The sequence below is a fragment of the Toxorhynchites rutilus genome, chromosome 2, assembly GCF_029784135.1.
Source record: "Toxorhynchites rutilus septentrionalis strain SRP chromosome 2, ASM2978413v1, whole genome shotgun sequence".
NCBI lineage: Eukaryota > Metazoa > Arthropoda > Insecta > Diptera > Culicidae > Toxorhynchites > Toxorhynchites rutilus.
The window spans coordinates 129392185-129464273 of NC_073745.1; the positions used below are offsets into that span (position 1 = coordinate 129392185).

Genomic DNA, 72089 nt, shown 5'->3' on the forward strand with positions numbered 1-72089 from the left:
GGCAACAAGATACACCTCACACGACCAAACAACGTGTTCGATGTCGTGGTAGCCTCGGCCACAAACGCAGATATTGCTGCCGGCCAGATTGAAACGAAAGAGTAGCGCGTCTAACGAACAGTGATTGGACATGAGTCGGGAGAAGGTGCGAATAAAGTCCCGACTCAAGTCCAGACTTTTGAACCATGGTTTGAGGCTAACCTTAGGGATAATCGAGTGAAGCCACCGGCCCAATTCACCTTCGTTCCATTTGCGTTGCCAGTTAGCGATGGTATTTTTACGGACTAAAGAGTAAAATTCATTGAAGGCGATTTGACGCTGATAAATATCGCCTTCAATCGCACCTACCTTTGCTAATGAGTCAGCCCTCTCATTACCCGGAATTGAGCAATGAGAAGGGACCCACACAAAGGTAATGACATAACAGCGTCTGGATAAAGCACTCAAATTTTCTCGTATTCTCTCAAGGAAGTACGGCGAGTGCTTTTCCGGCCTCACTGAACGGATAGCTTCGACAGAGCTAAGACTATCCGTTACAATGTAATAGTGTTCAACAGGTCGTGAGGCGACGCTGTCCAGCGCCCAATGAATTGCTGCCAATTCAGCAATATACACTGAGCAAGGATTCTGAAGACTGTGTGAGGTGCTAAAAAATTCGTTGAACACTCCAAATGGGATGATTACTTATCTTGCGACAAAATCTTAATGGGCTTGTGGCACTTTCGGAATAAAGAAATTAATATTTTTCTGCCGGCCGTTCACCCTTGATTTAACGAATGCATCAAGCGGTTATTCGTCTGAGAGGCAATGATGCGATATGTTTTATAAATGTGCCAAAAAAACATTGAATTATTTTTTTAAATGACAAAACATGATGTCATAATCTGTGTGTTGCAGAAGTTTACGTGAACGTGAAATGTGAACGTTCGATAAAAATAGAGACAATGAATTTCAATAGTCGTTTATCGAAGTATTGCATGCTCTATCAAAGTCTACATTGTATTTCTTAGTGGAAAATAAAAAAAAATCCTTGTTCAACTCTCGCTGCCCGAGTAAGTTTAAAATGTCCACTTGTAATGCGCTCAATTCATGCCAACTGGCGAAGGAAAGTCAAATTTGAGAGACCAGAAAGAGATAAACGACACGCCACTGCAATTGGCAGCGTGCGGATGCATCCGCACATTCCACCATTAGTTTGGAGAAAAAAAAGTATTTCTCCGATCGAACAAGGTGAACAGAACAGCCTGGCGTTCGCGTGCAACTAGCACGCGAACTTGTATTCGTTGGTTTTTATTTTTTTTCGTTCGATTCTATTCGATCGAGATTCACAAATTGACATTTTAAAATTTATTTCACTAATTAAATGTATCGCTCATCACTTTGGAAACGAACTGCCGATTCCAGAGAGAGCAGTCGAAGATTCGAGGATTAGAGAAATATTTGAATAGCTGCCTTTCCTCTTTTGCATTTTTACTGGCCAAAACATGTAAAATGCAATGTTTGCAAAGACGTGAAAATGGTATATCCAGAGCCCTTTTTTACGATTCCTTTGTCGTTAGGTCATTTGATTTACCTAAAACCATTTACAATTCATAATGACCATGTGTATACGCAGTAGAGTGCCAATGAAAATGGCCATCTCGAATTTTCAAAGCGAACTTGATTAAAAATGTTGAATCCCACGAAAAACTATCCTATACAAAATATCAGCTCAATCGGACGTCATTTACTAGTGTCGCACAGCGGTCAAAGTTTGAGTTTTTTGAAAACCGGAAAATCACCCAATTGGGGAGTAAAGGAAATCGGGGTTTTCGAAAAAAAAATGTTTTGATGCTAAATATGAGATTTACTGTTATCTAGAAAAAATTGTCAAAAATCGGCTTTTCAGATAAAAGCGACCATGTGCCGAAAAGTCAATTTTTGACAACATTTTTTTTTGATTCCCAAAGTGTTGATTTTGAACAAAAAAAAAATAAAATAAAAAAAAATCGAGATGACAGTAGATCTCGACGTTTCATACAATTTGAAGATATTTGGCATCAAAACATTTTTTTCGAAAACCCCGAATTCCTTTACTCTTCCCTTGGGTGAGGGGTTATCGGTTTTCAAAAAACTCAAACTTTGACCGCTGTGCGACACTAGTAAATGACGTCCGATTGAGCTGATATTTTGTATAGGATAGTTTTTCGTGGGATTCAACATTTTTAATCAAGTTCGCTTTGAAAATTCGAGGGTCACTTTTTTCCCATACATCCATTGGTACTCAATACGCAGTGTGTTGTGCTATCGTGGCCGAGTGGTTAGTTTCTCACATTATTATGCCGGGGGTTCGGGTTCGATTCCCATTCTGGCTGGGAGATTTTTCGTCAGAGAAATTTTCTCCGATTTGCACTGTGGTCACGCGTATTCTAGAACTTGCCACTTCAGAATACGAGGGTCACTATTTATATTTCGGGAATTGGCAACACTGATGTAATGTGAGTCCATCTGACGGTTCCATCGTAAAGTTTGACATTTTTGACGATATACGTACTCAGAACATTTTGTCATACGGACGCTATTTGTTTATTTTATATTTAGTTGAAAGTTTGGTCTCGGCAAAAAAATGGAACAACAAGAGTGCGTCAATCATCTTAATTTGACTTTTGGCGATGAAGCTCCATCAAAAACCACTGTGTATCGCTGGTATAGTGAATTCAATCGTGGTCGTAGTTCGCTGTCCGACGAGTTTCGTGAAGGTCGTCCAAAATCGACTGTAGTGCCAGAAAACATCGATGCTGTGCACGAAATGATTAAGCAAGATCGTCATGTAACCTATTGTGATATTGATGCATCCCTAAGCATTAGATCCACCAGCATATATGCGATTTTACATGAACACTTAGTTGTGCGAAAATTATGTTCACGTTGGATCCCACATAATTTGACAATCGCTCAAAAAAAAAAGGCTCGTGTCGATTGGAATAAATGCTTTGAAAATTGGTTTAAGCGCATGCAAAAGTGTATCGATCATCGTGGCGAGTACTTTGAAAAACAATAAAAATATATTCGCAGCTTAACTATTTGTTTTTGTTCCTATTCCCGAAATATAAATAGTGACCCTCGTACATTCAAGGCGTGTTATTCGGCATACAAATCTCAACTAAGTAGTACTAATAAAACTTACTAATAAGAATGACATTGTCATAGACATTGTCTTCGAACGACTTTTCTTAATCCTGCTCGAAGTTATTGATGAGTTTTCACCCAAAAACTCATGATTTCAGATTTAATTTACTCAAACAGCAAAATAACATAGTTTTGAAAATCACAATTATATAGAGTGAATTTTTTTCTTTCAAATTCCGCTAACAAATATTTTTTATGTTTGCCCCAGAAATAATGACAAACAAATGAAGAGAGCGTATTTTTTTGGGAAGAAAAAAGCGCTATATCGGTTATTTAAAGAGATAGAGAAGAACTTCGTTCTACAAAGATATCTCAAATAACTGGGGCTATAATATTGTTGAACTATGTTCATCTTCGTCTATGAAGATAGGATAGTTATAAAACATATCGACATCGACAATTTTAGTCTATTTTTGATAATAAAAATGACATAAAAATGAGCGCTCTATCATATGTAACAACTTTGTCGAAGACAGTTTTTGTGTAGAGAATAACTGTCGAGCTCTAAATGCTTGTTTCTACTTAAATGCATCTCCTGGACCATTGTGTATTGGAAGAAAAGAGCAGCTGAAGCGAATACTCGTGGAAGTTTATGGTGACTCTACACAATCGTATAGACTTGGTAGGGAATGATTTGGACGATTTGGTTTTAGTGTTGAAAACAAAAAGCGTCCGGGTCAACCGAAATCCTTTGAAGACGAAGAATTAGAGACATTACTCGATTAAGATTCGTGTCAAACACAAACAAAGTTTGCAGAATCATTGGAAGCAGCTCGACGAGCGTTTTTCAAAACGACTCGAAACCGCAAGTTATATCAAAAATCAAGGAAATTATGTCCCATACGGAAAGAAAGCGAGATATGTCGAACGGTGATTTTGCGTCTCTGAAATGTTGCTTAAACGGCAGAAAAGGAAGTTTCGAATCGTTAACGGGTACGAAAAATGGATTCATTGCGACAACCCAAAACGCAAAAGATCGTATGTAAAGCCGAAGCGAATTCACAAATTCACGGTGTCGAAGTAATGCTTTGTATTTGGTAAGATCAAAAGGATTTAATCCAATTTGTGTTGCTAGAACCCTGTGAAGCTATCAATGGAGACTTCTACAGGTAACAAATGATCCTGCTTAAGTCCCTATAAGCAGTCTGTACAACCATTAGGTCGAAGACGTTTGACATTAAATAAATTAAAAAGGAAGCTATTGCCGAAAAACGTCCAGATTATGTGATGAGACACAAATCGATCATATTACATCATGACAACGCTTGGCCTCATGTTGCTGTTCGAAAACTATTTATAAAATAGCGGATAAGAGATTCACCCGCCTTATAGCCCAGACCTTGCCTCTTCCGACTACCATTTGTTCCGATCGATACAGAACGCTTTGAGTGGAACATGTCTTACTTCAGAGTAAAGGGTGTGTCACATCAAATTGCATCACGGAAAAAACGCTGTAGAAATTTAATTTTTAGGAATTATATCTTCAGCTTTCGTTTATAATCAGATAAGAGTGTATAGATCACGTTGGCCATGCTTCACTGTCAATTTTTCGTAAATTTGGAAAAATGTCGTCGAACGAAAAAGAGCGTCGTGAATTAATCCTGTGCACTCATTTCGAGAATCCGGAGTTGTCACATCGGGACATCGGTAAGATGCTGGGAATCGTCCAATCCACGGTCAGCAGAGTACTAAAACGATACTTCGAGAACCTAACCATCGACCGGAAGGTGAAGAACGGCAAAAATGGATGTTCCGTCAGTGAAAAAGATCACAAGCGCGTAGTTAAGCAGTTTAGACGTGATCCGAGAAGTTCGGTCCGGGATGTCGCCAATAAGCTGAATTTGTCAAGTTCATTCGTCCAGCGGACCAAGCAGCGGGAGGGCCTGCGTACATACAAGGTTCAGAAGGCTTCTAACCGCGACGAAAGGCAGAACATGGTGGAGAAGACGCGAGCCCGGAAGCTGTACACCGAAATGCTGACGAAGCCGCATTGCCTGGTAATGGACGAGGAAACCTGCGTCAAAGCGGACTTTCGTCAGCTGCCGGGCCTGTTGTTCTTCTCCGCAGAGGACAAATTCAGCGTTCCGGAGGAGATTCGCAAGCAGAAACTATCCAAGTTTGCCAAAAAGTACATGGTGTGGCAAACGATCTGCTCTTGCGGAAAGCGGAGCGCCCCCTTCGTGATGACCGGCACGGTAAACGGGCAGGTTTACCTTAAGGAGTGCCTACAGAAGCGCTTACTACCACTATTGAAGCAGCACGATCTGGTCGGATCTCGCTTCGTGCCACTATTCAAAGGACGTGTTGGAGTGGTACGAAGCCAACGGGGTCACCTTCGTGCCATAGGAAATGAACCCGCCCAACGCGCCGGAGCTTCGCCGAATAGAGAAATATTGGGCGATTATGAAGCAGGCCCTCCGGAAGAACCCAAAAGTTGTCAAATCGGGAGCGGACTTCAAGAGAAAATGGATTTCTGTTCAAAAAAAATTACAACCTCACGTTGTACAGAACCTTATGGATGGGGTAAAGAGGAAGGTGCGAGCATACGGGCTTGGGCTCGAAGTATGAACAAAAAGAAAATGCCAAAAGTTGTTTAATAGTTTTTATTTTACTGTCTAAAATTTTCAAAAGGATCGGTCTTCTGGGCGAATTTCTACAGCGTTTTTTCCGTGATGCAATTTGATGTGACACACCCTTTAGGATATCAACAATTTGCTGGATTCATTCTTGCCTTCAAGAGATGAATGTTTTTTTCGCGATGGAATCCGCAATTACCAAAGAGATGGGAAAAATAGTGCAAGCGATAGCTAATACATAATGTGTTAATTAATTTCATTACCCAAAACAATGCGTTTTTAATGCAAAAAAGAACCGAACGAATTAAGCGGTACACCCAATACCAATGACCCTACATGGTGTGTTATCTCCTTTACAGCAGTCCGGTGTCGAAGAAAGAATTGGTGAAATTTGAGGCGCTACCATAAAATCCAGTGGAATTCCTAGGTCTTTAAATTTTGTAATTCTATTTAACACAGTTCCAAAATTTTCGTATTTGAATTCTATTGATGATCGTTTTCTAGAGAAGTATATAACAGAGCACTTTGAACCGGCAAAAGTTGTCAATAGTCTTTGAAAAAATGCTTAATCTTCGTAGTTTTCCACCTGTATGAAAAATTTGAAGTCATCGGCATGAGTAAGTTTCTTGCTTTCGGGAACCAGGTTGACGTCATTGAGGAACTTATTTTCATATCGTTTGGTCAGTCAGGTAGGACTTCAGCCAAAGCTAATGCCAATGCGATAATCTTTTGATTTGATGATTGATTCTATCGAAGGCAGCCGAAAAATCAGTGTATTTTGTGCAGACATTGCATTTATATTTGCTGTAGGTCTCAAATAAGTATGAAGTGTCAGAATTATTTAGTAGACGGAGTGTGCACTAATCGTTGTTGTTTTTCAATTACGTAATTTTTATAAGCCTTTTGGATTTTCCAATTTAAGAATAACTCTAGTAGAATGTATTGATGGCCCTGAAACAAGCCGATTAATTCTGCGGTTTTGTAGAAGCAGTTGAAGATGGGAGGTTCATGGTTTATACTTACCCTCGCGAGAACAATATACAAGCTGGCCGAATGTTGCTATTTGTTTCATTTTGTCGATATACGCGTTGTACTGAGTATTAATCACGAAAGTTCTCTTTCTGTTTTGTATACTAGCAATGACATTTATCGCGGTGTTCTTTTTTGCAGTAGACACACATTCGATCAAAGGCAATTGTATAATCGGAACGAATCCGGATGATCAAAAGGAGAGTAATTGCGATCCCTATATGCATGTCCGACAGGAAACAGATTTATGATTTCAGAGCCCGTAAATTGCAACGACCATCTACCACAGAAAAATTCTTGTTTTTTGGGGACTTCGGAATTGAAACGTTTAGTATAACCCTTCAACTATGTATTCTACTCGTCGGTGTTTTCATTAGTGTTAAAAAAGGGGAAAACAGAGGGCAAATCTGAAGTCCCTTCAATAATTGTATTCCTATACGGATCTCCCCAATGGTTCTCAATTGTCCCTCTATTTTTTGTAGCGAATATACTCCCAATCGGCCAGAAATGAGCTGTACTCCCAATTATATAGGTAATTGGTGAAAATAACTGACAGGTGTAATACGAATATAATCTTGTTTTGACTTCCGGTTCGCAGATAGGGTAGGGCGGGGCTAGTTGGTAATTTTTGAATAAATTTGGCTATAACTTTGAAGTACACAATTAAGCTTACCTTTTACCCTTTCGATTAAAAATAACCAGAGAATCATTTATTCTACATTTTTCTTTTATTTAACGGCTTTATATTTCAGAATAAATTGACCAACTAACCCCACACATGGGGTATAATAAGCGTTTTTTCATTAGAATTTTCCTTCATTATAAATTAATTAATTAAATCAAAACAAAAACAGTTAACAAATATCATGTAGTCGAGTAAAAAAACAAATTATTGAAAATTTCAAATTCTCATGTTGGAAATTATCCAAGCAATCTTTTCCAGCGATTTCGTCTCTCTTCCACTTTGTGGCGCACCAGAGATGCCAGGTTTGAATACATTTTGAAGACATTTTAGTATGATAGCGTACGTGGATTTTTAAAAGATATTATTTCCATGAAATTCTAACTATTGTCCGAAAATATCGTCAAAAAAGTGGATCTTTAGTCTCAGCGAACGAAGCGGTCTGAATACATATTGTCTCTAAAAGACATTAGTTCATTTGCGCTCGAAAATTCGAATGATTGTGGCATTGCATTTCTATTATTTTGGGCCTATACTATACAATAGATTAACCTAGATCTTTCAAACGACCACTTCACAAATCGAAGGATTTCCGGATACACTCTTTTCTACAATTAGTTTCATGGATATGGTTTGAGTTACAACCAAAACTTCAAAGCTGAAATAAACGAATAGAGTTATCACAGTTCCGTTTTTGTGTAAAGAACTTTCCATCGATATTATGATGAAGACATTTGAAAACACATTTGAAAAAAAATCACCTGGCATCCCGGCGGCACACAAGCTGTTTCTTACTTGCATCTGTTTTGATGAAATTTAAACCGGACGAACCCCAAAGTATATTGAAATAACCTCCAGGTATGCAACATTACTCGATGCATTATTGTGAGTTCTGATATTCAATGATAGCGTTTATTATATTTAAAGAAAATTTTACAGCAAGAAATATAAACATGACAATTGTATTGCAAGTGGTTTGTGCGGTGGTTGGTACCAGGTAGTCTCGTTTCAAATACACTGGGTTTAGCAGTAAAACATATGCTTTCTTTATTTGTTTATAGCTTGCGTAATGAAACGCGGCACACCTGAAAATTTTATATGCGTTGCTCTCGAACGAGCCATTTGTGTGACCAACTAGCCTCTCTATATATTGGGTTGGGGAAAAAGAAATGTCGTATATTGTCAATATATGGCAACACTTAAACATATCTTGTGTTGTACTTATCGCAACGAGTCATACTATACGGCTATTTAAAGACGACAATCTATGCTACAAGTGTCGTTAAGACAGTGTTGTGATTGTCCTTTTCAATCTCAAGTTATAGCGCGTCAAAGATGGAGTCCACCAAGCAAGAAATTCGTCATATTTCACGTTTTTACTACCTGCGAGGTAAAACTGCAACGAAGGCGGCCAAAAAAATTCGTGTAGTTTATGGACCCGATACTATAACGATTCGCACAGCACAGCGTTGGTTTGATCGATTTCGTTCTGGTGTAGTGTCTGTCGAAGATACACCCCGTACTGATAGGCCGATCGTCGTGGAAACCGATAAATTGTTGAAATCATCCAAGTAGACCGGCATGTGGGCCCTCGCTCGATTGGCCAGGAACTGGGTATAGACTATAAAACCGTTTGGAACCATTTGCAGAAGATTGGATTCCAAAAAAAAAAAACTGGATGTATGAGTGCCACACGAGTTGACGCAAAAAAATCTTTTAGACCGAATCAACGCCTGCTATGCACTGCTGAAACGGAACGAACTCGACCCATTTTTGAAGAAGATGGTGACTGGTGATAAAAAGTGGATCACGAACGACAACCTAAAGCGAAAAAAGTCGTGGTCGAAGCGCGGTGAGCCGGCCCAAACCAACGCCAAGCCCGGATTGACGGCCCGGAAGGTTTTGCTGTGTGTTTGGTTGTTGCTCAACTATGACCAGACCCTCAACTCGGTTCTCTACTGTGAGCAGCTTGACCGTTTTAAGCAGGCGATTGACCAGAAGCGGCCAGAAATGATCAATAGGAATGGTGTTGCTTTCCACCAGGACAACGCTCGTCCTCACACATCTTTGATGACCCGCCAGAAGCTACGGGGGCTCGGATGGGATGTCCTATTGCACCCACCGTATAGTCCGGACCTGGCTCCAAGTGATTATCATCTCTTCCGGTCCATGCAAAACGCTCTTGGTGATACTAAGTTGGCCTCAAAAGAGGCTTGCGAAACTTGGCTGTCTGAGTTTTTTGCAAATAAGGAGGGTGGTTTTATAAGGGGGGGGGGGTATAATGAAGTTGCCTTCTAAATGGCAACAAGTTTGCGAACAATACGGCGCATATTTGACTTAAATCGGATGATTTTAAGTATGTTAAATAAAGCGTCAAATTTCGATCAGATATACGACATTTCTTTTTCCCCAACCCTATATGAAAAAAAATATTCATGAAAAATCAATAAAAATTATTTTTGAAACGATTTCCGTAAATATTTAAGATTAATACATACAATAAACTTTTGTTTCACGTTAGAACCGATTTTTGTCATAGTTTTTCTTTCTTGTTTTATTGCATCAGCAATTCGCTATTTTTCATCCATAGATCGCTATTTTTTTGGACGCCCAGATTCCAAGATATCGTTAATGATCAACTTACCCAACTGACCAATTAGCCCCGCCCTACCCTACTGACTTCAAATGACCAGCAATGATGGAAAGCCCTATCCATTATTGTTCAGTCAATCTAGTTTTATAAAACAAGCAAAATATTTCGTCAGTCGATTTCAATTGATGAAACAAGCATGTAATTTGTTCATACAAATTCGGTTCATGACTTCCTTACAAAATGGAATTGCGTATATATCAAGGATTCGACAGAGGGTCATATTCGATATATTCACATCAATTTATCCAATCTTTCCTTATCTTTAGTGGAATTAACGTCTCAACGTCTCAACGGTGTTATGATAAAAATTCGGTCGACTTCAACTTGATGCATTTCTTTTAATAGTGCATTGAAAAAAAAACATGAACACCTCCAATATTGTAGGTGTGTGCGTGCTGAGTGAAGCACTTATTTTGGTTTTGACATTTTTTAATCAGTTATCCAATTAGGTTACAAGCAAGAGGAGCAACGTATGAATTTTTTTTCGGGAATCTAGCTGTCCAAGCCCCCGAAGGGGCACTCTCGGTTCGCGACCTTTTTTATAAATAAACGGAAACACACTTAGCACGAACAACGTCCACAAAGAGGAGAACAACACCACACACTGCTGTTTGTCTCTTCCTAGCGCGTGTGGTGGAAAACGTGACATGAATTTAGTCCCGCTACTTGTGACTCACCCGTTAGCAGTCAATGTTGGACGCTCATAGTTCAACAATTGCCTAGTCGACTAGGTAATTGAGGAATATGGAGAACACATTTCATAACTTATTTGAAAGAAATTCTTGGTTGAACTTATTTTAATAATATTATTATATATTTATTATATTTATATTTATTTATTTGATATTTATTTATATTTTAGTAACATAAGACTTACTGTCTTTTTTTGGTTACAAACGAAAGAAATAAGTATACATGAAGCGCGCCACATATTATTTACGGGTTATCGAAACATAAACAAATGAAAAATCGAAACTAGTACAAAAACTAGAAAATTTCACGATTAATGAGTTGAACAGAAAAAATGACGTTTGAAGGAAATAAAACATCCTGCAAAAGCGTTTGATTTTTCTCCATGTTTCCCTTTTTACTATCGATCCTATCTACACACACACACACACAGGAATATCCAAGACAACATATGAATATATTTCATTACACATAGTGTAATTTAATCACAAAGTTTCAATCATGGATTTAATGGAGACGAACAAAAAGAGCGTGAAAAGACTGTACTCGTTATCAAAAACACTCGTCCAGGAGAGCGTCCGTTTTTTTGGCACACGGAAATATGAATGCATTACGTTATTTTTCGACGAAACCATTATTTTGGTCCAGCTTAATTCTCCTTTCTCGCATCGCATGAGAAAGCAATGAATTTCGACATAAAAATTAACGCCGAATTTAAATGCACCCGTGTCTCTTACTTCTGGCCTTGTCCTGTTGCATTGGTGCATTTGCAGCTTTCAGTTAAATTTTAACGCTTTGTGCATTTCACGGATGGATGAAATATGGATGCTGGGATAAATTTGGTATTAATTTCGTTCCAAATTAATTGCGAGATTTTGTGACTTCTGTACGTGCAGCCGAAATTGGTACCAATTATCGGACACACATTTTTGAAACGAGTCGGAGTGTGTGTGTGGCCACTTTTGTACTCTTCTTCGTATACTTTTGCAAAAGTAATTCACCTGTCATGATGTCCAGTTACATGTAACATTATTGCCGGATTTGTGATAAAATTGTGGAACTGTATTAAATGCATTTTTGGATTATACACAGATTTGACATAATTATTTCTGTGTGAGAATTACGTCATTTTTTTCACTAGTGGAATATAGCTCTCATGACCGGAACCGACTAAAAAGGACGCGTTAATTATCTTCTCATGAATCCACGGTCAGCTCGCGGATGTAATATTGCAGATGTTTTCGTATGCACGACAAAACCGCCAAAGTGTGCAGTGGGGTCCCAAGTAATGCCATGAATTTCAAGTCTTCCATCGAACAGAAAGGAGCGTAAAATTTAATTATAATATCTTCACTAACCACGGGCTAGCCGGTGGACTTGCGTCAAAAAGTTCGCCAAGCTGGTGCTACTTTCTTCAGGATTTTCTTTTTTTTTGCGCAAAAATGCACGCCGCCGTCAGAAAATAAAAGAACTGTGGCTTGGCTGTTATTATCCTCGGGCTGGAAAGTTGATGTGAAGATTCAATCATCTGCTGATTGCATGAAATCGACGAATGCCAAAATAAACGTTATCGCTTCAGAGCGGTTCTGAGAAGGCCAGTCTTTAGTCATCGTACAGTGCAAGAGCATTAGCTGTTTGAGCTCATGGGTTGCAATGGGTTGTTTTCGTTTAATTTTGCAGCTGACTGGGATTTATAATCATGTACGTGATGTTATTTCTAACAAATATATTTTTCAATAATTAGAAGGTTCGAACTAGATAGTTAGAATTCGAATTGTACCCAACCATCATCAAACTATGTGCAAGAGAATAAAAATCAGTCCATTATTTCCTGCTTGGAGTACTCTACTGAGTGAACAAAGTTCTAATATATGTACCGACAAGAGAAGGATATGAATCGACAGCAAAGTACATCTTCTACATAGTAAAAAAAAGACGGGTGGGTAATGTCGGGGACATAACCGGAGTGACGTAGGACTATACAAAGGGGACAGCTTTTGTTAAATATATATTTTAAATATATTGTTTTATTTTCTTCACCTACGTGAATACCTACCTATCTACCTGAAAAATGGATTAGTTTACTGTTTACTCTTTATGAATATGTTGATGGTTCTGAAAAGAACCTTTGGTGTTGTGTTTTTGTTATCACTCGATATTCCCATCTTGTTCGGCTAAACCTTCCTATTTAGCGATTTGTTGTCACTCGCCACAGCTTTCACAGTTGGAAAATTTCTTCCCATCCAGCTTGTGACATATTTTACAGTAAATTACATTCAATGGCACGTCGCATTACCACCACTCAGTGCCGGATTGGAGGTAATTTTAACCTGTAATTGAACATTTGCGATGACAGTGGTACAGTGTCGACTTTCAATGTGGGGTCATAATTTGGATCTCTATGTTTACAAAAATGTCCAATTAAATAAGTCACATTACATGTCCGTCCAATTAGCTAAATGTCGAACTAATTGTAGATTACTGTACTTTAAATCTGGAAACAATTTAAGAATTGGTGAAAATTGAATAATCAGGAAAGTCCCCAACTATCAATAAGCTCAGAACAACTGCCAAATTCACATACTCATCAAATCCTGGCAAACAAATTATGAAAACATCAATTTGTGTTTTATTATTATTTTGGATAATGTTTTAGAAAGCATTGAACTTTATTTCCTAAACTCTTTTTTGGAAGGTTTAATGGCCCTGAAAAGCGCCTTGTTTTATGGAATGGTTCCAATTTAGAAAACTTAGTACTCGTGGTTTTGAAAAAAACCATTTCGAACGCCCTCGATGCCGCCTTGTTCTGGATTTGCCGCCAAAGCAGTTTGTATAAAGAACAAACTTTTTTCTTCTGCTACCTGATGCCGTTTTGCGATTGCGTTTGCCACTCGCCATTCGCTGCAACTGCCTGTTGTCTTGATGTCCGCCGAACCGAATGTGTTCTGTTCCGAATGCAGGTTTTCTTATCGTCGCGAGCAGCTTTGCCAGCTAACTCGATCACTTCGGCGGCCGAAGCTATATAACGCCGGCTAGGTGGACTGGTACACAGGTACTAACGCGCTCGACCTAGCTACCTTTTCCGGTGCAATTGGCGGATACACCTACGAGAAATTGCAGACCACCACGGTTCGAGCGGGATTTTGCCTTTCCCTTCTCTTTTCCTCCTTTGTTGAGTACACGATGCCGATGTCGTACAACCACACGGGTTTACGGTTTGAAAGAAAATTAAATATTTTTTTGGGGTCCGCGTGTTTTATACTCTAGCGGTACACACTCACAGGATAGAGACAAATCGACAGACTCAGCCAAAGGGGCGGGTCCAACGAGACGAACGAATGAGCGTTAAAAGGGAGCGATGGCAAAAAAATACATTCATTACGATTTGTTCGCTCGTTGGATTCACATACAGACTAAAAAGGGTCCTTTTCAGGATCACAAAAAGTCTAAAGAGTTTATTGTTTTGTTATCACTCGATATCCCCATCTTGTTCGGCTAAACCTTCCTGTTTAGCGATTTGTTGTCACTCGCCACAGCTTTCACAGTTGGAAAATTTCTTCCCATCCAGCTTGTGACATATTTTACAGTAAATTACATTCAATGGCACGTCGCATTACCACCACTCAGTGCCGGATTGGAGGTAATTTTAACCTGTAATTGAACATTTGCGATGACAGTGGTACAGTGTCGACTTTCAATGTGGGGTCATAATTTGGATCTCTATGTTTACAAAAATGTCCAACTAAATAAGTCACATTACATGTCCGTCCAATTAGCTAAATGTCGAACTAATTGTAGATTACTGTACTTTAAATCTGGAAACAATTTAAGAATTGGTGAAAATTGAATAATTAGGAAAGTCCCCAACTATCAATAAGCTCAGAACAACTGCCAAATTCACATACTCATCAAATCCTGGCAAACAAATTATGAAAACATCAATTTGTGTTTTATTATTATTTTGGATAATGTTTTAGAAAGCATTGAACTTTATTTCCTAAACTCTTTTTTGGAAGGTTTAATGGCCCTGAAAAGCGCCTTGTTTTATGGAATGGTTCCAATTTAGAAAACTTAGTACTCGTGGTTTTGAAGAAAACCATTTCGAACGCCCTCGATGCCGCCTTGTTCTGGATTTGCCGCCAAAGCAGTTTGTATAAAGAACAAACTTTTTTCTTCTGCTACCTGATGCCGTTTTGCGATTGCGTTGGCACTCGCCACTCGCTGCAACTGCCTGTTGTTGTCTTGATGTCCACCGAACCGAATGTGTTCTGTTCCGAATGCAGGTTTTCTTATCGTCGCGAGCAGCTTTGCCAGCTAACTCGATCACTTCGGCGGCCGAAGCTATATAACGCCGGCTAGGTGGACTGGTACACTGGTACTAACGCGCTCGGCCTAGCTACCCTTGCGGGGAACTCCAGATCAACACAAGCGGGAACTCCAGATCAAGGTTCGAGCGGGATTTTGCCTTTCCCTTCACTTTTCCTCCTTTGCCATATCCAACCATGGCTGCTTGTGTTGGTTTGTTGATGTGAGGTGATGCGAAACGATGTGGTGTACGTTTCGGTTGAGAATGATCGTTACGGCAGCGGAGCGGGGATTTTTAAGCTGACTGGCTGGCTCGAGAATTACGCATGTGTGAGACTGCGACCGATGTTTCGTTCATTTTTTTCTTTTTCCTTTCCAATCGTGCTTCATTCTATTTCGCTGCTGCTCTGGTTGCCCGTTTTGGTCGGTACGATTTGAGGAGTACAAAATGGACCAATCAAAAATGGGCACATAGTGTATTTGGACAATGCTTGATATTTCACAATTATTCAATTATTTATCTCAAGAAAAATGAAATGTTATTCGTTATGATAGATGCGTAGATATATTTCCTATCAATTGATGCAAAAACCTTTGCGATCTATTGAGAAATGCTCGAGTTATAAGCGTTCCAAATCTTGCATTTTTTCCTACTTGTTCAATGCCTAGATTTCCATTTCACCCCCTATATCTTCCGGTTAGACGTAGTCCTACGTCAAAACAAACACTGATATTTGGTTTATACCATCCCTCAACTAAAAAGGCAGTTTGGATGACTTTTTTCTCTGAAACCTTTTGAAACAAGATGTAATTAGTTATTCCCCCTTATTCTGAATCGCGAGTGATGTGAGACAACAAAATCACTCGCTTTATACTGGAGGACACCTTACTTTCTAGATTCCTATTTCATACTCGAGTCGGTACTGAACTGAAACTCAAATCTCATCCAACAACCACTATCACGTCACGTCATTCATCTTCGGGGATACTGTGACTAGATCCATTTCACGTCGTTTGACGAGCAGAATAAGGGGGTTTGTTCAAATAATAAAATTCATAATATTTTCCATCGGATAAAGTTATTCCGAACCTTTTTTCATTTCAATTGTTAATCATATTGCTCTTTTTCTTATTATACCTATTTGATATTGATTTATACTATTGAGAGAAAAATAATTTCAATGGCATGTATGAATACGAAACGAATTGCTGAAGGTAAAACATAATTTGCTCTATTTTTTCGGATATATTTTTCGTCATCAGAATCGATTACGTTGAGTTCGATAGTTCGCCTACATATAATTGAATCATAAGACCATGCAACAATTTATGCTTCGAAAAACGTTTGAACACGTCGCGCTTCCTTATAAGGTCGTAATGCCGTGCGGTGAAAGATGCTGACATTCCGTTGTTTATTTTCCCTTTCTAAAGTCGCGCAGATTCCGATCGAGCTGTAAATCAATGAAATAAACGGTCGCTGTTTATCGCCAAGTTCAAATCACAAATGCACATTTCTTCCGAAGAGTTCATTGTGGAAGTTTTCGGTAAGGGGTAACAGGCAGCCACCGAGCGGTCCTATCTCCCTCCATTCAAAACGAACGATCAACGTTCGAGATCCCAGCTGCGGCATGAACTGTCCAAGTATAATTTATTAGTTTCCATCGCACCTAACTTTTCTTTCCTTTCGCTCGTTTAGAATGCGGTTGAAGTTCCAAATAAATTTAATATAAGTTAGTAAACTAAACTTGAAAAAAAAACAGAGCAAAAAATGGACCATCAAAACAAGTCCTAAATAAAGAATCGAGCGGACAGTGCAGAACGATCGTATATCAGTGGGCCAAAAATCGGGGCATTGAGAGAAAACGACAGAACACGAACGAATCAAAGTAATAATCTGATAGTGGTGCAGTTTTGGCAATGCGGTAAAAGGAATAAATATTTATGGCTTTGATCTTGAAGATCGATTTTCCATCGCATGGGTTTTTTTTTATGCTCGCATGTCCCCCCAGACCAAATAAGATCTTTCCTCGATGCGCTACGGCACTGCATAATGTGACATTTATTCTGGCCATAAACAATGAGGCCGTTCATCTTCTTGGCTGCCGAAGACGCGTCGTTCCGTTTTGTTGGGTCGTTTTTTTTTTTCTGCGAAACCGTTTTCTGCATAATCAGTGATTGGTTTAAAGATTTGCTGCGCCATTCAAATGGTGAATTCGGGTATAAAACACTTGGTGAAATTATTTTTTTTTAAATTTATCGGTCACAATATTAGAAATTGAAGTTATATTTGATATATAAATCTGAACAATGTAGGGGAAAATCTGGAATGACGGACACCTATGTATGATAGATAAATAAAATTTTTATTTTGAATTTTAATTTATTCATTTATTGTCGTAAATCAAAATTGTAGACCGATACATTCTTAATATTACTTAAAACTACTTACTTGAAACTAAAAAAAACTAAAGAGAGCTGGCTGGATAATTTATCCGTTTAATTTAGAAGAGGATTTTAACATAATCAAAATAATTTTTTTTATTTATTTATTTATTTCGTCAAACCAGCATAGACTAAATATGCTGCCCAAATATTACAGTGAAATTTAACTATATCTTAATCTATTCAGATAGTCTTTGAGCATTGACCTTGACATGGTTACATTTCACTGTGTTCGTTACAGAGGCTCATCATACGATTGATAGGACTACATTTAGCATAATTCGTTCTTCGGTAATCTATGTACAAAATGATAGGTTTTCTCAAGTGTATAATCGGTGCGTAAAAATTTAGATTTCCTAATATTCTTTCTGAGTCCACTCGTTGTGATATGATATCAATAATAAATATTAGGCTGTCAAAAAAGTCCTGCGGTATTTTTTTTGAATTTTCATTTGTTCATAAAATCTGTTTTAAGTCAAATATGCGCCGTTTTGTTCGATGACTTGTTCCCAATGAGATGCCAACTTCATAATACCCCTGTTATAGAAGCTCGCTTCCTTATTGGCAAAAAACTTCGATAGCCAATTTTCACAGGCCTCTTTTGTGGCTAACTTCTGACTACCTAGCTCGTTCGCCATGGACAAAAACAGGTGGTAGTCACTTGGTGCAAGGTCCGGACTATACGGCGAATACAAAAAAAACCTCCCATCCGAGCTCCCGGAGCTTCTGGCGCGTCACCAAAGAAGTGTGTGGCCTGGCATTGTCCTGATGGAAGACAATGCGGCCTCTGTTTATCAAAGATAGCCTCTTCTTCATGAGTGCTACCTTCAAGCGGTCCAGTTGTTGGCAGTACAGGTCCGAATTGAGCGTTTGGCCATAGGGAAGCAGCTCATAATAGATTATTCCTTGACAATCCCACCAAACACACAGCAGAACCTTCCTGGCCGTTGATGAGGGCTTGGCCACCGTCTGAGCCGTTTCAGCGGGCTTCGACCACGACCGTTTGCGCTTCACGTTGTCGTAAGTGACCCACTATTCATCGCCAGTCACCATCCGCTTCAGAAACGGGTCGATTTTGTTGCGATTCAGCAGCGATTCACATCCGTCGATACGGTCAAAGATGTTTTTTTGCGTCAACGTGTGTGGCACCCATACATCGAGTTTCTTTGTAAGTCCAAGCTTCTTCAAATGGTTAATAACGGTTTGATGACTTATCCCCAGCTCTTGGCCGATGCTACGGCTGCTACCATGCCGGTCTTTCTCGGCTAATTCAGCGATTTTGTCGCAATTTTCGACGATAGGCCTTCCGGAGCGTGGCGCATCTTCGACGACCTCTACACCAGAACGAAAACATTGAAACCATCGTTTTGCGGTGGAAATGGAAACTGTATCGGGTCCATAAACTGCACAAATTTTATTGGCAGCTTGAGATGCATTTTTGCCTTTGTCATAGTAGTTCTGTAAAATATGTCGGAATTTCTCTTTATTTTGCTCCATATTTGCGACACTATAACTCACGAACGACTTAACCAAACAAAACACTGTCAAGGACTATATTATAGCGCGCAAAAATACCTTTCCAACAAGCAATAGTATGACTCGATACAATGAATACAACTAGAACTACGCGCTTACAACGACACTTCGCGGAAATACCGCAGGACTTTTTTGACAGCCTAATAGAATCATGGCCGAGATCCGACGTTCTTTTAGGCTTTGAATTTTGATTAGCATACAGCGTGCCTCATATGAAGGGAGATGATATGGAGACCAGCCTAGTTTATGAAGTGCAAATAATAAAAATTATTTTTGTACAGATTCAATTCTGTCTTCGTGTGAAGTTTGATCTGACATATGTAATATACAATGTCTTTCTTGTGTACGGATCGTGGAAATGGTAACTAAAGCGTTTGATGAAGCTCAACATATTATTTGTTCTATGGATGATTGTATCATAATGATCAACGAAGGTTAGTTTCGAATAGAAGACCACGCCTAAGTCTCTTACTCAAGTGTGTTCTTTTTCTTGTAAAAGTCATCGAAGTGCAATTCCTAACATTGAGCAGTAATAAACTCTTAGTGCACCATTTATAAAATATGTCAACTTCATTTTTGAATGTTTGAGAGTTTTCTTCTTTCTTTATTTCCATATACAGCTTCATATCATCTGCGTAGATAAGTGCCTTAACACTGTTAAGAAAAACGCAAACGTCATTAACAAATAAAATGAACAAAAGTTGGATTTGGAATTTTCCCGATAAATCTTACCATTTGCGTACGGTCAGTCAAATATGATTCTAGCAATTTCAATAGCTTGTCTTCTATCCCTATTTTTTGAAGTTTAAGAAGGAGTAAGGGTATATCAACACGATCGAAAGCCTTACTAAAGTCAGTGTATAGAGCTTCAACTTGATTACGATTATCCATTGCATTCAAAGTGAATGTGACAAATTCCAGCAAATTTGTTGTTGTTGATCGTCCTTTGAAAACCCCGTGTTGCTTATTCGTAATTCGTGTCTTTAGTTGTTGAAAAAGTTTTTGGTTTATTATGGCTTCAGAGAGTTTTGAATCGCAAGAAACAATTGCTACTCCACGATAATTTCTTACATCGGATCTATTACCGGATTTGAATAATATTGGTACAAGAAAAGAGTTTTTCCATATTTTTGGGAGCATTTCTAATTCCAATGACTTATTGAAAAGCCATAAAAGTGGATGAATTAATTCAGATGCCAATTTTTTTTTATAAAAACCGGTGAAATTCTGTCAGGACCTGGCCCTTTCGAAACATCAAGCTTATTTAATAGGTCTGATCACGAACATCACTGCCACGTACTCTTTCACGTCACTTACACTTCACTTAATCTTTTTGTGTCTATCATCATTGTCACGGACAGTTGCGTGTGAAAATGAACTCCGTGAAGTGAGAGTGTTCATTCCCGTTTATAAGAGACATGTTGGTTGCATAATGTCGGGTGTTTGAACGTTGTGTCGGTTGCATAATTTCGGACGTTTGAACGTTATGCAGGTAAAATTAATACAGCGTATGAGATAATATTCCATTAAATTAATCGTATATTTTAGAATGACGAGTTTGTGATTATACCGCGATGATTAGTTTGCTGAATCAAATACTGGCTCAAAGATGAGGAGGAATACTTGGTTGCTCGGGAATAATGTAGTTGTTGAACATATGGAAATGTAATTCTACGCTAGAGATGAAACATGACTATTATGTTTAATAATCGAAATCTCGCATACTCTTGTACTTAGCTCTGTCTTACTCGTTTCAATAGTGAGAAATATTTAGAATCATTTTTTTATGAACCGTTTCTACAATTTAGATGAATAATAATATCTTCTATATCTCAGAACAAACCCAAATTTATCCACCTCACGATCAGTATAATCTGAGCTACTTCCATATGGGATTCTGAAGTTTATTCATCTTATCCTTCCCATTCTCGTGCAATTTGATATACGGGACATGAGGTTTGATTTGATTATTTCAACAGGAGCTGGTCAGCAGCGTCGGTCAGAAGCATAATCCTTATAGAAAACATCTGATGAGTTTCAAGGAATTTGAAAAAAGCGGAAAGTGATTCAGATTTCCTTTAGACGGATATCAAAATTATGGAAAAAGAACTAGAGAAAAAATTAAAAACAGTATCTTGTGAATGCTTTGACTCATTTTATCCTTGTTTGAAACTTATTATCACTTTTTTAATATTCTATCATTCAAAGTATGTCTTCAAAACAATACCGTTGAAAATATCTATAACGTAAAAAGTTATAACTATTGTCCTGATTCTGGTCTGGGCCGCCAATTGTGAATGTCTGAATTACAAAAAAATTAGCTCTGCAATGTTGGAAAAACTTTACAGTTATTATTTTACATTCAAAATATCAACAAATCAACATTATACGTAATCAATCATGATCGTATTTGGGCCAGTGGCCTCCATTGCCATTTTATGGTGTTGCAACTCTCTCTTAGTCTAATCCTAAAAATAGAAACAAAAAATTCCTGTTCATTCAAGACAATCGGAAGTAGACCTCTGCCATGTTTTAATGGGCCTAAGGGAACTACATTTTTAATCCTTAATTACATCCCATAGCGCATTTACAAACAAATTTACGTCCTCTGGATACGTCAGAATTTCGTACTAAAAGTGGCGGGTAAATTGCTGTTCGTCCGAAAAGGGTACAGAAGCAGTCGTTAACTTCCACACAGCGACATTGCCCGATCATGATCAGGAGATGAACGAGCAGATGCGTGATTATTTCGTCATGGAGAATTCCGGTGTCAGTGCGCCGTTCAACAAAATCGAGTCTGAGGAGGATAAACGGGCGATCCGAATCCTACAGGAGTCAACACGCCGCACGGAGGAAGGATCTAATTTTAAAATTTGAGACTGGGTTGTTGTGGAAAGTAGACGAGCCAAATTTCCCGGACAGTTATCCGATGGCCGTCCGTCGTCTAGAGGCACTAGAACGAAAACTAAAGGCGGATCCTCCATTAGCTGAACAAGTTCGCCAACAGATAGCTGGCTACGAGCACAAAGGTTATGCGCATAAAGCCTCTCTAACGGAACTAACATCTACACCTAGAAATCGGGTCTGGTATTTACCAATAGGAGTTGTAACCAGTCCAAGGAAACCAAACAAGATCCGGCTGATTTGGGATGCAGCCGCTAAGGTGGGTCATGTTTCATTCAACTCCCAACTTCTGAAAGGACCCGATCTCTTAACGCCGCTTCCAAAAGTTTTATGCCAATTCCGACAATTTTCAGTGGCAGTCTCTGGAGACCTGATGGAAATGTTCCACCAATTAAAAATCAGGTATCCAGACTACTTATCTCAGCGATTCGTGTTTCGTGCCAAGCCCTCTGATTATCCGCAAATCTACATCATGGACGTGGCGACGTTTGGGTCGACTTGTTCTCCAGCGTCTGCCCAATACGTGAAGAACCAAAACGCCAAAGAACTGTCCAATGAATTCCCCCGTGCTGCCGAAGCCATAATCCACAAGCACTATGTGGACGATTATCTCGATAGTTTCCGTACCGTCCAAGAAGCAATAGAGGTAGTGAACGAGGTCAAAACAGTGCATTCGAGAGGAGGTTTCAAGATGCGACACTTCTTGTCCAATAAGGCAGAGGTCCTACGTGGTATCGGCGAAGTTGCAGACGCAGAAAGCAAGAACCTGTCGTTGGAAAGAGCTGGGATTGTTGAATCGGTACTTGGAATGAAATGGCTACCAGGAGACGACGTTTTCACCTACTCCTTCGTTATGAGAGACGATCTCAAGCGGATATTGGAGGAGGACCTTGTTCCAACGAAGCGCGAAGGTGTTAAAGTGGTGATGACATTATTTGATCCCCTGGGACTTATCGCATTTTTTCTCGTTCATGGGAAAATCCTGATTCAGGACATTTGGGCCAGAGGAATCGGATGGGACGATTCCCAACGATCTATATGAACGCTGGCGTACTTGGACGAACCTTTTTCCGGAACTGGACTTACTTCGTATTCCACGATGTTATTTTCGGTCGGCTCTTCCTGAAAACGTAAACAATCTACAGATTCATATTTTTTGTGATGCCAGCGAAGCGGCGTTCTCATGTGCTGCTTACTTTCGTGTAAAACTAGACAGTGAAATACAGGTGGCATTCATCGGATCCAAGACTAAGGTTGCTCCACTCAAAACGATTTCGATTCCCCGGCTCGAGCTGAATGCCGCCGTGCTCGGAACTCGCTTTCTGGAAACTCTACAAAGCTATCACAGTCTACCAGTTCCCTGGAGATTTCTCTGGAGCGATTCGAGTACCGTCCTCTCGTGGATTTGTTCTGAGCATCGCCGGTACAATAAGTTTATTGCCGTCCGCGTCGGTGAAATCTTATCAAGCACAGATCAAATAGAGTGGAGATGGATCCCCACGAAGCTTAACATCGCCGATCAAGCAACAAAGTGGAATAGTGGACCACGGCTTTCGACAGAGAATCCTTGGTTTCGAGGACCAAATTTTCTGTACGAAGAAGAAGGCTCATGGCCAATACAGCGTTTAGTTGCTCCGACTACAGAAGAGCTCCGCTCAGATGCCATCATTTTGTGCCACCACACACCGCGGTTGGATATCCCAATCGATGTATCCCGGTTCAATTCGTGGACTAGGATTCAACGAACGGTAGCATTCGTGCTCCGCTACGTGGATAACTGTCGTCGAAGGAAAAGACACGAGAGTCTGCAACTGGGAGTTTTCACTCAGGACGAACTGAAGCGAGCTGAGGAACTACTGTGGAAGGTCGTTCAAAAGGAGGTATTCGCGGAAGAATTGTCAATTCTCGCTAAGTCACAGGGACCTCCAGAGAAACGACACTGTACAGTGTCCAGATCCAGTTCTATTTACAAGATATGGCCATTTATGGACGATCGTGGGATCTTGAGGATGCGTGGCAGAATCGGTATGGCTCCTTACATACCAAAAGAAGCTAAATTTCCCGCAATCTTGCCGAGAAATCACCCAATAACATTTCTGATAATTGACTGGTATCACCGTCGCTTTAACCATGCAAATCGGGAAACAGTCGTGAACGAGATCCGTCAACGATTTGAGATTCCGAAGCTTAGATCGATAGTGGAGAAGATTGCAAAGAATTGTGTTCCGTGTCGTATCTTCAAAGCTGCTCCGAATCCTCCACCAATGGCTTCTCTACCAGCGGTGCGTCTTACATCCTTCGTCCGTCCTTTTTCGTTCGTTGGGATCGACTACTTCGGATCGGTTTTCGTAAGAGTTGGCCGAAGTCTCGCAAAACGGTGGATTGCACTGTTCACATGCCTGACAGTTAGAGCAGTGCACATGGAAGTGGTGCATTCTCTCAGTACGGTATCCTGTATCATGGCCGTTCGTCGTTTTGTGGCTCGCCGCGGTCCCCCACGAGAATTCTACTCGGACAACGGGACATGCTTTCAGGGTGCCAGCAAAGAGCTCAAGAAGGAAATTGAAAAACGAAATGACGCCCTCGCATCAACATTCACGAGCGCCGAAACAAGCTGGAAATTCATCCCTCCTGCTGCGCCTCATATGGGGGGTGTTTGGGAGAGATTAGTTCGGTCAGTCAAGGTGGCAACAGGGGCTGTACTGGATGCGACCCGCAAACCCGATGATGAAACCTTGGAGACAGTCATCCTAGAAGCTGAGGCTACGATCAATAGTAGACCGCTCACTTTCGTACCACTGGAAACAGCTGATCAGGAGGCTTTGACGCCTAACCACTCTTTGCTGGGCGGTTCTACTGGAGTGAAAATTCACCCTACGGCTCCCGTGGACAGCCGCACTGTATTGAGGAGTAGCTGGAAGTTAGCGCAATTCATCACTGAAGAATTTTGGCGGCGTTGGCTCAAGGAGTACTTGCCTGTAATCACCCGCAGGTGTAAATGGTTTGAAGAAGTGAGGGATCTGGCCGTTGGCGACTTAGTGTTGGTAGTCAGTGGATCCACGAGGAGCCAGTGGTCAAGAGGACGCATCGAGCAGGTGTTTCCCGGCAAGGACGGGAGAGTACGTCAGGCGCTCGTACGCACTGCAACGGGAGTTCTTCGACGACCAGCAGTAAAACTTGCCGTTTTGGACGTCATCATTACATAAATTAATTGCACTTAAACTTAAATTGTAATCTAACTACACTAAAAGTGAGTCAATTTGCTTAAATCTATCTTATATATATATTGAACTAATAATATCTTAACCTAAATATAGTCCTAAATACTGCAGCGTAGAATCCGACGACTCACAACTTCAATCGCTATCAGTTTACCAAATGTGTAGGTTAATTCGATATTTTGTTAAAAATTAAACTAAATATATTATTTTCTAGCTAAAAGCTAACAGCATATCAAACCAGCGTTTGCTATAAAGAGTTGGAAACCCCCTTCGAGTCTTCTACCGTACAACCTTTGACACTTACTGTGTACACCAAGCTGGCCTTTTGTTAAAGTTGTAAATAAAAAACAAAAAAGGAATGTAGGGTAACACGGGGTGAGTTGGACCACCCCTTTATCTCAAAAAGTACGGCTCAACATGGATTTTTTATAATGTCATTTCCTATTCACCTGACGTAAAAATACTTTGTTAAAATTCGACAGGTGGATGGAAACGGCAGCATGAACACAACAAGCACTTTGATGTGAGTTTTCCGATCGTGGTTTTGAGGTTTTTCCCGCTGATTGAACAAACTTTTCGTGTATTGTGCAGTAAAGTTCTGTTCGCCTACAGAAGAGGAACAATTTGATGCAGCGAAACTGTAAGTTTGATAACCATAAATGAAATTGATTGCATCTCAATTTTTGCATGTTGTGTGGGGTGACATGGACACGTTTCGGTGGGGTGAATTGGTCCTACAGGTTTGAGGCTTTTCTTTGGTCTAATTGATTCCATATGCCGCTGAATTATACAAGAAAGGATGGGATGGCAACACTAGAAGAAGGAGGAGCTTGAAAGAGCAACGCAAGACCAAGCATCGAAAGTGTTCGAAAATGCTCGAACAACAGTGAAAAGATCCATTCAGAATTCGAAATGTTCTCAATCCAATTTTTCTGGTCTGGAATCTGGCCAAGACACCTGGTAGCGATCTCAGAATACTGTCACTGATTGTAACATCATCCCAAAATACTTTACATAAACATAAGTATATTTTTTTTCGATAAAACACACACTGGACCAAATCACCCCGCATCAAATTTTAATGTCCAAAAATCATCTCTTTTATTTTATGATATGTGTGGTAATTTGAAGATTGATATAATATAATGATTAAACATTATTGATTGAGAGAAAACAAGTGTAGCTCAGTATACAATGTGACATTTTTTATTTAGACTGAATTGGTTTGAAAATATGAGGCGATTTGATTAGGGAGTCAAAATTCCTCCCATTTCCCTTACAAAGAGCAGCCTGTTGTAAATTTTCGTCTGCAAAAAAAATAAGGTTCTCATTGTTATCAAGTATTTTTTGGGGTATTTTTCCTTAAATGAGTGCTTTACCATCACTTCTCTTGTAGTTTATCGAATCAGCAGTCTCATTTTTACTTCAGAGATATTAATAAAAAAATAAAGCCTTTCTCTATCAATAATGAATGACATAAATAATTATACCGTACCAGGTGCACCTTTACCACTTCAAAAATAATGTCATTCTGTAAAAAATAAACTAACATAATTGTTCAATGTACTTTAAATGTTGAGATGTTTGGTTTTTGATTTGAAGAGAAAAACAGTCGAGACAAATAGTTTGTCTATAATAGTCTATAACGTTATTTCTAGAACCGTAAGAACACTCGAAGACACGAAAAATAATATTAAGGCTTGACTCAATCTTTGGAAAACGCAATAAAAACCCTTAACTGGAACACGAAAAGTGTGGCGGCGAATGTTATTCTTCGAAACAAAACAAGGTTCATTGGACAGGAATCCACAATTTAACAAAATAATTATTTTGGATTGGATGGATGGTTGGGTAAAACGAAGCGAATCCGTCCTGATTGACCAGGACATGACTTTGATCCGGATTTTGAGACCCCTTTGGGATATCCTGTTCATTTTTTCTATTCTAGAATTTGTCCTGATTTTTGTTGTTGAATCATATTTTTATTGCTTTTTTTTTGTTTTTGACTAAAAAACACTTTATTAGTTAGTGACTATAATTTTGAGAGCATTTTAAGAGTGATTGTTTTCATTCAGAGTTTTCATTTCACCGTCTTCTTCTTCTTATATGGCACTAACGTTCCTAGAGGAACTCCGCCGTCTCAACGTAGTATTACTTGCGTCATTTTCATTAGTACTTAGTTGAGATTTCTATGCCAAATAACACGCCTTGAATGCATTCTGAGTGGCAAGCTCTAGAATACGCATGACCACAGTGCAAGTCAGAGGAAATTTCTTTGAAGAAAAATTTCCCCGACCAGAACGGGAATCGAACCCGAACCCCCGGCATGTTAGGTTTGACGCTAACCACTCGGCCACGGGAGCACTCATTTCACCGTAACGGTGTTGTTTTTGGGTTTTATCTGAAAGGAAGTGTCGTGTTACCAACGAATTTCATCGGAAAGATCCTTAAAGGACGTAAGGATTACATAGAATGACGTATTGATTATGAGGCTAAGTGCTACATAGGGTAGGGTGACCTTAACCCGACACCCTGAGTTGCAACGGCCATTCGTGACATAAAACTATTGTTTTTTGCGACTTTGGCATTGAAATGTATAGTGTGACTCTCTTAATATGTTTTTTATTGATCAACAGAGTTCATAAGTGTTAAAATAGGGGAAAACAGAGGTCAAAATCGGAAGTCCCTTTTTTAACACCTTCAAAAATGGTGGTCCTAAACCAACCTCCCCATGGTTCTGAACCAACTGACACCCCAAAACATTCAACTTATTTTACGTATAAATAAAAAATCTATATTTTCCTTTTTCTATGCATGGAAAACACAAAACGCCGTTTGCATAACTCGAGAACTAATCAGATTGATCTAATGAAAACTAATCAAATTGAACCAAATTTGGCATATTGAGGTTTCAGAGAGCAATAAATGTTTCAATGGTGGTTTGACACACCTACCCCCTCTCTAAGGGAAAGGGGGCTTCCACACAAATAGAGCACAAACTTCTGCATAACTCGAGAAGGAATCAATCGATTGGAGCCAAATTTTGGGCGGGACGAACTTTACCGGGTCAGCCTAATAAAACGGAAAGAGTTCTTACTCCAATTAACAGAATAGCTTTCCACCAAATACAAGACAGCAAGACAGAAAAATTCATCAGAATATACAGACGCACAAAGCGTCTGCAAAAACAAATGTCATGGTCAATGGGTCAAATGCCGACTTTGCTGGAACTACACTGTGTTTCACAACTATAGAACCACTCATTTTTTCTGAGTTTCCAGAGAAACGGTTGAAGTGAAGTATATAGTGTAGGTTATAATAACTATCTTATTTTAAAAGACTGGCCATTTGAACTTTATTGTTGTGTTCAGGCGCGAAACATTCAAAAAACTAAAATTCCAGTGTTTCATAACTATAGAACCAGATGGAAAAACTCTCACTCCTTAAGAGACGAATGAACTCTCAGAGTTTAAAGTCTCTCTAATTCAATACCTTCCTTCTCACTCCTTTGAAAAATTAACGTCAATTTCATATGGATTACAATAAGTTTCTAATTCGTAGGTCATCTTTAGTTATCAATCAGTTCAAATAATCCATTCGGGGTGGTTTTGACCTAGTTGCGCCATGTTATAGTGGGTATCTCATTCTACGCAGAGGATACTTCTCGTTTAAGCTCTTAAAATCACTCATACTGCTTGTGAACTGCATCTACTATTCATCCGCTCACTCCTCATAAGTTCCTGACAGGATTTTGATTTGGTAAACAAGCTAATCAGTCCAAAATCTGAAGCCCCTATTCATTAAACCGTACCAAAAAATTGATAATTATGTATTTGAATTCAAGTTATTTTTATTCAAAGTAATAAAATAATTCAAGGTAATCTTTAGCTTGAATCTTGATTATTAATTGTTGTTACATAGTTTCAACTATTTTGTCAGTACCCTTTTGTACCAATTTCGCTTCCGAATTTGCAGCTTTTACTGCAATTTTTAGTTCTTCAAGCTTTTCTTTCTGCTTCATCCGTTCTTCTTGTTTCATCAACTTAGTAAACGTTTGGATTTCTTTTTCTTTCCGTTTCAAATCAGTTTTCTTTTTCCTTTCCTCAAGTATTTGGCGCTTCGTCGTTTCAATCAACTTCTTCGCAGGTTCTACTTGTTTATGCAACATATCCCAGGACTCGCTTGTGGCCGCTGCAGGAGTAACGTGAGGCTTACTTTTACCGTGAGTTGACGAGTTGCCAGGATACACGGCAGCAAAGAGAGGATTCAACGTTTCCACTGTTAAAAGTTCATCCAGTTGCACATTGTCCACTAATTATTCAGTATTCCTCATATCAATCTGTTGGTCTGTAGTTGAAAAACATTTGTATTATTTATATAAGATTTCAACATATTTTGGTGCATTATATGAATCTACGCTGTGCATTCATAATAAGCCTGAATACTCACATTGTAGTATCACCAATTTCAACTGTCCGAAATATGAATCTCAGGGAGAAAAGTTTGAATCAAATTTCGGACATTTCATTTTGTGATTTTTCTTCAAAAATTAGATTATACTTGAATATTTTTAACAGTCAGTAAACAGATAATGATGATGATAACTAATAAAATACGAGATAAAGGGCCTGGCCGGGTAAGGGAGTAAAAAGTGCCCCCAAACCAAATCACTAGCTGTATGGCAAATATTGTAAAGGATATTAAATAAGAAATTTTGGTGGTTTATTTGAACCCCTATGTGGTTTGACGTAGGATCTATAGTAAAAAACGCACTTTTTCGATAATTTCACGCCATCCTCAAAAGATCCGAGATAAAAATTTGAAAAAAATACTGAATGTGCATCTTACTACGGTGTATCAAAAAAAATTATCAAAAAAAAAAATTTCATCAAAAATTTTAGTACTAAAATAAATATTGAAATCTTGAAATTTTTTTTTTGGGCTTTAGAGATTCAGTACTACTCTAATTCATATTTTAATGTGTTTCTACGGCTTTTCTAGATATGTGTGATTTTATTCAGATTTTTTTCAGTGTTGAGCGGTATCAAAAATTTTTTTTTTTTATATTTCCAAAGAGTGGTTAGGTAAGGGAGAAAAGGTGCCCCCAAACCAAATCACTAGCTGTATGGCAAGTATTGTAAAGGATATTATATAACAAATTTTGGCGGTTTATTTGAACCCCTATGTGGTTTGACGTAGGATCGTTTTTCGTTTATTTCAGGCTATCCTCAAAAGATCCGAGATAAAAATTTGAAAAAAATACTGAATGTACATCTTACCACGGTGTATCAAGAAAAATTATCAAAAAAATATTTCATCAAAAATTTTAGTACTGAAAAGGACGGGTGGGTAATGTCGGGGACATAACCGGAGTGACGTAGGACTATACAAAGGGGACAGCTTTTGTTAAATATATATTTTAAATATATTGTTTTATTTTCTTCTCCTACGTGAATACCTACCTATCTACCTGAAAAATGGGTTAGTTTACTGTTTACTCTTTATGAATATGTTGATGGTTCTGAAAAGAACCTTTGGTGTTGTGTTTTTGTTATCACTCGATATTCCCATCTTGTTCGGTTAAACCTTCCTGTTTAGCTATTGCGTTTGCCACTCGCCACAGCTTTCACAGTTGGAAAATTTCTTCCCATCCAGCTTGTAACATGTTGTTCAGTAAATTACATTTAATGCGACGCGCCGGAGAAACACTTTGCCACTCACTGAAACTAATTGTTGCCTTGATGAGCGGCGAACCGAAGCTGCTCTGTTCTTGATGCGGGTTTTCTGATTGTTGTGAGCAGCTTTGCAAGCCAACTCGAGCACTCCGACGGCCGAAACTCTATAATTGCTGTTAGGTATACTGGTGCTTCGGCACCAATCCGTTCGGCCTAGTTACCCTTGCGGAACAATCAGTGAATGCGACCAACAGGGAACTGGAGACCTGTACGGTTCGAGTGAGACTTTGCCTTTCCCTTAACTTGTCCTCCTTTGTTACGTCCACGATGCCGATGCCGTACAACCACACGGGTTTACGGTTTGAAAGAAAATAAGATATTTTTTTGGGGTCCGCGTGTTTTATATTCTAGCGGTACACACTCACAGGATAGAGACAAATCGGCAGACTCAGCCAAAGGGGCGAGTCCAACGAGACGAACGAATGAGCGTTAAAAGGGAGCGATGGCAAAAAAATACATTCATTATGATTTGTTCGCTCGTTGGATTCACATGCAGGCTAAAAAGGGTCCTTTTCAGGATCACAAAATTATCTTCAATCTAAAGAGTTTATTGTTTTGTTATCACTCGATATCCCCATCTTGTTTAGCTAAACCTTTCTGTTTAGCGATTGCATTTGCCACTCGCTACAGCTTTCACAGTTGGAAAATTTCTTCCCATCCAGCTTTGTGACATGTTGTACAGTAAATTACATTCAATGCGACGTGCCGAAGCACCACTCAGGGTCGCATTGGAGGCGATTTTAACCTTTAATTGAACATTTGCGATGACAGTGGTACAGTGTCGACTTTCAATGTGGGGTCATAATTTGGACCCCATACTCTATGTTTACAAAAATGTCCAACTAAATATGTCGCATTACAGGTCCGTCCAATTAGCTAAATGTCGAGATAAGTGTAAATTACTGTACTTTCAATCTAGAAGCAATTTAAGAATTGGTGAAAATCAATAAGCTCAGAACAACTGCCAAATTCACATATTCATCATATCCTGGCAAACAAATTATGAAAAAATCAATTTGTGTTTTATTATTATTTTGGATATTGTTTTAGAAAGCATTGAACTGTATTTCCTAAACTCTTTTTTGGAAGGTTTAATGGCCTTTTCCTCCTTTACCATGTCCAGAATGGCTGCTTGGGTTGGTTTGTTGATGTGTTGTGATGCGAACCGATGTGGTGTACGGTTTGAATGAGAATGATCGTTACGGCAGCGGAGCGGGGATTTTTAAGCTGACTGGCTGGCTCGAGAATTACGCATGTGTGAGACTGCGACCAATGTTTCGTTCATTTTTTTTCTTTTTCCTTTCCAATCGTGCTTCATTCTATTTCGCTGCTGCTCTGGTTGCCCGTTTTGGTCGGTACGATTTGAGTAGTACAAACTGGACCAATCAAAAATGGGCACATAGTGCATTTCGACAATGCTTGATATTTCACAATTATTCAATTATTTATCTCAAGAAAAATGAAATGTTATTTGTTATGATAGATGCGTAGATATATTTCCTATCAATTGATGCAAAAACCTTTGCGATCTATTGAGAAATGCTCGAGTTATAAGCGTTCCAAATCTTGCATTTTTTCCTACTTGTTCAGTGCCTAGATTTCCATTTCACCCCCTATATCTTCCGGTTAGACGTAGTCCTACGTCAAAAAACTATTTAAATTTTGAAATTTTTTTTTTGGGATTTAGAGATTCAGTACTACTCTAATTCATATTTAAATGTGCTCTTATGGCTTTTCTAGATTGATGAATATCTTTAAGCTGTTTTTTTTCGAATATCTAATAATAAAAATAAAATAATAAAAAAAATAATACACAGTACAAAAAATGTTATAGATTTTCTGGAATTTCGAAATTTTGAAAAAAAATATAACTTTACTGTGTATTTTTTTATTTTATTTTTATTATTAGATATGTGAAAAAAAAACAGTTTGAAGATATTTATCAATCTAGAAAAGCCGTAAGAGCACATTTAAATATGAATTAGAGTAGTACTGAATTTCTAAATCCCAAATTTTTTTTTTCAGAATTTTAACATTTTTTTAGTACTAAAATTTTTGATGAAATTTTTTTTTGATAATTTTTCATGATACACCGTGGTAAGATGTACATTCAATATTTTTTTCAAATTTTCATCTCGGATTTTTTGAGGATGGCCTGAAATAAACGAAAAAGTACGTTTTTCACTATAGATCCTACGTCAAACCACATAGGGGTTCAAATAAACCCCCAAAATTTCTTATTTAATATCCTTTACAATACTTGCCATACAGCTAGTGATTTGGTTTGGGGGCACTTTTTACTCCCTTACCTAACTACTCTTTGAAAATATATAACAAAAAAAAATTTGATACCGCTCAACACTGAAAAAAATCTGAAAAAAATCACACATATCTAGAAAAGCCGTAGAAACGCATTAAAATATGAATTAGAGTAGTACTGAATCTCTAAAGCCCAAACAAAAATTTTTCAAGATTTCAATATTTATTTTAGTACTAAAATTTTTGATGAAATTTTTTTTTGATAATTTTTTTTGATATACCGTAGTATTTTTTTCTAATTTTTATCTCGGATCTTTTGAGGATAGCCTGAAATAAACGAAAAACGATCCTACGTCAAACCACATAGGGGTTCAAATAAACCGCCAAAATTTGTTATATAATATCCTTTACAATACTTGCCATACAGCTAGTGATTTGGTTTGGGGGCACCTTTTCTCCCTTACCTAACCACTCTTTGGAAATATAAAAAAAATATATTTTTTGATACCGCTCAACACTGAAAAAAATCTGAATAAAATCACACATATCTAGAAAAGCCGTAGAAACACATTAAAATATGAATTAGAGTAGTACTGAATCTCTAAAGCCCAAAAAAAAATTTTCAAGATTTCAATATTTATTTTAGTACTAAAATTTTTGATGAAATTTTTTTTTTGATATTTTTTTTTGATACACCGTAGTAAGATGCACATTCAGTATTTTTTTCAAATTTTTATCTCGGATCTTTTGAGGATGGCGTGAAATTATCGAAAAAGTGCGTTTTTTACTATAGATCCTACGTCAAACCACATAGGGGTTCAAATAAACCACCAAAATTTCTTATTTAATATCCTTTACAATATTTGCCATACAGCTAGTGATTTGGTTTGGGGGCACTTTTTACTCCCTTACCCGGCCAGGCCCTTTCATGAACGGTTGAATTCTACATGCTCACGCTAAACGAGCGTCAAACACAAACGCCTGTGTGTCTTGATGACACAGAATACACTGAATACAATATAATTCTAATGCCAAAATTAACTAAACATACAAATTTAATTTTTGTGAGATTGTTTTGTAGCATTTTGTAATACAGCATGCGGCCCAAAGGTCCAAAATTTCAAAATTCAGGTCCAATTTTTTGATTTTATAAATAACAACAAGAAATCGGGGGTCTACGTAGCCACATTAGTTGCGCGTTCGCTTAGTAAGCGATCGATCGTGAGTTCAAAACTCAGGGCCCTCATTGACCATCTTTGTGTTGTTACAGAATACATGTGACATGTACACGATTGAAATTCGGCTCTGTTACAGCTAAAATGCTAATGAGCCTAAAATAAACAAAAGGGATAAAAAAACAAGAAATCGGCGTTACAAACGACGATCCTCTTAGTTTGTAACTTAGGACTAGTTCCTCGTTACACCGATACTGTTACTGATAGATTTGCTTATTACACTGTCCAAAACGCCAAAGGACAAGGTTGGACAAATAGTTTGAAAGCCGCCAATCAGCTAGTTATACCTAGGAATGCAACGAGAACACTCCATGACAATAATGAAGTGCACAATTATTTCTCCCAAGTAGATCATCTTCAGTATCTTATCATGACGATAGAAAGCGACGTCCAATTGCCTAGCCAGGAATGTATTCTTCGTTAATTATGAAATTTATAATGAGCTTCGCTGTACAGCAGACATAAATAATACAAAAAAGTAAGATGGCAGTAGCACTTTTGCGCCATTTTTTTTGTTATGCACATTTCCCTCCACAGAGAACTGCAAGAACACGAACATTACTCTGGAACGATGCCATACTTATGCTTGGCTCTTCTGTCAGCGGAACGGAACGTCTGGCGAAAACGGAAGGGCATACCGCATATGTGTCTGGTCCGAAAAATAGAGAAACGATCGCGCAAGGGGAAACATGTTTTCAATCCTCCCGGTGGAGTGTAAATTTTATTCCCTCATCAAGTTTCTCCGGAGTTGAATAAGTTTACTTGTGGCAACAGGAGATGCTCAAAATTGAACATGCATAGATTGATGTCGGAGCAATTGTTCAAAAAGTTTAAAATCACATCAATGACGAGAAAATATCATTAGATACGATTAATTAAATGATCAGATTATATTCACTGATACAATCTGGACATCCCTCGCAGAGCCAGTGCTGTGCGTACTGGTTTGATAAATTTGCGTAAAACAAGCAGTGAGTTATACAACTCAGTTTTTGTAGTGCCATTACTCATTTGTTTAAGTTTTTTGTTTGTATTAAACCTTCTTCACGCACGAGACGTAACGCTGTTTGCAAATCAAGATCATAGGTTGGGACCCCATGATGAAATCGTAATCACTCCGCTAGACTGAATACAAGACCTCTTCTCACCCGTATGCAGTGTATAGTTATGAATGTGTTGTGCTGTGTAACTGTGTACACGGAGGTAATTACATTTTTTGTGTTCTGTATTGTTGGTAGCTGTAATACGATACGGCGTAGATTGTTTAGATAAAGAACTATCCCTGCTTTCATTCGAAGAATTTATTAATACTCGTTTAATGAATTGTACTGAATACCGAATTGAGTGGGAGGGGCCAAAAGTTTGGCCCGCCTTTCCATTTAGCTGCTATGCATTCAAAACTGATGGGTTCCTTTGACATCATATCGCTTGTAAATAAAACTGAGAGGAATGAAACTTCATACATGCGATTGTTCTTTATTATTCTTTATCGTCACACAGATCGATTAAAATTTATAATAAGCAATAATTGAATTTAACCATTTAGAATGTAAGACTACGTTCACCAAAAAGGTTTTGGATGTAAAATGATAAACTAAAAACTGAACATGTAAGTAATCATTTCGAAAGCTTATAACTCGTCCAATACTTGATAAATCACAAAGATGTTTACATCTTTTGATTGGAATTATTCCTACGCATCTATCATGATAAAGTATCTCATTTTTGAAATGAACAATTGAATGAGTAATTGTAAAATGTGAATCATTATATAATTTTTTTGATTTGAAACTCAGCCATTTGATAGCCAAAATACACATCAAAACTTATCCTGTTAACGCCGAACACATAAATATATTCTAGTGAGAATCACTGTGATAAAATCAAGTAAGAACATTCTGTTTTCACAAGTTTTACCACTGATGTTGCACAAGTAAAACAACAACAACTCTCCTCCAGTCCCTCCACGCCTCATTAGGTCCTGGTATCCAGAATCAATCAATCAAGTTTTAGGCAAAAATTGAAGACGTTATCTGAATAAGCACTAATTATACCATAAATTCTTTGAAACGAATTTAGTTTTTATGCACCAATCTGTGATAAGAGCGAATTTATGAAACATCATAATAATATTTAAAATGTTTTAGGTATTCGCTATTTTTATGTTTCTCGAGATTTGCTTAACCGAACTTCAATGTTTATATACCACTGAATAAACCATTGTTTCAAGAGCGGTACGTGGACCTAGATTTTATTTTGTAATGTATGAGAAACAAGCATTTGAAAAACAGGTATTTTGACGCGTTGTTACGTCCCAAACATAGAAAATTTGCCATAAAATCTCAATCTTCAAGGTTGTCTCTCTAAGTATTCTTCTATATTCCTGAATTGAGTGGAGTTCAACCATCCATTATTCTATTTTTTTTCTTGAGTATCTCTTCGGTTAATGTTGTTCTATCGATTGTATTTGACCACTGAAAATGGGAGGAAGAGAGAGAAGTAATTTTGTTTTACTTAATTTATTTATTATTTGTAAAAGAGAAGCGTAAATTTGTTTTACCTAATTTGTTTTTTATTTGTTTATCGTTCTTTCAAGAGCACATACAGATTCAAACAAAAAAAAAATCTATATTTGAAAAAAAGTTACAAGCCGATAAATCGGGGGAGCTCCGAACAACAGTGCCATGGCGCACACGATTTCAACCTTTCTGGTTATCCCAAATAAAACAGAAAACAAATTGATTGTTAATCAGCAAAGATGCCGCTATGGTTTGAACTATGGAGAAGTCAAAAACAAAGTTTTTAAACAAAATGACGGCAATTTGAAATAAATTGGTACCTTTTGGTGCATTTTTATGACGATTTCATTCTTGACGTAGAACTACGTCTTTCATTAAGGGTGCCAAATCAGAGAACAGGTCACGTTTTCATGAAATAAAGTTTACGTTAATAATTATTTTTGCCGCGAACGGATTTTGGCGATTTACATACCAAACGAATCGGAAATTCCCTAAGATTTGTTTGATATGCTATACATTACAATCCCATAGTCTGTATATGGTTTAAATTGATGAAAATTGGAGGCATTCCCATTTCCTCATACATTTGTTCTGTCTATTTGTGTGCTTTCCCGAACAGAGCTGTCAATAACGAGCGACGAAGGGGAAATCGTAAGATGTAAAGCCTCTGCGAACGAAGGAAAAGAAGAAGAACGAAGGGAAATATTTGCCTAGAATATAAACAGTGGATCTCGCTGAGGCAAACTTTTTCATTCTTCGTGAGGAAATCGACTGAACAACATCGTTGCTGGGCGAGCTGGACGGCGAGGAATCGAATGTCTTTCTCAAGGCAATGGGGGTGGAGGAGTAATATGATGGATAAAGTAAAGTTTTCCAAGGGCCCTTTTGAAGGTTAGAGACGAATGAACTGAAGAAGTTTAAAGTCTCAAGCAAGGATGGAAGGCAAACTTTCAGTATCGTTCTGTGTTCAAAGCAATGAATATCGCTTGTTCTTCCTTGTTTTGTGTCATCACATGTCTTCGTATCGGATTGAACTGTGGACGCGACCAAATTTCTTACTCGCTGATGTCTCTGACATTGCAATCATTACATCAAACTGACGCCATTCCATTAAGGTTCAGAACTACGTAATTGAGTGGGGAATCATTAAACTAGGCTATCATCGGCTCACCAAGAACATAATTGTTCTGGAATTTTGTGTGTCATTTGGTTTCGCATGACAGTAGCAAAACTATCTCCACCAAGGATGAAGGCTAAGCTAATCGAGACTGGAAATATTAATAGAAAGGGCTTCTGTTGAGAAGAGCGCGGAGCGGAGATAAGTGTGTGTATTTTTAGTTGCTTCAAGCCCTCGATATATGGATATTTGTGTGCGTACGTGTGTGCTTCATAACCCGTACGCAAGAATAGTTCATCTTCGCTAAAACCCCATTTGTATCTGCTCCCGTGTGCATTGGCCCTGTCGCGATGCAACAATCGCCTATTTTTTATGCCATGATTGACGGTTAGTTGCTGTTGCAATTTACGCAGTTTTAATGATACATGTAAACAAGGAGGGGAGATAGCGGAGGGAAATATTTACGCTAGAGTATTAGTAATAAATCTCTGCTGAGGAAAATATTCAGTCTTTTTCCAAGCAGTTCAAATTGTGTTTTCTGTCATCAATGCATTGAACTGACGCTATAGTGGAGCAGGTGTCAAGGATTTGCACCAAAAATTTTTTTGGGGAATACCAAGTTGTTCAATAAGCTATATTAAGTTATTTATTTATTTGGGCTCACGTGCCGGTCGCAAAACTTCTTTCAACTAGGATTGTAATCTAATCTTGATCTTAATGAAGCAGTGTTACTCTTTTCGAGGTTATGGATATTAACAGATAGAGTTTATTTCGTTAATTTAGTCACCAAGAATTTGGTTTCGCTTGCCAGTAGCAAAACTTTCTCCACTAAGGATGACAGCTGCGCTTATCTCGATCATGTATTGTTCTGCGAACAGAAGAATTAATCATCAAATAATTATAATCAAATGATTCTACAATAAAAAAACATTTCAGGGCGACCAAACTGGTAGAATAATTATTTCAAAATTTTCGTAGCATTATAAAATAATATCTGCAATTATAAACAAGCGACTTGAATTAAACCACAGTGTAGTTCTACGTCAACAATGTGGTCGTGTCTTGAACACAACCTCCTATATGTTTTAATAATAATTTCCAGATTGTAATTCCTTATTTTATGGTCACAGATAATCAAGGAATTGGACTTTGGGGATGCACATACCACGAGAGCTTCAGAAGTATTTCTTTTCAGGATTATGGAGATTTCCTTGTTGTTTATGAAGATGATGGAGCTAACCTTGTATTACTTGGAGGAAAAGAAGAATACGGAGTCGGAGAAAGAGAAGAAGGAGGAGAAGGGGATGGAAAAGGAAAATAAGAAGCAGAAGTAGTAGTAGTAATAGTAGTTGTAGAAAAAATAAGAAAAAGAAGAAGAAGAGAAAAAAATGAAGAAGATAAAGAAGAAGAAGATAAAGAAGAAGAAGATAAAGAAGAAGAAGAAAAAATAAAAAGAAGAAAAATAAGAAGAAGCACAAGAAGAAAAATAAGAAGAAGAACAAGAAGAAGAAGAAAACAAAAATGAAAAGTAGAAAATATAGGTGAAGGATCATAGCACTCGAAATATTGTATACTTTTTAATAAACCTACACAAATTTTCCATTCGATATTCAATTTGGAGGTTATATTCAGTGTTTAGTCTAAAAATTCAGAAATGATTCTTCAGTAATAGTGGTTTAAGTTACAGAAAAATGGTGCATAACAGTTCGACTGAAAAGTTCATAAGGTTGACGTCTAGATGGCGCCTCTTGTAAGAATTTACTTGACTATCACAAAGCGCCATCTTTCAATGGATACATGTCAAAAATTAGTTACAGCATTGAGAGTGAAACAACTTTTGTGAATGCGAAAAAAAAGGAAAAAATCACAAATCAATGAAAACGATGGCAAAATTACTTGAATTGGGCTTCGAATTGCTTCCGCATCCACCGTATTATCCAGATCTAGCCCCAGCGACTATTTTCTGTTCGCAGACCTGAAGAGAATGCTCGCTGGCATGAAATTTAAGACCGATGATGAAGTTATTACCGAAACTGAGGCCTATTTTGAGGGAAACCGAAAGAGTACTATAAAAATGATATCGAAAAGTTGCAAGATCGTTATAATCGCTATACCGCCCTCGAAGGCAATTATGTTGAATAATAAAATTGAATTTTGCAAAAAGTAAAGGGTGTGTCACATCAAATTGTATCACGGAAAAAACGCTGTAAAAATTTAATTTTTAGGAATTATATCTTCAGCTTTCGCTTATAATCAGATAAGAGTGTATAGATCACGTTGGCCATGCTTCACTGTAAACTGTAACGCTGTAAAAATTTAATTTTTAGGAATTATATCTTCAGCTTTCGCTTATAATCAGATAAGAGTGTATAGATCACGTTGGCCATGCTTCACTGTCAATTTTTCGTAAATTTGGAAAAATGTCGTCGAACGAGAAAGAGCGTCGTGAATTAATCCTGTGCACTCATTTCGAGAATCCGGAGTTGTCACATCGGGACATCGGTAAGATGCTGGGAATCGTCCAATCCACGGTCAGCAGAGTACTAAAACGATACTTCGAGAACCTACCATCGACCGGAAGGTGAAGAACGGCAAAAATGGATGCTCCGTCAGTGAAAAAGATCACAAGCGCGTAGTTAAGCAGTTTAGACGTGATCCGAGAAGTTCGGTCCGGGATGTCGCCAATAAGCTGAATTTGTCAAGTTCATTCGTCCAGCGGACCAAGCAGCGAGAGGGCCTGCGTACATACAAGGTTCAGAAGGCTCCTAACCGCGACGAAAGGCAAAACATGGTGGGGAAGACGCGAGCCCGGATGCTGTACACCGAAATGCTGACGAAGCCGCATTGCCTGGTAATGGACGACGAAACCTACGTCAAAGCGGACTTTCGTCAGCTGCCGGGCCTGTTGTTCTTCTCCGCAGAGGACAAATTCAGCGTTCCGGAGGAGATTCGCAAGCAGAAACTATCCAAGTTTGCCAAAAAGTACATGGTGTGGCAAACGATCTGCTCTTGCGGAAAGCGGAGCGCCCCCTTCGTGATAACCGGCACGGTAAACGGGCAGGTTTACCTTAAGGAGTGCCTACAGAAGCGCATACTACCACTATTGAAGCAGCACGAGGGCCCGACCATCTTCTGGCCGGATCTCGCTTCGTGCCACTATTCAAAGGACGTGTTGGAGTGGTACGAAGCCAACGGGGTCACCTTCGTGCCAAAGGAAATGAACCCGCCCAACGCGCCGGAGCTTCGCCCAATAGAGAAATATTGGGCGATTATGAAGTAGGCCCTCCGGAAGAATCCAAAAGTTGCCAAATCGGAGGCGGACTTCAAGAGAAAATGGATTTCTGTTCAAAAAACTAGAAGTGGGTTATATTTTTGATAGAACCGCAAAGTGGACGTAGAACTAACGCCGACTTAGCAATCAATAAGTAACAAGCATATGAATCTTAGACGTTTCATCTTTCGAATAAAGTGATTATCACACTTCGTTTAGCCGGAAAAGAATTATTAACGTTCAAAGAGGGAATCGATTCCTCCTCGGAAATACCCACTCCCCAAACCCCGACAATTGGAATCATCGTTGATCCGGATCAGGATTATTAACGCTTGAGAAGGAATGGATTCCTCCTCGGAATTACACAGCGAAAATAAGACCCTTTTCCCAACAATTCCAACTTCCCAATAACGACGATCGATTGCAGCATTCGTAAGCAAATAATTTTGCGCTGCTTTTATAAATGTGATTTCTTCGATATGCAATATAATATCCACTTCGATCATATCCACTACACCGTATCATACCATATCAAATTCATAATCAATCCGAGTACAATAGTAACCGCTGCTTGCATCTAATTTGCTATGCCGATTTCCATAGGCTCTATGGTTTTGAAGTCTGTGTTAGGGAAACATTCCGATTTCCAGAAACGCAAGCAAGTACAAAAGTACCCGCAGCTCGCATCTATTTTGCAATGCCGATTTCCCCAGGCTTCATGATTTTGAAGTCTGTGTTAGGGAAAAATACCAATTTGCAGAAACTCAAACGAATACAAAAGTACCCGCTGGTTGCATCTAATTTGCTATGCCAATTTCCCCTAGCTCCATTGTTTTGAAGTATGTGTTAGGGAAACATCCATCCATTTCAGCGATAGTACCTCAATCGTTGCGCAATTATAACTGAGTTGATTTCCAAGCGGCACTCGCTTATATACAGATTGATGTGATTTCAATAGTCTGTTTTGAAAGCAATTTTAGGGCTATTGAAACAAATTTTTGGATCAAAAAAGACGGGTGGGTAATGTCGGGGACATAACCGGAGTGACGTAGGACTATACAAAGGGGACAGCTTTTGTTAAATATATATTTTAAATATATTGTTTTATTTTCTTCTCCTACGTGAATACCTACCTATCTACCTGAAAAATGGATTAGTTTACTGTTTACTCTTTATGAATATGTTGAGGGTTGAAAAGAACCTTTGGTGTTGTGTTTTTGTTATCACTCGATATTCCCATCTTGTTCGGTTAAACCTTCCTGTTTAGCTATTACGTTTGCCACTCTCCACAGCTTTCACAGTTGGAAAATTTCTTCCTATCCAGCTTGTGACATATTGTTCAGTAAATTACATTTAATGCGACGTGCCGGAGAAGCACTTTGCCACTCACTGAAACTAATTGTTGCCTTGATGAGCGCCGAACCGAAGCTGCTCTGTTCTTGATGCGGGTTTTCTGATTGTCGTGAGCAGCTTTGCAAGCCAACTCGAGCACTCCGACGGCCGAAACTCTATAATCGCTGTTAGGTATACTGGTGCTCCGGCACCAATCCGTTCGGCCTAGTTACCCTTGCGGAGCAATCAGTGAATGCGACCAACAGAGAACTGGAGACCTGCACGGTTCGAGTGAGACTTTGCCTTTCCCTTGACTTGCTTAACTTAACGGGCTGCTGTTCTATAAATAACCCAACAATGATCAATATCAACTGTCTCCGCTGTCCGGTTCGCTTGAACAATGGAAGAACAGAAATAATACCCTTACGCCTAAATGGCTACTACTGTGTAATTCACCATAATGTAATGGAACAGAAAACTTAACGCCCAAATGGCTACTACTAACTACTGTGTAATTTACAATTTATAGAAACATAAACATATGTACATGTACACGATAAAAACCCGGCTATGTTACAGATAAAATGCTAATGAGCCTGATAAATAAATAAATGGGATAAAAAAAAACGTACCGAAGCGCCACTCAGTGTCGCATTGGAGGCGATTTGAACCTGTAATTGAACATTTGCGATGACAGTGGTACAGTGTCGACTTTCAATGTGCGGTCATAATTTGGATCTCTATGTTTACAAAAATGTCCAACTAAATAAGTCGCATTACATGTCCGTCCAATTAGCTAAATGTCGAACTAATTGTAAATTACTATACTTTCAATCTGGAAACAATTTAAGAGTTGGTGAAAATTCAATAATCTTGAAAGTCCCCAACTATCAATAAGCTCAGAACTACTGCCAAATTCACATACTCATCAGATCCTGGCAAACAAATTATGAAAACATCAATTTGTGTTTTATTATTATTTTGGATAATGTTTTAGAACGCATTGAACTTTATTTCCTAAACTCTTTTTTGGAAGGTTTAATGGCCCTGAAAAGCGCCTTGTTTTATGGAATGGTTCCAATTTAGAAAACTTAGTACTCGTGGTTTTGAAAAAAAAAACCATTTCGAACGCCCTCGATGCCGCCTTGTTCTGGATTTGCCACCAAAGCAGATTGTAAAAAGAACAAACTTTTTTCTTCTGCTACCTGCTGCCGTTTTGCGATTGCGTTTGCCACTCGCCACTCGCTGCAACTGCCTGTTGTTGTCTTGATGTGTTCTGTTCTGAATGCGGTTTTTTTTATCGTCGCGAGCAGCTTTACCAGCCAACTCGATCACTTCGGCGGCCGAAACTATATAACGCCGGCTAGGTGGACTGGTGCACTGGTACTTACGCACTCGGCCTAGCTACCCTTGCGGGGAACTCCATATCAACACGGTTCGAGCGGGATTTTGCCTTTCCCTTCACTTTTCCTCCTTTACCATGTCCAGACATGGGTGCTTGGGTTGGTTTGTTGATGTGTTGTGATGCGAACCGATGTGGTGTACGGTTTGAATGAGAATGATCGTTACGGCAGCGGAGCGGGGATTTTTAAGCTGACTGGCTGGCTCGAGAATTACGCATGTGTGAGACTGCGACCAATGTTTCGTTCATTTTTTTCTTTTTCCTTTCCAATCGTGCTTCATTCTATTTCGCTGCTGCTCTGGTTGCCCGTTTTGGTCGGTACGATTTGAGGAGCACAAAATGGACCAATCAAAAATGGGCACATAGTGAATTTTGAGAATGCTTGATATTTCACAATTATTCAATTATTTATCTCAAGAAAAATGAAATGTTATTCGTTATTATAGATGCGTAGATATATTTCCTATCAATTGATGCAAAAACCTTTGCGATCTATTGAGAAATGCTCGAGTTATAAGCGTTCCAAATCTTGCATTTTTTCATACTTGTTCAGTACCTAGATTTCCATTTCACCCCCTATATCTTCCGGTTAGACGTAGTCCTACGTCAAAAGTAACAATCATATAACGCGTATACATTTTATCCTTCGAATGAAGTGTTTATCTTACTATTTCATTCAGTTGTTTAGGAGCTATGAACGCTCAAAATCTCGTTCTCCGGTGTAACGCTTTCGTTTGCGAAAGTTTGAACTTACACCCCAGTATAGAAATTAAAGACGTAGTTCTACGTCAAAAAACTACAACCTGACGTTGTACAGAACCTTATGGACGGGGTAAAGAGGAAGGTGCGAGCATACGGGCTTGGGCTCGAAGTATGAATAAAAAGAAAATGCCAAAAGTTGTTTAATAGTTTTCATTTTACTGTCTAAAATTTTCAAAAGGATCGGTCTACTGGGCGAATTTCTACAGCGTTTTTTTCCGTGATGCAATATGATTTGACACACCCTTTAGGAGGGTCTGCGCCTAGGAGCACGGACGGAAGTTTGACGTAGGACTGTGATCATTCAGAACACTTGGTTATTTTAAATGTAATTTTTTTCATTGTTCAGAAATCTGTTAGTTTAACTCTTTTGAAACTCTAAATAGTAGCCCTGAAAAGGGCCGTTTGTTGTATGTACTCATAACCTTCAAAGGTTTGTAACGAACAGAGAAAGACAATAAGAAGTTCAACTGTTTAACTGAAAATGATTAATCAATATCAGTGGGACACATAACAAGGGCGAAAATACTCACGATTTCGTGATGTTTTGAGGTAAAATACACATAAAATCACGAAGTTGCTTTATTTTTAATGAATAGGTATGTTATTGTGATTTCTTTCCATTGTCTTATTCTTAATATTAGACATCGAGAGCAATAGTTTTTTCGATGAGATAATGTTCGTTTGCAGACTATCACAATCAAGTCGTATTGGTTCTACTGCTCAATCTATCATAGAAGGAATTGAGTCATTTAGAGTTATGAATATGAGTCATGAAGATTATTAATATTTCATTTCGTTTCTTTTTTGTGATGCGATGTAATGCCGATCTCAATAAGTCCTCGCATGATTTTCGCTGCCTCCTTCTAATTAATGAACGATTACTGTATGCGTGACACTTTTCTCGTTGCTTCGATGAAATCTTGCATATAGTTTGAATGATGCATGAAATCTTGCTCCTGATTATTTTAACATCTTGCTGATTTGTTAGATACAACGAATTATTGCCCGCAATTTTGTGTTACATACAACATTCATGGGAACGAAGTTGGAAGAAAGAATGCATAATATATGATTTACCTTCGCATCCGCTCGCATAATATACCTCTTTTGTTTGTTAAATTGCTCATTTGTTTTATTATTTCCACTATTGATGTCTCAGGAGAAAAAAAAAGTGGATAAAATTGCCGTCGAATGGTATATATTATAACATATATCGTAAGAACGATTCTGCGTAATATGCATTTGAAAACTCTTAATAAACGTTACATTTTTTGTACGGTGACCCCCCTATATAGAAATCAAAGACGTAGTCCTACGTAAAAAAAAAAAGTTTTACTGTGTAATCTTATGAACTTTTCAGTGTAACTGTTAATTGGTGGCATCTAAAATTTTGGAATTTTTTCGAGGTCTCAACGACAAACGAGCTCAAAGATAAATGAGAATGTGTATGTATTAGCTCTCTTCTCTCTCTCTCTCTCTCTCTCTCTCTCTCTCTCTCTCTCTCTTTTCCTCTCACTCTCTCCTCTCCTCGTTATTGATTTTTTTATCTCCCAAGTAAATGCATATCTTCAAAATTGGAGGGAAAGGAGTAGAAGGAGTAGGAGAAAAAAGAGGGAGAAACGGAGAAGAGAAATATAGACGAAGGATATGGCTCGCGGTTTTCTATTACGCGGTTTTTGTTTACGCGGCACGTATCCCCCGCGTGAAAAGCAACTCCAGTGTATCTTTAATTTAATAAATCAGACATTCTTCAAGTAAGTTTGTCTTTTTGACGTAGAACTACGTCTTTCAGGAAGGGTGCCAAATCAGAAAACAGGTCACGTTTTTATGAAATAAAGTTAACGTTAATAACTATTTTCACTGTGAATGGATTCTCATGATTTGCATACCAATCGAATCGAAAATTCTCCAAGATTTGTTTGATATGCTATACATTACAATTCGATAATCTCTAAACGGTTTAAATTTATGAAAACTGGATGAATTTTCTTTTTCCCATATATTTGTTCTGCCGATTTGTGTGCTAACAACCCTGCCCGTATTTCGAATGCTTATAACTCGATCATGTCTTAATAGATCGGAAAGATGTTTGCATCAATTGACAGAGAATATTTCTCCGCGACTATCTTAATTAATGAAATGTTATTTTTCACGAGATGAACAATTGAATAACTGTAGTATGTCAAGCGTTATCTCAACGCCCTAACTGCCAAGTTTTGATTGGCTCGATTTACGGTTTCCCAAACACAGACTTCAAAATCGATGTACCTGTAGAAATCCGCTTTGCAAATATACATGCAAGTCGGGGTTTTTTTTCCCCACTGAGCTGTGTTTCCCTAATACGGACTTCAAAATTAATGCATCTGGGGGAATCCGCTTTGCAACTCGGGGGTATTTTTTGGTGTTGAGTACTTTTGTACTCGCTTGTCGTTGTGCAGACCGGAATATGTTTCCCTAAAATGTACTTTTAAACTGAGAAGCCTGGAAAATCGTCATTTCAAAAACTAGAATCGAATGAACTTTCGCGGTTCGAGAACTACATACGTAAACATGAGATGTTCAATAATTTCAGAGGGAAATGTAGAATACAATGATCGTTTGACAATTCTTCCGTTCACATATTTTGGTAGTTCTAGGCATCATATAAAACGTAAAAGGACGTTCATCAAATTTATTTGCAACGAAGATCATAATCTATTACAAAAATTTTAATGCATTCTAGAATAATATTCGAAGTGGTAAACAAGTGGATTGCATAATGTAATTGCGTAGTTCTACGTCGAAAATATGCGTTCGTGTCCTAGATACAATCCTTTACAATTTTTTGATAGCTTGAAAAGAAATTCCAAAATTTGAGTTGCCAGCCGTTATCTGATGAAAAAATGTATGTCATTTATGATCTGTATAGGAATCATCGCGATTTTCTTGCATTGATCTGCATCAACTTTCTATGAATTTGTGTACCAATTACGCTGGGTAGCAAATTCGGATTTTATACTAGTAGTGCACATCTGATTCAAAATACCAAAAGATTTCAGATTCTGAATACACATTATAGAATTTACATTACAAACTACCGAATCAATTTTTCGATTAAATATGCAGTATTTAGAATATCGATTACGAATGAAGCTTCCATTGTCAGATACCGGATTCCAAATCTCAGATTCAATCAAATTATAACAGTAATACTCCTACGATCATAGTGCGATCTATTCAACTCGGGAAGCACCCATATTTCGGACTATTCCAATCGTTTTTATTGGGTCAGCTTCCACTATGGTCTTTTAAATTATTAACCTGTATTACTGTTGATTGACCATTATGGATCTACAAGGTTCAAGTGGAATTTGGAATTCGCTGAAATTACAGAATTCCGTTTTTTAGTCAGTCGACTGTTTTCGGCTGTAGAGTGATTTCAATCCCAGAAACTGTAGCTCAAAAAGTTTATTATAAAACACTATTTGTGAATAGTTTTATACAGAAAAAAGAAATTATAGAGAATCTGTGGCAAACGAACATTATGTAGATATCCGCTTACGTTACTGTGGTACAGATCTTACAGGATCCAAGAAGATGGTTCATGGAATACATTTGGAAGATGTAACTGCTAACTTGAGGAAGCTAGATGACAACATTGGAAGGATGTTTTGTCGTCGGAAGAAACTTTGGTAAATTCTGTGAGTATCATAGCTGCATCCAACATTGATAGATTGATTGTACGATTTTGAATGGATTCTATTTTGTCGTTCTCATGCAAATATTTTTATTGTCATGCTACAACAATCAAGATGAACTTTTGCAAATAAGGCCGGCTCTTTAATTGCGCTATCTGTCAACAATTTCTAATGGCGCTGACCTAATGTGAATGCAAACATTGCTCGAAGCCACAAGACAACGGTCGGATGCTGAAAAAACAGGAAGTGGGTTATATTTATGGTATAACCGCAAGGGTGACGTAGGACTATCGTTGATTTAGAGATCATTTGTTTGAAGTTGAATCTAAATCCATTCTGAATGAATGAATAAATGAATATTTGGGGGACTTCGAAAACGAGAGCGTTACGTTGGAGGCACAAGGTTTTATGCATCCAATATAGGATACGAAAAACCTTGTTCTGAAGAATAATCTTCAGAAGCTAACCTGCTAACTGTACTTGATTGACAAATCACAAACCCAAATGTATTATATGGATATTTTATGGATAGAAAACATTAAAATACACTCTTTCGCTTGAATGTAATTTTCAATTCCAAGGGGAACTGGCAGATTATTTTCCAGCAACGATTAGATATTTCCACATTTTCCTCGATACTGGAAGCCCACCAGTGGTTAATACTAACTCGATAACCACCTGTTAATAGTACTTGATTGAAAAATATTTGGTCACAGTGTTACATGGATAGAAAACATTCAAATAAACTCTTTCACATGAATGTATTTTTAAATTCCCAGAGGATTATTTTCCAGCAATGATTAGATCTTTCGGGAACTTTCTCGATGCTGAATGGCATCCAAACGGAAAGAATTCTGCGCGTGTATGTGTCGATCCTTCGCCGTCCACCTCCTCCAGCACGTTAGGCAACGATGTTGTCTTGTCGATGTCCTCACGAAAAATGAATGCGTCTCACCACCAGAATATCACTTAAGTATGCTTTTTGTGTGTGATTGAATCGAGAGAAGGTGTGGTTTACGATGGCAATTTGGAAGGCAAACTAGAGGGGAATGAACTCTCTGAGCTCGGAACTTTCGGCGACTGAGCAATAATCGATTGCGGACGCATACAATATTGTATACGGAAATATCCTACTGATGGGGAAGAATAATCTTCTGAAGCTATCCTGTTAAATGCGATTGATTGAAAAACCACAAAAACAAATGTATTTGGTCACAGCGTTACATGGAGAGAAAACATTCAAATAAACTCTTTCACATGAATGTATTTTTAAATTCCCAGAGGAACTGGCAGATTATTTTCAGTAACGATTAGATATTTCCACATTTTCCTCGATACTGGAAGCCCACCAGTGGTTAATGCTAACTCGATAACCATCTGTTAATAGCACTTGATTGAAACATATTTGGTCACAGTGTTACATGGATAGAAAACATTCAAATAAACTCTTTCACATGAATGTATTTTTAAATTCGTAGAGGAACTGGCAGATAATTTTCCGGATCTTTCTCTATACTGAATGGCATCCAAACGGAAAGAATTCCGCGCGTGTATGTGTGTGTGTGTGTGTGTGTGTGTGTGTGTGTGTAGCGGCTGCTTCGAGATCTTCCCGGGGAACCGTTTGTGGCATCACTCTCCTCCTGATGGATTCCCTTCTGGCCTAAGCTGCACAAATAGGCTCTTGGTGACACCGTTCATCCGCGCTTTCATGATAAAAGAAGAGCTTCACCACAACAGCGACAACATGCTCCAATCGCTGTTCAATTAGAACTGAGTGGATTTCCGAGCGGCGCTCGCTTATATACCGATTGGTGATTTCAATAGCCTGTTTTGAAAGCAATTTTAAGACTATTGAAACAAGTTTTTGGATTAAAAAGTAACAAGTATATAACGCGTAGACATTTTATCTTTCGAATGAAGTGTTTATCTTTTCGTTCAGTTGTTCAGGAGCTATTAACGCTCAAAATCTCGGTCTCCGGCGTAACGCTTTCGTTTTCGAAACTTTGATTTTACACCCCGGTATAGAAATGAAAGACGTAGTCCTTCGTCAAAATGCCAACACCGGCTTGCATCTGAAATATCCGATCGCGTAGGGATAGCACTATCACACATTTTGCCGCCCGTTTCAGTAATCATATCTCATCTTCACAGCAACCGCTTCATAAATCACAATAAACATGCCATAACGACAGTTCTACATGAGCGCAAATCATGTAGAATAACTTCAATTTTCTGCACAGTGAGGGAACTCTTGCTAAGCGGTAGACATCTCTCATACAAGATTAGTGATGACAAAAAACTTATTTTCCCGTTGCAACTCTCCGCCCGCCGCCGAACAGTATCGAATAACTCACCGTTGCACCGACGCACCAGAAGTGTTAAAAGTCGAAAACAATTTCACAGCCGCGTGCAAAAATATATCTTCTTCATTTACTGCTGCTGACATTCAAAAGTGTCGTCGGTAATGCCCCATTGCATTATACTCAGAACTACCGCCACCTTTCGATGCACAGCGAACAGACGGAGATAGAGTGTAAATGTGATATTATTCCGTCGGGACGTACACATCGCTTAATGATGCCACGCCGATATGCACTTGCCTCTCGGATTCTGCTCACGCCAAGGTTCGCGCTATGCAGCCACCACAAATCTCCTTTGAGCAGATTTCCCGCAGCATGCTACAAGCTGAGAAATTGTTCGCAAGATGCGAATGAGACAAGCGTGACGTTTTCGGCTTATATATGCGATATATACCCGTCGGCAACAAATCATCCATCCTCCCCGCGCACTGCTTATGCTCATAAGCCACAAAAGCCGCTCATCGTAATCTTATTAAAGGGGGGCCAAAACGATCGAGTGCGAAAAACAATGTCGTCTCAAAGTGTGAACAGCACATCGTGTGATGAATGGATTACATTGCCAACATGTTGTGCGGAACATTCGGCTATGGAGGACGGGTATGGAAATGCAAATGCACACGAAAAACTTCCTGTTATCATTGTACAAGGCTAGAATGAAATATGCTGCCTAGCACTCGGTATGTGTTATTCATACATGAAAATTTGACAGTTGCGAATAACTCTTACTTCGGAACGAATATGTTAAAAGATTCGATAAGCAGAACTGCTTCACTGATATTCAATTTTTAAACTTATACATCTGCCGTTTACAAAGTAATGGGGAAGCTTTCGGCTCGAGAACTTCATTTTCATCACAATAAAGTTCTAGTAAAAGCAATTTGTTTAAAGTGGACTGATTATCACGTTAAGGCCCGGTTTTTTTCTTGCTGCGCTATCCATTCATCCCGCATCAAGAGCGTTTGCACAATATCAGTGTCGGCCCCAGCTCTCGAAGATACTGATTGTATAATAGAAAATAGTCAGAAATTCGAGTAGAAAGTAATCACATTTTGTAAAACATCCGAAAACAAATCGTATATATTTTTATTTTCTTCTTTTGTAACTGTCAGTCCCAGTCAGTCAGCGCTTTCCTACCAATAAGTTCGACGTCGGCCCATAGAGATCTACGCGGGGCCCAACGTGTTAAGAAGAGCTTCCAAAACATAAATCCAGTTTGCTGCAGTTTTCCGTCTTACTACCGCTGGATACAGTCCATTTCATCTCACCAGTAAAGGGGGTCTCCGTAGCCACATTGGTTGCGCGTTCGCTAATTAAGCGATCGATTATGAGTTCAAAACTCAGGGCCCTCATTGACTATCTTTGTGTTGTTACAGAATAACTACGTCCATGCAACAATCATCAGCGATGGAGATCGATCCACGGTCGAAATAAGATCGATTCATCCCCCATACAACTACTCTGCTCTGCAAAACACATCGGGCTGTTGTTCTATTAACCCTCCTGTACTCGCGTGCAAAATCATAACACGTATACTCGCGCGCGGTGTCACAGACCGAAAATTGAACTTCTCTGTTATGTTGCCTGTTTTGTCTCAACACAACACAAAGTCGCTGACGATCGCACACTCAGATCGCAGCTTGCTCTGACTCGTCGAAGGACCACGGCGCCCATTCGCCGTAAAACAACACAAAATAATTCACCCTCAAGGCCCATTTATACGTTGCTAGTAGCTGACTTCACAACGAGCAGCTACTGACCCGGTGAACTCGCTTGACAAATGGTTGACTCGCCTTGTCCGTTCACACAATGTGAGCTGCTGACAAGAAACTAGATACTAAGTACGGGTTTACCAGAGATGCCAGACGATTTTTCAAATGTCCATCAAATAGTCAGAAACAGCAATCAGGTCCGAATTTGACAGATGATTGATCCGAAATCAACTTATTTATTGGCTGTTTTCGGCTTAGGTTTTCAGTTGAATTTATCATTACACAATTTTAAATTTTATCGCGAGACACACGCTGGCCGTGTTTACAAATACTTTGTGCTGAATTTCTTTGAACTGAGGGTACTATCCGAAAAAAGCAGAAAGAAAAAAGGATTCGGGCCAGGAATTGGATGCAAAGAAAAGGAGTAACAAATACAATACTGGAGTAACTCCACGATGATGATCCCCGAGAGTACAGAGCAGTGTTGGAAATAACACCTGAAAAAGTGAAAAAACTGTTGGATTTAATTGCTCCACAAATACAACGCCAATATACACTCATGAGTGAAACTAGAAATGATGTGCCTTTCTTCTGGAATATGGAATATATATCAGATTATTGTCGCTATTTTTTAGAACCTCGAAAGCATCCATAGCTTAATTAATTCCGAAAGTATGTGGTGCTACAAATGGCAGTCTAAAAGATTTTTCAAAATTTGATTTACTTCGCGTTGACAGCAGCTTCGTGTACCAATTTGTGAAATGAAAATGATAGTAGATTCGCCGGAGGAATAAATACGTCTCAAAAACTAAAATAATGAATGAAAATATACTTTTTTCAAATCGAATATGTATTCTGTTTCTTAGAACAATACTTTTTTTGCAAGTTGTGAGTGAATTTTGAATGAAAATTGTGCCCGATGATGATTTTATATTTAGATTCCCAATAAAACTGTCTCAATAAGAAAACGTGCCCCGCCAGTGTGCCAAACAAAATAACAACGATTCCGTTTAGAAACTATTAGGGTTTTATTTGTTTTTCCAATATTTTTCAAGTCTATAAATATCTTCGCATATTTTCAAATATCTTAAAAATAGAGACATTTGTTTACATTTGGCATCCCTGATTCGAACGCTAAATTCTGTTTTTTGACGTTTTGAGGGATGCGAGTGCGAGTAAATTCAAAAAACTTTGAAGTAGCTCGCACGCCGAATCACACATGACACTAACTGGCATGATGTGTTCACACGGTGTGAGTAGCTGCACTGCAGTAACTGACTAGATCGACTCGTATGCTTACTCGCACCGTCTGAACCCGGCTTCAGCGACACACAGCAGCACCCGCAGAGAAACTTCAGCGGCTAAAACACGCCATTAACCGCTGCACAACACGATGCTAGCAAAAGGACGACAGGATCGAACACGTTCGTTGCTTGTTTGTCGCCCGGTGACTCACAAGACAACGGAGGATGGAAATTACGTTGGTCGCCCTGTTGACCAGATTGGATTTCACTGCTGCTGCTTCACTGGGACACTTCTTCAAAATAAGGCAATTTCAATTTAAGATCCTACTCCTTTAATTGTCACAAACAGAATGAAGAAAAACTTAAATCTATACATCCTTACACACTAACAGAATAAAGGAAAAGAAAACTTAAAACTACACTTCTCAGTATGTGTGAGTACGATTGCATCGACGAGTGCAGCCGATTGCATTTTCGTTTCTGCCGATTGCATCATCGTTCTCCCCCTGTACGCCTGCTGGTGACTCGGGTCGCGTTCGTCGCGAACATTGCCATTATGTATTTTTCAGGCTTTATTGGCATTTATTTGAAGGAGAGGGTATGATTGAATGAAAAAACTCCAAAAAATATGTTTTCTTCATCTTTATTATGTTTTAATAGTCATCTAATTCAGCCTCCTCAAAACAGAGTAATTTTTGATACTCCAACACAAATAACGAAATTTGAATTTTTCACTGTTATAAATTAAAAGTAAGCAACTGAATATAATTCATGGAAGTATAAAAGCTATAAAACAACATAAAAACGAATTAATCGATTGTGGTTTCATTGGAGTAGGAATCAGAACATAGCATAACTGCATGCTCGAAACGAACATGTTTTTTACATTTCATGCAGTTGTTGCGTATTTTTCGGCTCTTTTATCAAAGAGAAGAATGTATAACGACCTTCTAGATAATTACCAGATGATAAAGGTTCTGGAATATAAAGTTTGCATATTTCTAATATTCTTTATCTCTGTATTCTTGGTAAACTAAGAATTAATGCCTTTTTTTGATGGGGTTTGATGATATAAAAGGATTTCTAGGAACTTCCTTTTCTTTTCCTTGTTTTCTTGTCGATATTGTCCATTATAAAAAATATCCCCGAAACTGTAACTGTTAAAAATTACCATAAGCCACCGATTAGTTTATAGTTTACTGTTTACAATTATTCCACAAGTGAATTTCTTTTACAAGTGTGTATATGTATGACCATTATATTTAGCGAATAACTACTATACGAAAGTCAAACATTTATATTTTTCCTTTGAACGTATGAATCTAACGACGAATAGTTAATATATGGATCCGTTTAATCCAGTTACAAAAGGGAATGAAATCAAATAAGAATAGTCCGGTAATGATCTTATGCATTATATGGAATAAATATTCCACGCCACAAACATTAATTCATACATTTCATTTAACAATATTCTAGAATATGGAAAAAAAGCAGTTGTCCAAAAAAGTTACTCCTATACTTGCGTCGGTGTGTCAGACCGAAAGTGTTAAAAAAGGTGCCCACCGCCCCTTTTGTAACAACACATGCGATACGCTAAACGATGACGAACGACGAATAACGAAGCTAGAGAGAATCGCAAAGTCGTAGTGTTGATATTTTCTGAGAAATTGACGAATTATTGATTTCTCGGCCTGACAGACCAATGTGCGAGTATAGGAGTGTTAATTATATATTTTTGTATATTAATGTTTTTTATGCAATAAAAGAAAGCAACTTTAAGAAAGAAAGGAGGAAAATTTCGAGCAGTTGAAATTGTGGCTAACTTTAACATAGATTGATACCCGCTCTAAGTTATTTTCGAGCGGTTATCGGTCCGATGTCGACCGAGAGCTATAAAGTGCAACAAAAGTGCCGGAATCTATCCCTGCTTTGCCCTCCGCAAGAAGTACTACCCACAGTTCAGCTATAAATGCTCGCGCTAACGTGTACTGAGCGAAACGGCATCACTGAGAGACTGTCCTTTCTCTTTATCTATAAACTGTCATTCAAAACACAACAGAGAATGGATCGAGCCTCAAAATGTGTAAGTATTGCAGTTCTAAATTATATTTATATGATATAGATTTTATTTCCGTTCCAGTTATTCAACAATGGATTCACCACAAACGATTATGCAGCAGCAAAAAACGCAGCAGTCGCGCATCAATCTCAGGTACAACGGCATCAAATAACAGATTCCTCCACCAACGTTACACATTCTGCCGCCGGGTTTCCTAAACGAGAATATTATGAATTTACGGAGAACAGTTTATTTCGTTCAATGGAGAAAAATGTGACTTATTTAGGTAAGGAAAATATAATTTGTCAGATAGACTTCAATTTAACGTACGCAGAAAGATTTTTTAGATATCGAGAAACCCTGGATTGAATTGTGCAGGTAATGTTTTGGGAATCCATTGAAAGCTTTTGAAATTGAACTGAATGTGCAGGAAGATTACACTGTATCTATATTACCATATGGACTAACAACTACTTTCGGATTTTGTATATGAGAACGTTTTCTATCTGATCCGAAAAGATTCTCAACGGCAAAGAATGTGGATATAGATATTCGTACCTAATTTTGAATCAGTAATCGATCGTTAACCCTACTGTACTCGCGTGCAAAATCATAACACGTATACTCGCGCACGGTGCCACAGACCGAAAATTGAACTTCTCTGTAATGTTACCATTGTGTATTTTTAAGGCTTTAATGGCATTTATTTTAAGAAGAGGTTATGATTAAATGAAAAAACTCAAAAAATACGTTTTGTTCTTCTTTATTATGTTTTAATAGTCATCTAATTCAGCCTCCTCAAAACAGAGTAATTTTTGATACTCTAACACAAATAACGAAATTCGAATTTTTCACTGTTATTAATTAAAAGTAAGAAACTGAATATAATTCATGGAAGTATAAGGAGCTATAAAATAACATAAAAACGTCTTAATCGATTCTGGTTTCATTGGAGTAAGAATCAGAACATAGCATAACTGCATGCTCGAAACAAACATGTTTTTTACATTTCATGCAGTTGTTGCCTGTTTTTCGGATCTTTTACCGAAGAGAAGAATACATACCAATCTTCTAGATAATCATCAGATGATAAAGGTTCTGGATTATAAAGTTTGCATATTTATAATATTCTTTGTCTCTGTATTTTTTGTAAATTAATAATTAATGCCTTTTTATAGATAGGGCAAAAAAAGATGATATAAAAGGATTTCTAGGAACTTCCTTTTCTCTTGTTTTCTTATTGATGTTGTTCTTTATTAAAAACAGGAAGTGGGTTATATTTATGGTATAACCGCAAGGGTGACGTAGGACTATCGTTGATTCAGAGATAATTTGTTTGAAGTTGAATCTGAATTCATTCTGAATGAATGAATATTTGGGGGACTTCGAAAACGAGAGCGTTACGTTGGAGGCACAAGGTTTTATGCATCCAATATTGGATACGGAAATATCCTACTGATGGGGAAGAATTATTTTCAGAAGCTTTCCTGTTAATTGCGATTGATTGAAAAATCACAAAACCAAATGTAATTGATTGCAGTGTTATATGGATAGAAAACATTAGAATAAACTATTTCGCATCAATGTATTTTTCAATTCCCAGGGGAACTGGCAGAGTGTTTTTCAGCAACGATTAATTCTTTTCAGATTTTCCTCGATACTCGAAGCCCACCAGTAGTTAATACTAACTCGATAACCACCTGTTAGTAGCATTTGATTGAAAAATATTTGGTCGCTGCGTTATATGGTTAGAAAACATTAAAATAAACTCTTTCGCCTGAATGTATTTTTCAATTCCCAGGGAACTGGCAGATTATTTTTCAGCAACGATTAGATCTTTCCGAAATTTTCTCGATGCTGAATGGCGTCCAAACGAAAATATTCCTTTCAGTTTGGTCTGTAAAAAACTTTTCTGAACACTTATACATCAAATTTGGAGCCCTGAAAAGAGCCGTTGATTTTATGCTAAGCTAACAGCACGCTCTCCTCGAATACGATGGGCCAGGTGGATGTCCTTGGGCATAATGTGACGCGCTTTGCGTGGATAGCACACACATTGTTATTTTCGAATAGGCCTCCTGCAGCATCATAACCGCGGAACTTTGGAAGCGCAAATCGGTTTTGAAGTCCTGAGCAATTCCACGAATCAAATGCTGCAAAGGTAGATTGCGGATCAGCAATTCGGTCGACTTCTGATAGGGACGAATTTCACGCAAAGTTCCCGGTCGATAGCGATGTGGTCACACTCCCCGCGGCTAGTGCACTTATCCGAGCTGCTTTCGTGGTGCCTTACCACCGAAAGACTAACGAGCTGTGTGCTTGGTCCCACACAAACAAGTCCTCACGGTGCGAGAGTAGAGTAAGAAATGAACGAAAGCAAAGGAAGCGTCATTTTATAAACCATAAAAGTATAAAATGTAAACCCCACCCTTATTATATTCGTAGCTTACTCTGAGAGAGAAACGAATAACATCGAAGTAAGTATACAGTAAGCTTATATAATAAAGAGGGTGGGGTTTACATTCTGGACTTTTATGGCTTATAGTAAGATGCTATATATAATAATATAAGAATAAGAATCATACCATTTCTTTCAGTTGTTTAGGAGCTATTAACGCTCAAAATCTCGGTCTCCGGCGTAACGCTTTCGTTTTCGAAACTTTGATTTTACACCCCGGTATAGAAATGAAAGACGTAGTCCTACGTCAAAATATCTCCGAAACTGTAACTATTAAAAATTACCATAACCCACCGATTAGTTTATAGTTTACAGTTTACAAGTGAAATTCTTCCACAAGTGTGTACAGGGAAACTTCGATATAACGTACCCTCGATATAACGTCACTCAATATAACGTACACATTATCAAAGTCAAAAAAAAAATTATTTTAATATTTTTTTTCTGAAAGAACAATAAATTATCTGTATTTTGATGCTAAAGCTTGTGTTGTAACTTTAACCAATCCCGAAATACAACTGTTTTGTGATTCCGGATTCTAAATGAATCAAACTTCAATCAACAGAACGAAGGGAAGCATCATGAGAAAAGTGAGCTTCGTCTTCTTATTGTTTTTATTCATCAACCTTACTCAAACAGCAATACAATAAAGTAATATAAGCTACGTTTCAGTGATCTTTATTATGCTTCGTTATAACGTACAATTCGATACAACGCACAATTTTGAAAGTAAAATGTACGTTATATCGAAGTTACCCTGTATATGTATGACCATTATATTTAGCGAATAACTATACGAAAGTCAAACATTTATATTTTGCTTTTGAACGTATGAATCTAACAACGAATAGAACGACGAAAAGTTAATATATGGATCCGTTCAATCCAGTTACAAAAGGGACTGAAATCAAATAAGAATAGTCCGGTAATGATCTTATGCATTATATTCAATAAACATTCCACGCCACTAACATTAAGTTATACATTTCATTCAACAATATTCTAGAATATGAAAAATGGCACTTGTCCAAAAAAGTTACTCCTATACTCGCGTCGGTGTCTCAGACCGAAAGTGTTAAAAAAGTGGCACACGTCCCCTTTGTACCAACACATGCGATACGCTAAACGATGACGAACGACGAATAACGAAGCTAGAGAGCAACGCAAAGTCGTAGTGTTGATATATTCTGAGAAATGACTGAATTATTGATTTCTCGGTCTGACAGACCAATGCGCGAGTATAGGAGTGTTAATAACTCAACAGTGATCATATCAACTGTCTCAGCTGTCCGGCGGTTCAACTGGATAATGGAAGAACAGAAAAAATACTCTTTCGCCTAAATGGCTACTGTGTAAATGTACCATATGCAGTGGTATAGAAGGAATTCTCTCACGCCGAAAAATGGTAACTGTGTAATGTGCTAATTATAGATATGATAACCATGTGACATGTACACGATTAAAATTCGGTTCTGTTACGGCTAATATGCTAATGAGCCTAAAATATATAAATGGGATAAAAACAAATTTCACCAGTAACATTATTTCAACAATTTTAAATCGCAAAAATTACATCCGCACTCGGAATCACTGATGGTTTTCGGGTTTTGTTTCTTTTTTTCTCATCATTTCTCTCATTTTCTCCCATTTTTGACCAGTCGCCATAGGGTGTTTTAAATCATATAAATTTTATAGATCACATGCAGGAGGGTTTCTCATTAGAGGTGTATTCTAGTTTAAAGGAAAGAAAGAAGAAATATAGGTCGGACTCGATTATCCGGAGTATTAATTTTTTTTTCACTCCGGATAATCGAATCCTCCGGATAATAGAGTCAAAATATTTTTTTGACGTACATTAAGGGTCTTCTTCTTGAATGGCGTTAACGTTACCTGTGGAACTTTTGCCGTCTCAACGTATTCATTAACTAGCGTCGTTCATTAATACTTGGTTGAGATTTCTATGCCGAATAACACGCCTTGAATGTGCTCTAGAGTGGCAAGCTCTAGAATACGCGTGACCACAGTGCAAGCCGGAATAATTTTCTTTGACGAAAAATCCCCCAACCAGAACGGGAATCGAACCCGAACACCCGGCATGATAGTGTGGGACGCGAACCACTCGACCACGGGTGCACTTAAGGGTGCCAAATCAGAAAACTGGTCACGTTTTTATGAAATAAAGTTAATGTCAATAACTATTTTTGCTGCGAACCGATTTTAACGAGTTGCATACCAATCGAATCGGGATTTTCTAAGATTTGTTTGATATGCTATACATTACAATCCCATAGTCTGTATATGGTTTAAAATGATGAAAATTGGAAGCATTCCTATTTCCCCATAAATTTGTTCTGTCCATTTGTGTGCTTTCCCGAACAGAGCTGTCAATAATGAGCAACTTATGCAGCCGCTAGAATAGAAACAACAAAGGGGGATAGCGAAAAGAGAATATTTGCGAAGTGAATGCTACACTCGCATAGTAAGTTAGCTGTCGCTAGTGATAAGTATTGAATCTCCTCTGAGCAGGGATGGTAAAAAATCACATTCAACGATCAATGAATAAGTATATCCCTCTAGTCGGATGTTTCTAAATCACCCCCAGCAGGCGAGGCTCTTTTATTCTTCATATGTACACAGAGAGAATACTTGGAACGGTGAGCTACCAAGATCTCAAAAAAGCAATATGAGAGCGGAATCCCAACTGCTTGCACTCTCGAAGCATTACTTCTACTACTCAGGTTTTATCGTGAGTGCAAGCCACAAACGATTAATCCCATTCCATAGAGCGGATGATGAGTTCTTGATCGGAAAGCGTAACAAGAGACGATCAACTGAAATCTTACGACACTCATCGAGGGATTTTTAATTCTCTATTGCACTGTCCGCAGTGAGTGGCTGACTCAGTCTCGTGTCGATTTTATTTTGCTGTCGTCTCCCGCCCGATAAACAGCAGACGGGTAATGGATGCAATTGATTAATTTTATTACCAGCAGATTTGGGCGAATCTCATCCCGCCCAAAATCGTTTTTAGATTCCAATAATTCTGAACATTCACATTTCTCTCCAAATAATTTTTCCAACAGTAATTCAATTAGTGACTTCACGAAACACCTTTCGAATTCGATTGAATTTCAGACCCTTTTTTATTTTGTAGATAAAACGGATCACATATTTGATTAATTCAATTCTGTGTGGTTACGTTCTTCGTTGCGAATAAATGTAATGAAATAGTATGGACGTATGATATTCATGTATCGTGGACTTCCGACATATGTGGCAGTAGATTTGTCGAACGACTAATGTTTTTTTATATCCCTTCAAACTTGTTGCATCTCTCAAGTGTACATACTGCTTTGAGATTTGCATGGTAGAATCTGGTTAATTTCAGATATTCAGTCTTCATATTGTCGAATGAATACTGTTGGAACAATAGGTATCGCAGCAAATGATTATAAACATCCTACCTTATCATCAAACGGTATGCGAATAATTTCAGTGAACTGACGGCATTGGAATATATGCTTTGTGAGGACCACACAATTATTATCAGAGCGAATAAACGTCCGACTGGAAGTCATGAACATCAATTCAATGTGCCCAAGATAAATTTATCCTTTGAAGGTCATTAACCTTTCTAAAGATGATCAGATGGAATATATTCCAATGTCGTCTGGAATAACCTGTCCAACACCTTATGATCGTTATATTGTTTTTGCTATTATTCTGATGTTTCATAACACGGCACTCTATTGATTATTCGCCGAAAATGAATAAAAAATATCCTTGAAGTTAGCCTACGGTTTTAGTAGCAGTGCAATATGGTGGGCCAGTCTCAGGATAAGAAAACATTTAAAAATAAAGCTTTTTTTTTTGAATGAATCAATAGTAAAACAAAACGTCAAAAAATTTCTCAGCTTTGTGATAGCAGATAATCATTATCCATTTGAATTGTATGAGTATTCCATTCCCCCACAAACTGTGGATAGTCTATCTGCATACAAATTATGTAGAGTGCCACAATCCAAAAAAATTATGAGCAAATATTTACGTGCTTGAACAAAAAACACATGTTGACATATTTGCGCTAATTTATGTTTTTTTTATTAATTCAAGGTAATCAAGGTCTTTTCTAGACACCAGTTTACTCGGCCCCGAAAAAAGTGGTCTGTATTTGGGCAGGCGGAAAAATATATCTCGCAAGACCACGTGTTCGATGTCGTAAAAGCCTTGGCCAATAACGCATTTACATTAACTCATAAAATTAGTGAGTTGAGAGGGATTATTGTTTGTAGTCTCTTGATTAATTTAAACACCATCTGAGAAATCCTCCGTGAAACATGAAACATTAAAGTTGTCCTATTTGCTGTAGCGCATTTTTTTTATTTTACCAAGTTTCATCGAAGTAAACGCGCTCGGAAAGGAAAATTGAACGCCCGGATGAGAGAGCGAGAATCGTACGTCATAGAGACACTCATTCCCATGGAGCAAATTCTTGTTAGGAGTTGAAAGCAAAACGAGGAAGGAGAGTAACTCAATTATTCGAACTAGTTTCAGTCTAGCAATGCTTTGGTCAACTCAGAGTTACCAAGAGAAAATCATTTGGTTATGATGGGTGAGGATTAATAGTTAGTCGCAGTTTGCATAGATTACGATCTGTGCAGTTTGCGATTAATCGTAAATCACATCATGCTCCCTTGTTTTCCATCCTTGCCTCTGAGGAAAATTCTCAGAATCTTTTTATGCCCGAAACAACAAAGGTCGCTTATTCTGCTCGTTTTGCGTTTTATGTTTCCCCTCGAGCTGTGAACGTTAGCGAATATTTCACTTCAAGTGAAATAAACGGTCATTCGATTTTTCATAAACATTCATTCTCGCGATGTTTCATTTTTATCGCTGCAACTGTGTGCATCTGTTAGTGTGTTTGATATTTGTTGAATGGCGATGCACGGAAGATGCCTCTCATTGAATACTTAGTGCAATGCGTGCATTGATATAAAGAAACAAATTACGACATATGCCCAATGCTCTCGCAAAAGCAAGAAAGAATCGTTGCTTCTCGAAATGATTCTAAAAAACCACGCAAGCCATTAAACCTTTTCAGGGTCCTCGGAACTTTTTACTAAAACGTTATTAATGAAATTTCGACGTATTCGCAAATAATATTGCAAATGATAAACCAACAAATATCAAAAACAAAAGATTTCGTAGCCTAGAGGCGAATGAACTGAAAAGTTTAAACCCTCTTAAAGCAAAAAAAAAAAAGTAGAAGAAGAAAGATTACGTAGTCCTGCGTCCTAAGCGGTCGTGTCTCGGATACAACACTTCAAATTTTTTCTTTCTTTTTGCATGTATTTTTTTGTTTTTTGAAAATGAAAGAGGAATTTGATTTTTGATTCATCCCCTTAAAGACAGAAAACTTTTTTTTCTTTATTTACTTTTTTTTGCATGTATTTTTCGTTTATTGAAAATAAAAGAGGAATTTGATTTTTGATTCATCCCATTAAAGTCAGAAAACACCTTTCTCACATGAAAAAAATTAATTTAACCAGATTCTCTCAGGAGGTGATAGATGATCATATTTGATGAAAAAAATCCTCCTACGCATATGTTCGAATTTCAACAATGACAGAGTTATAGAACTTTTGTTTTTGTTTCGGACTCTGTTGCTTCATACTGGCTCTACATTGCAAAGTACGCTACGGAAGACGATTCTGATACTTTCATTTGAAAGATGAGAAAATTTAGTACAGGATATAGTAGTGGAACAACTAAATTAGTGAATTTTAATAACATTTTGGATGTGAAACACTTGAAAGTTAATAATTTTCAATGTGTTATTATTATTTTTATCCTAAAAATTTATATTAAACTAGATTGTTTCTATCAATTAAAATGAAGTTCTTTAACCGCTACACAATTTTTTCTTTGACGCACAACTTCTATCTTTCTTAATTTGGCTGCAATATCGTTATAAACAATTCCTGGTGAAAATTCAAGCAAAATCATCAAAAATCACGATTTTTACCCCACTGTACATGTAATAGTTTAAGTGGCTTCACCTTAACGTTGAAAGGTTACATTTCTTCATGAAATAAGTCATATTTGAAATATAAAAAAATATTTTTTCCCAAAATGAATATTAGTTTTTTTTTTTATTTAAATCGTTTATTTTTATAGGCTCAGTTACATAGGTTTAAAGGAGCCGAACTCCTTACTGTATTGTTACTAGTATATAAACATTTTTCCTTAATTCTAATGTTAATAATATAGGAAACCGATTACTCGCGGTCGACTCGAGTTTAGAAGGGTGACATATTTTCTTCAGGAAAAGGAGGGGATATGAGGATATATTGACAATGATCACACTCACACTCTCAATCACACTCTCAATCACACTCATCACACTCAATTCTTAAACCTATCTTATATCTAATATGTATTTACATTTCATCTTATTCTTAAGAAGGGATCCGATCTCTCACAAAGGAAAAGGAAAAGGAAAAACTAAGGGTATAAGGACAATCACACACGAAGATCGATAACTTTAAGGAATACATATATTTGGGACATGTAATCAAGGTCTAACCGAGCCAACACGTCTCTCACCGGCACCATGGGCTGCCTTCCTCGGGCCCGAAGGGTGACTACTAAATTCGATCTGGCGACAAGATACAGCTCGCACGACCAAACAACGTGCTCGATGTCGTGGTAACCTTGGCCACAAACACAAAGATTGTTGTCGGCAAGATTAATACGAAAGAGTAGCGCATCTAACGAACAGTGATTGGACATGAGTCGGGAGAAGGTGCGAATAAAGTCCCGACTCAAGTCCAGACTTTTGAACCATGGTTTGAGGCTAACCTTAGGGATAATCGAGTGGAGCCACCGGCCCAATTCATCTTCGTTCCATTTGCGTTGCCAGTTAACTATGGTATTTTTGCGGACTAAAGAATAAAATTCATTGAAGGCGATTTGACGCTGATAAATATCGCCTTCAATTGCACCTACCTTTGCTAATGAGTCAGCCCTCTCATTACCCGGAATTGAGCAATGTGAAGGGACCCAGACAAAGGTAATGACATAACAGCGTCTGGATAAAGCACTCAAAATTTCTCGTATTCTCTCAAGGAAGTACGGCGAGTGCTTTTCCGGCCTCACTGAACGGATAGCTTCGACAGAGCTAAGACTATCCGTTACAATGTAATAGTGTTCAACAGGTCGTGAGGCGACGCTGTCCAGCGCCCAGTGTATCGCTGCCAATTCAGCAATATACACTGAGCAAGGATTCTGAAGACTGTGTGAGGTGCTAAAAAATTCGTTGAACACTCCAAATCCTGTGGACTCATTCATAGAGGACCCATCAGTAAAGTACATATTATCACAATTGATATCCCCATACTTTGCATCGAAGATCGTTGGAACGATCCTCGATCGAAGATAGTCTGATGTTCCATGGATATCCTGCTTCATGGACAGATCAAAATGCACAGATGAATTGATGTAGTCAGGAAAACAAACACGGTTGGGAATATACGGAATATTAGTTAAATCATATCATTTGATACCAATATTGAGGGGATTGCAAAAAATACATAGTCGACCATTTTGTGGCGGCGACCTTTTCGAATTTATGTTGTGCATAGTGTAGTGTATTCTCTAAATCAAGCCATTCAGCCATTTTTTTGCGACGGCCAAATTGAATTTTTCAATATCATGGAATACGCAGTTTTATAATGACAGTAGAATTAAATATATGTTCCAAATTTCAGATCAATCATTCAACAGGATGACCCCGTTCCACATTTTCTATTAATGTGGGACAACTCAACAAACATTCAAACATACATAGACACAGGTCATGCTGAATGAAACCATTCAAATAGTAATTAGTTGTCTGGGGACTACGGCCATCTAGAAATTGTATTTTTCATTATCTGCTATGTTCTACTAGTCGAGAACTTTCTTTTGATACATTTTAGGGCATTTTTCATAAATAACTGCATTCTACTAGTCAAACCCTTTCATTAGATACCCGTATTAGCTATTCAATATAGAATTATTGTACAAATTATTCAAAATTTCCGAAAAACTAAAATAACATACTCCGGATAATCAGTCTAAAATTCCGGATAACCAAATCCCGGATAATCGAGTCCGACCTGTATTTTGTTTTATTGGTTCATGCGATAGAGAGATGTTTAAAGATTTATTTACATCAAATTGCAATAAATCGGTTCATTAGAACTTAAGATATCGTGTTCGTCAGTTTGGGGAAAAATAGTTTCCAGACCAAAGCGTTCGAAGTTTTGTGTGAAGGCCGTACTATATTAGATACCGCATCAGTAAAATGGCTGTAGTTCGGTAAATAATGTAATTTTCGAAAAGTTCTTTCTAGGGAACATTCAAAATAAAATTATATAAATCAAGCGTTTGTCCGTTTTAACTCCATTTTAACATATGATAAATTATGAAAGCAATTTTTATATGGTTGTATCCACAATCAAATAAAGTTTTTTTTTCCAAAAATCATAGCTCGAAAGCCATTTCAATATCTAACGATTGAAAGTTGATAGAATATTGATAAAATTTAAATTATATATGAAAACGTTACACTTCAAACTTTTTTTTTTTTATATATGTTTATTAGTATACTGATTTTTCATGAATTTCCAAAGACAAAGTGGAGTTGTTTGGAGTTTTGAAAATAGTTAAAATTGATAAAAAATAATAATATTAATATCATTGCTGCTTATTCAATTCTCTATGATCAAAATTATGTTTTCGACACTTTATTGGGATCGTAAAGTTCTGCTTCAGTATACACTTACTATTATTTGAAATGACATTATAAACAAATCATCATCAGATACTAAATCAGTCAGATTTACCCATTCTGTTTTTTTGAGACAAATGAATTTAGGTAAGATGACACTGTCTTTCTCTAGTATTAAATTCGATATGTAGGGAAGTGAGGGTAAAGTGGTCATCCTGAGGAATATGCCCATTTCCTACGTTCACATACTGCTACAAACCACGTTCTTAGAAGAATATTGTAGCTCATCTTATTATTGTTCAAGATAGTACATTTTTCATCATAAGAACAAAAAGTTTTAAAATCGAACATTTTTTTAGTATGGGGTCAAAGTGGTTACCTAAACATATCATACTAAACGGGATAGATTTATGCGTTGTTTCTAGTTCAAATTTAACACTGAAGAAATTCGTGGCGCAGTTACATCGTATTTCAAAAAGTTGGACGCCTCGAGACCAGTCAAATAACGTTTTTGCACTCGTAATCGGATGTTCATGCTGCCTAGGCAAACTTGCTCTTGTTGCCATCCGTTTTAATGTACCACCAATTGCATCACAAGGTCCTTTGCCATGTGATGTTGCAAAAAAATGCCATTCAGCGTCAATGTCGTATTTCGATTTAAACTGACATAAACTCCCCAAAATCACTTTTTCCTGCAGCACCATCCGACATGAATTTTATTCTTTTTACCTGCACTTGTTGTTTCAAAAATGTTACCAATTTAGAAATAAATACTTGCACATCTATTGTGTCATGACTTAAAACTTCAGATATAATTACAAAGCTTAAATTTGCCAGAGAACCTTTTTCATCTCTATAATAAACAACGAATGGATGGATTGTTGCATGATCATTGTTCCAGTGATGACTTTGAACTTCATCTTGAAGCACAAATGAATAATTTTCGGAAAAATCGCAAATCACAACAATCTCATTTTCTTGCAAATTAGCTTTTATATTGTTAAGAAATGTGAACTGTTGTGTATTAATGTAATCATGAGTATTTTTTTTTATTTTTTCGCAAATATACAATGCAAATTCTTTCACCGGTTTTACAAGAGTTTCTATGTCGCATCGATCATTAGAAATCCATTGTGCATAAGTGATTTCAATTAAATTGCGTTCCTGAAGCTCATCTAGAAACCAGTTTACAAACTCGTCCATTGTTGAGCATTTTTTACATTCACGAAGGTAACAGTATTTTGATCTATTTGATATGTTACATAGTATTTTTTCCATATATTCTTTGCATTCAATGTTAAAGGATTATTTTTCGAGACTATGAAGCATAAGATTTACATTTTCATGGAATGTACAAACACAAACTTTATGATTTCCTGAACTACTCAGCAATTTGCAATGTTTCGGACGCATTGATGCAAAAGAGGTAAATCCAATTTTGCAATTTGGATTAAGTTCCTTAAATCTGTTGAAAGTTTCCCGTAATGATGTTATTAATAACCTGTTTTTGGATGTGTTGACGCTTCCCATCTTTGGCTACAGAAACATAGTCTCTTTCTCCAGGTAATGATCGACTGATATCGTCGTCATTATAAAATTCCGAAACATGGTTTTTAACATCTTCACTTAAACTTGGTCCATATTTGCTATGTGGTGTCGACAATACACCTTTTTCATTTGCCAGTTTTTTGGCTTGAATTGCCATATATTTATTAACGCCAAATTCTTCTTCCATTTTTTGCACGGACCAAGACTTAGGCAAAACTGTTAAAATTCTGACTTTTTCTGATCTTGATGTCTCTGTGTGGTCAAATTTCTCTTTGAGCTGATTGATAATCTCATCAAACTCTTTTGCCTTTTGTTTGAAGTTAAACTCTTCGTCTTCTTCATGTGAAAAGTTAATACTGTTAATACTTTTAGAAATTTCTTTGAATTTTTGTTCGGGGTAAGTCTTTTCGTCATTATTGGTGAAACGTTAATACCGGCGATTCCCTGGTTGTATAGCTCAATGTTGTACGCTCGGGAATACTCTGGTATACTGCTGTTTTGGGAATCTTGCGAAGATGCTGAAACGACTGAAACTATTGATGGTACTTCTTCTAAAGTATTTCCTACTGCTGCACTGATCTGCTCCTCAGTATTACACCGCTTTGGTTTGGAAGAGTATACAGATAAACGGCATGATCCGCAAAGTTTTAAAGATGTATCTAAAAGGATATTGCATCCCATTGACTTAAGTTTCTCAATCATTAACACGGTTAAGAAACGTTTTTCAGATGAACATTTCTTACCGTTTTTCGGAAACGGTCTACAACACAAAAAATTTTTTGTAGTCCATTGTGGTTTACTGTTATTCACTCTATAAGGAAGATTGTTCGACTAATGAACGATGTTTGAATATGAGTAACTTTATATACATTGTAGAGGTACCTTAAATGTACCTAACTTTATATATCTGTACAGAGGTAGCTTTAAGAGACCTGACTTTATATAGCTATACAGAGGTAACTTAGAGATACCTGACTTCAGGTATAATCTAGGCATAACGTAAACAAGTTAATTATATTTGTACCCATAACCGGTCCGGTTGAATCAACAAGATGTATTTGTTGTTGGGATTTCAATTCTACTGTTCGTGTTTTGATTGTGTAACACGAATAATATGTTAAAAGTTTGTATTAAGAAAAAAAAAGATTTTTTAATATCGCTACGTTGTGTGTTAACTCACATGTCTTCAAATGTTTTTCAACGTAACTCCTAAACATATATTTTTACCATAATGATGTATTTGAAAAAGTTGTTAGAAATTTTAAGCAAATTCATAAAATTTCATGAATTTGACAGTATAACACGACAAACATATTAAAAGGGAATATCTATATACGAACAAGGATGATGTTTCCTTCGTTGTGTCCCCGTTTCATATCCCTCCTATCCAAACGATAAACTTTTACTTAGTCGTGGCAATACATACACACACTCTTTACAGATACACGGGCCAAAGGTTGTGCAGTCCACTGATCATTCAACAAGAGCCAAAGGTTGTACCGCTTATGACAACTCTACACGAGCTGATGATTGCGCCGGCTAGTGACCATTCTATCCTGGATTCCTCGAGTCGAGAAAGACGCACCACGCTAGATATGGGGTACAGACTAGGGGGGCGTTGCTGATTAATGGTCAGCTGCATCCCAATAGGAGGTATCCCCTGTCGGGCACACATACAGAGCATCGAAGACTGCAACATACCAATTATGAGAACACTTGTAATACTAACCTCGAGCCAACCGCGAGTAATCGGTTACATATTACTAACATAGTTGTAAGCAAACATTGTCGAAATATTGAACTCCTGGCCCCGTTAGGCTGACGCCATATGAGCCTTAATAAAAATATATATTTTGGATAAAAAAAAACAAAAAAAATCTATATATATATATATATATATATATATATATATATATATAAATATATATATATAAATGGATTTCTGTCTGTCTCTCTGTCTGTCTGATTCTTATGGACTCGGAAACTACTGAACCGATCAACATGAAAATTGGTATCTAGGGGTTTTTGGGGCCGGGAAGGTTTTCGTGATAGTTTGAGACTCCTCCTCCCTCTCTAAGGGGGGGCTGCCATACAAATTAAACACAAAATTCTACATTACTCGGGAAATAATCAAGCAAAAGAAACGAAATTTAGCATATGAAGGTTTTAGGGTGCAATAAATGAATCTATGTTTGTACGACTCTCCAGGCCGAACGGGCGAAGAATTTGAATACAAAAATAAGTACCCCAAGAAATGTCTATAAATATCATTCTATATCAAGGTTTTTATAACACAATTTTCTCACTAACCAGGCATGTCCAAGAAGAGTCCACTGTAATCAATGTAGTGATTGGCGATGAAATATGGACCTGCTGCGATAATCTTGAACGCTAGAAATCATTGCAAAACGTCTATTAAACAGATTGAAGCTATTACGAAAAATTGGAAATTTATTGGGAAAGCTATAAAAAATAAAATTGGGAGGGTGATGTTCAAGGTATTAAAGAATACGACATTATTGCATTCAATTCTCCTGTTTATCACTTTCGTTATTATCTTATGTCGGGTTTATACGTTGTCAGTTACTGGGTGCGAATTAAACATCAAACACCGAAGAATGACTAACGTACCCAAACCACGAAATGTAACATTTGATTTGTATGTATTGGGGGATGCTCGCAACTGAGCTACAGTACAATCCCGATTATCCGCGAGCGGAAGATCCGCGGTGCGGATTATTCGCCGTAGCGAATCCAATAGCCATTTCATAGAACTTTCCGAAATTTATGCTTTCCGTGGCGACGTTGCCAGACTATTTCGCGGATAATCGGGGTTCTACTGTACTTCAAAGTTTTTGTTTAAAACGAGCGAGTAGCTCCATAGACACAAATCAAATGTCAATTTTCTTGATAGAGGTACGTTCGTCCTTCTTTGGTTCGTTTGACGTTTAACTCTCACCTGATTTCCTGACAACAGAAAACAATCGCCAAGAAGTTGGAAAGTAGAAGCAATGGAAAGTCTAAGAAACAATTTATAATTTTTTGAAGATTCTAAACTAAGTTTTGTTGATCCTATTGTCAGATGGTCGATTCCAGACATACATAATATTTTAGAATCAAATTTTCAACTGTCGTTAAAGCTGCTGATCAAAACATCGGAAAGACAGATATTACTTATAACTACTGTATTTCGAATTCAGATTATGATATTAGCTTGATGGGATTTCTAATAGCTACAATGTCAAGGTATCCCGTTGTTTGTATGTAAAATTGTCCTGGAATTACGTCAACATTATGATCGATAAGTGTGATGGATTAATTCAAAGAAAATTCACTCCATTTCCCAATAGAGCTACTTACAAGAAGTCGAATGTGAATTTTACTTTGTACATATCGCATAAATACTGAAACATTTTTAGA

General features: G+C 37.8%; 1 protein-coding gene across 1 annotated transcript; it reads left to right on the forward strand.

The window, feature by feature from the left end:
• Window positions 1-22010: 22010 nt before the first annotated feature.
• Window positions 22011-39405, forward strand: LOC129766115 (uncharacterized). The gene is made up of 3 exons (XM_055766572.1): window positions 22011-22907; window positions 23131-25104; window positions 39202-39405. Exons 1-3 carry the CDS (start codon window positions 22011-22013, stop codon window positions 39403-39405), a joined length of 3075 nt encoding a protein of 1024 aa, XP_055622547.1.
• Window positions 39406-72089: the final 32684 nt, after the last annotated feature.

What these genes read in the sequence shown, in the direction of transcription:
- LOC129766115 (XM_055766572.1), top strand. Translation starts at nt 22,011, where the DNA reads ATGGCCGTCCGTCGTCTAGAGGCACTAGAACGAAAACTAAAGGCGGAT. An exon ending in AGCGCGAAGGTGTTAAAGTG is followed by an intron (nt 22,908 to 23,130) that starts GTGATGACATTA and finishes AACAATCTACAG; the next exon opens with ATTCATATTTTTTGTGATGC. An exon ending in TTCCCGGCAAGGACGGGAGA is followed by an intron (nt 25,105 to 39,201) that starts GTACGTCAGGCG and finishes TTATGGTCACAG; the next exon opens with ATAATCAAGGAATTGGACTT.